This window comes from Scomber scombrus, chromosome 19, assembly GCF_963691925.1.
Source record: "Scomber scombrus chromosome 19, fScoSco1.1, whole genome shotgun sequence".
NCBI classification, from domain to species: Eukaryota; Metazoa; Chordata; class Actinopteri; order Scombriformes; family Scombridae; genus Scomber; species Scomber scombrus.
The window spans coordinates 14,186,301-14,242,829 of NC_084988.1; the positions used below are offsets into that span (position 1 = coordinate 14,186,301).

A 56,529-nucleotide genomic window follows, 5' to 3' on the forward strand; every position below is an offset into this window, starting at 1 on the left:
CTCAGTTAGCCCTGAGCTAACTTAAAAGGGGATAAAACAATTTAAGTCAGTTATGGCAGATTTAAAAATGTATTGTCAACATAATTAATTTGCATAGGTAGCATTCAAATATTAGCTATTTTGGTAATTCATGATTGGAATGATTTGTCTTAGTTTTTCAGTATAGTACTGTGAATCATTTATACAGCTGCATATACATTCATTGAAATTCTTTACATTTTGTAGTGCTGACATGACTGTTAGATACACAGCTGCCGATGACCCAGACTATCATCAAATGATCACAGCTTTGTGTCAAATTATCAAAACAGAATATATCATTATTAACATAAACTTTCCAATATTCAGCTCCATTGATGAGTGCTAAGGGTTAATTGCAGCATCAGGTTCAGACAAGGGGGTTTCAGGGTCCAGTTTTAAAGGGAAAAACATGCACCAGGACACAGATGACAAACCAAGCAAGAGCTCATTACCCTGCATATATTGCTCCCTCACCCTCCTGTTCACTGCTGTAATCTGTGATGATAATAAATCCTTCTTCTTTTTTTGTTGTTGCTGTGATTGGAACTGCAGACACACAAACAGATCAATACCACCCCCCTCACACTCATCAAGATAAAAGAGTGAGGCAAGGAGGGGAGCTGAGGATGAGAGAGGTTTTTTTCTCCTTCTTTTTTTTTCTCTTGCAGCCAGCAAGAGCGAAACTCAACAGGGGAATGAAAATGGTGAAATATTCATGAGAGCATGAACGTGTCTGCGAGCGAGAGACGAGAGGAAAGAGACAAAGAGGGAGAGCTCTGCATATGTGTGTGTGTGAGAATAAATTTGTCTTAGTGGGGAAAAAAACAGCATTACCCTAATAAGAGGCCTCCCAGCTGAGAGGCCTCTTATCAAACATTGTCTTTTTATCAAGGCTGTAGCGTCAGTTACAGCCCGCTACTAACAAGAGCTTCTATACACTGTTCTACAGGAAGACATTTGCATAAAAATAGAGGGGTCAGGAAAGGCAGAGTGTATATAAAGCCCTTTTCAGCTGTGTAAAGTGTGTGCGTGTGTGTGCGTGCGTGCGTGCGTGCGTGTGTGTATGTGTTAGGCTCAGTTTCTTGCCTGAAGCTGGAGCGGAAGGAGTGTTGGAACAAATCTTTGAAAAAGATCAATGTTATACAACCTGTTTCTTTTAAAACAGAGCAGAGGCAAAGATAGAGTTGACTGCTGATATGAAACAATGTTATCACACGCTGCCCTCTTCTGGCTGTCAGCGTACATTGCTATACTGACAAAGAACTGCTGTTAAAGTTTCCTGTGACTGGAGAGAAGGAGGGAATATACTGATGCTCTTTTTTGAACATAGAGGTGTACATAGGGTGTTCCAGGTTCAATTGGACTTGAGAAATTGAAAAATCACCTTTTAGAAATGTTCTTCACATTGATTGAAATCATGTTGGCTGTTTTAGGTAACATAAGATCATGATATAGTGTGATTGTGAAGGGTTTTTTCTCCATAAATGAAATGCTTAAAACTTAAAGAATACGTTCTCTTTGCTCTCTGAAAGATTCATTAAGGATTCATCAGCCATTCATTAATGACTGATAAGGTTTTTATTTAGAATGAAAAACAGATTTCTGTATATAGTTCAGAAATTTGGTGTAGAGAATTATTGAACTTTATGATGCATGTTAAATGACGTTATTCAGTCATGTTATTCCATATTAAGATTATAATTGTAAAACGACACCTACTCTTACCTTTCTAACAGCTTGAACTAATCATCCTTTCTTTCGTCTGGACCACTTCAAATCACTGCACAAATTTACAGGTTTATTCAAAAGGTTTCTAATTAGTTTTAAGGCCTTACACAACTTGACTCCACTATGTATCAGTAAATTGCTCCCATATTGACAGTCCTGGGATTTTAAAGAAGAAATACTGAATCGTGGGTGAGGCTTTTTTTCCCCTTTTTGCCTGTCTTGTAAAAATGAAAGTTTAAATGACTCAATCATTTCCAGACACACTAGATCAAAAAGATACAAAAATAATATCTATTTTTTAAAATGTAAATGTTGGTTGAATTATTAAATGCATAATATATGTGATAACCGCTGCTGTATGAGACTGTTATAGTATGTAATTTTAATTTTATTGATTAATCACTAGACCAGCTCCTCCCTCAAAGACCTATGTTTCAAATTCTAAGTTGATGTATTCAGCGATCATTATCCAGGTGTATTTCCACACCTAACTTCCACTAAAAATCTAAATGTACACATGATAACAGGCTTCTTAACTTCCTAAATCTTCACAAATGACCTCATATGCCCAGTTGTAGCTGTATAGCCCTGCATAGAGGTCCAACAGGCCTCTCAGCAGGGGCGATTCTAGGATCAGACCTTTAGGGGCGCTCAGCTCCTAATGAGAATGTGACATGCAATGCCCTGCAAGTGTTCAAACCCCCTGCTAAATTACTCATTTCACTGGATAATGTAAATTGCAACAAGAAATATTAATACATAGTAGAGTGGTCTACTATAATGTATAATAAAAATGGTTCAGAATAAACAATCACAGATTTCTACAGAGAGGACCCTGATATAGTTAATGAACCCTGAGGGAAACACAATATTAATGACAGAACTATCCAAAGTACATTAAACCTGTTAAAATAAAACCATTTTAACCTGTAGCATAACTGTTTGTCCCATCTTTAACAGACAGTCTCACAAAATAATTAAAGCCGTATAAAATCATTTTTAGGAAAAAAAAATACAATCATAATTCATTTATTTTTTAGGGGTGCTAAGATCAAATTTAGGGATGCTTGAGCACCCTTAAAAAGGGTCTGAAATCGCAACTGCCTCTCAGTTCATCAGGAGCTGTAGTGGATCAGTCAGTCTCTGGTGGTGAGATCAAAAAAGTCTGCAGTGTTTTTATATTATTTTTCTTAAAGGCATTTTAATGCTCCATTCATCAGATTATGTAAATTGTATCATCATTTTATCATTTTATCCTCTTGCTTATCTTTTATTTCTATATTTTTGCAAATGTTTTTATATGCATTTCAAAATGTACTATTATCTTATTTGTACATGTGAAGCACTTAGTAACCTGGATTTGGAAAAGTTGTACTTCATTATTACTGTACATGTATTGCCCCACTCTTCCTCTAGCAAATCAAAAACTGAAATTATTATGACTATAAAATGTTACGGTGATGCCAGAGTGATTTACAGTGTTAAAGTGAATAGACAGGAAAACAAGTGCGTCACAAATGCAGATTTTCTGTGAGCGTTTTGTGCGTGTGTGTTTGTATGCTGCACAGATTGAAACCCTTACCCACATAACAATCTAAACCAAAGGTGACGGTTTGCCTGATGCAGTGTGTTAAGTGCAGTGATTTCTCTGCTCCACCCTGGGATGGACCAAGTACAGAGGTGTTGCTGGTTTGACTGGTCTGTGGATCAGTTAACAATAGAGATCCATGTAAAGATGTTGTTTTAGCAGAAGTTTCACACTCCCTCTGACCCTGCACTCTCTCAACACATGAAATTCTGAAGCTTGATGCTGTGATGAGGGAATATCAGAGAAGGTCAAGATTACAGCAGCTTTACCGATCTGTTAATGAACTAAGATTTGCAAAAACTTTGATAGGATTTTAGTCAGTAAAATTTGTTTGTTGTCAAAATACTTCAAAATCCGGTGTATTTTTTAAAATGTATTCAATTTCTTATAAATCCTTTATTTAAATGGATGGTTCTCACCGAAACTTAACTGATCTCTACCTCAAAGACTGATCCCTATTGTATCTGTACTTAGTAAAAGATTGCATACACTCATACTGTCCTGGAAACTTTCCTGGAAACAAAATGATCAGGATATTATCGACCTGTAAAACCAAGTGTAACAATTTTTGGCATAAAAGTAATCAATTTAAAAACTATGAGAGTCTCAAAAAGAGTCTAAATACTGGAATTAGCCTAAAAATGCAGTTTTAGATTTGATCCACCAAGGTTGTTAAAACCTTCACATTGCTGGAAAAAACATCAGACAGAACTTTAGTGTCTTCAGACATACTTATGATCCTGGATCAGGTCATATAATATAACATTTTATTTCCATCCTATCCAGCATGCCCAATCTAATGAGGAACGTCTTCAAATATTGTAGTTATTATATTAACACTAATCAACTTTATAAATGTATTTTGAATATCACACTCATCGCTGTTTCTCAACCCCCTCAGGCGCAGAAGCTTGGCCCTGGTTCAAGTGAAACTCCTCTGTTTTCTCTCTGTTTGGGCCTGACATTAACTTTCTTGGTTGTCTTGTCACTTGCCTACAACCCTTTTGATCTGAAGAGTTTCTCAATGACTGTCCCCAAAGCCATTCCAGTATTTGTGCAGGTTGAGGTAGGCTATAGGTTGCTCAGTTCTATACCCTCACCCATACTGATGTTACAGGTTCAACAGGTGGAGAGAACAAATTGGTTTCACTGCAGCAACACCTTCACAATATAGAGATCACAGTAATCACCAAGCAGCAACGGTTGGCTTGAAGACAACAGAAACTCTTGCAGGCTCATACATGCCCTCTGAAAACCTGCTAACTCTATCGCCACAGCAAAATCAAATCTGAAACTGTGAGTGTGCGTCTGTGTGTGTAGTGATGAATTAAATTATAATCCCTTAGTGAAACTTTTCCTCTGTAACATGCTCTCCACTTCTCAGCTCTAATTTTCTCATATTTTAGTCATTGTGTGCACAGATGAAGAAAAAAGTGTTTAATTTTCCTTTTTTAATGTTTAATTTCACTACTTAGTGTCAGATTATTTCCCAGACTTCTTCTCATATGTAATGTGAGGGTGAGGCTGACTATAGATGCTGATGTGAGGAAGAGTTTGACCTCTTTTTTAAAGGGGGAAAGGAAATTATACCGTTCAGTGAAACAGTCTTATGACACTTTGGCCAGTGTTGCAACAGCTCTACCAGCAAGCAGCAAAAGGAACTACAGTGTTTTTTGTAAAAAGTGAATGTGCTGATGATATATGGCGTTTATGCATCAGGCCATACATACTTCACTGTGTCACTCTGACAACTTTGAAAGTGAAAAAACCACATAATCTAACAGATCAAGTATCCACCTATCATGCGATATTACATTATAGCTTTAGGAAAACATCCAGCCACATTAAAATGTCTCTGAATCTCAGCTCGTTGCTTAACAGAGTACATTTCCCAGAAACATTTGAGACTCTGTTTTTGTTTCCTGCTTCCTCTTGAAGACACATTTCAGGTTTAACAGCACATCTGTTCAGGAAGTATTCCTCTCTGGTGAGTCTCTGAGAGAGTACACAAGTGTATTTGTGTGTGGGTGAGCCCGAATGTTTGTCTAAATACATGTGAAAGTCCCGTCACATGTATAAATACAGGTTTTCCTTATTCTAAACTGGTTTTCTTTCTTTGCTAGATAGCTAGATAGATAGATAGATAGATAGATAGATAGATAGATAGATAGATAGATAGATAGATAGATAGATAGATAGATAGATAGATAGATAGATAGATAGATAGATAGATAGATAGATAGATAGATAGATAGATAGATAGATAGATAGATAGATAGATAGATAGATAGATAGATAGATAGATAGACTACCCAACTAAATTTTCAGTGGGGACACTTTTTACTCCTCTACACTGATTTGACAGTTATGGTTACTTTTCACTTTGTACTAAGATTCATAATGAGCATTGCATTGTTATACAGTAAATTAGTCTGTCCAAAATCATGATACATTTTAACATAAATGTATCCCCTGCTTCACCAGCTCCAATACTACAATATAAAATGCTGCTTACACATTAGTGAATCAGTATGTTCTTATTGAAACTGAATTCATAATATTAAATGTTAGCCTTTATCTTCAGTGCAATTTAATGTTAATATACTTTGTTTTATACTATACTATACATTGATATTTTGCTCTTTAAGAGCAATAAATTATTATTATCCGTGGCAAGAGATAGAGTGGGCTGTATACTTACCGAAGATTAGTGGTTTAATTCCTGGCTCCTCCATTCATGTCAAAGTTTGCTGAAACCCAAACTGCTCCCGTAGGCTGTGCCATTGGTGTGTGAGTGAGTGATTAGACTCATCCTGATGAGCAGGTTGGCACCTTGCATGGTGGTGAAGCTTCATGTTTTTACTGGACAGAACAACTGTGCTGCCTCTGGGGCTTTATATGTACAGATATCACCACATTTACATGAATGTAAATATATTAAAATGAACAGATCAGTTTATATTCATATATATTTTGATTAAGCTGCATAATGTGACAGGTATGCGTGTATGATTGAGAAAATGGGTGAATGTAGTGTTAAAGTGCTTTGAGTGGATGGAAAACTAGGAAGGTGCTATACAAGTGCAGTCCATTTACCATTTACGCATACAGCATTGGGATCTGTGAAACCCAAAGAATAATTTTATTAATGTTTTAATGTTCTCAAAAAACACAAGTACTGAAAGTTTTACTGGGGGAGTTTCACTCAATTTTATTTACTTTTAATTTATGTAATTGATATTTTTGCTGAAAGTGCAGTTTCTTGCAACGATAAGTGAACAGGCCGTGATTGCCATTGATGCGGGTGAGTTAGAATCAATCCTGACACAAACAAAACTTGACTGGGAAGAATGAGAGGCTGAACCAGGTGACAAGTGGCAGAGCTTGTTTGGCAGTCTCCCACGCTTTCCTCAACAATAACCGCCTTCAGTGAAGTCATCTCACTGATCCCGTCCATGAACCTCCACCACTCTGCTTAGTGTCCATGTGACATATAATTAAGTGCACACATTGTTGTCTGTATGCAGGTGCCTGTATAAGTCAGAAGACCGCGATGAGTAAGGTTAAACAATTATCATCAGCTCTCATTATCAACTGCTCTCTGACAAAGAAAGGTGTTGTTTGATTGTTCTGAACTTTGGGTGCTTTATAAACTCAGGGAGACTCCAAAACTGAGATTAGAGGACATATGAAGACTGTAGACGAACCACCATCTTTTGATGAGGATATTGAGGGATTTTAACTCTTGAAATTTTCAATGAAATGGCCATTAAATGAGTGCCAAGTCTTACAATAGTGGGATGGATTATGCCTTAAATCGTGGTTAACCAAAGCGACTGAACTGTTCTGATATATAGTTGTTTTCTTCACATGAATTTAAAGATTTCTGTCTTTGTGTCCCCAGAGTTATGTCTCTACTTTGTCTCTCTATGTGCATTTCAAATGAAGATGACAAAATTTCCCATGGAAGTGAGTCTCAAAATAGAAGTGTCCATTATCATGCAGGAATGTCGTGTGTTCTGTTTGCCTGCATTCCTCAAGCAGCATACACGCACCAAGCCTGGCTGCATATAAAAACCTCACAACTTATACTGTCGCTGACTGTAAATACAGTGTCACTTTTTACGGGATTAAACATACATCAAAATAGCAGGCAGGCAGCAGAGAGAAGCTGGATAAGAAAGATGAAGAACCACAGATGCACACTAAACAATATTTTTACTCTTAAGAGGATGATTTGAATATAATTTGGGTATTCTGCCTGAAAATATCACCATACATTTGTTCATGGAAATCAGGTGTCTGAATCTCACTAACAGTTTACAGATGATTATCTGATCTTGTTAGATGAATTAGTTCACATATACACAAAAAAGATGTAAACACTCATTTGTTTTACAGTATAAGACATGCGTGTGTGTGTGTGTGTGTGTGTGTGTGTGTGTATGTGTGTGTGTGTGTGTGTGTGTGCGTGTGTGTGTGTGTGTGTGTGTGTGTGTGTGTGTGTGTGTGTGTGTGTGTGTGTGTGTGTGTGTGTGTGTGTGTTGTCCTGGGTGAGGTAGGTATTTCTGTATTCCTTTTTGTGCATTCATTCATTCATGTAGATTACAGAGTATGTATTGTACTGTGCATCAACATCAAATCACTGCAACAACTTCTCACAGGTCTTCTTTACAAGACTCCACAACAATTTTACATCTTCTCAAAACTGCCACAAAGATTATTTGTGCCAATACAAGACTCCTCCCTCTGTTTTCAAAATGTGTGTCTATGAAAATTGGAGCTAACCTCGCTTTAAAAAAAAAAACCTGATGTGTTTTTACTTCACTCATGCCGTCCAGACCTTAATTTGACAGCAACAGTGAAGTAGATTTATGCAAATTACAAGCAAAGTTATGTATTTCACAGAAAGAGAAAATTATTTTTGTGCAGGACTGGAAAAACAGGCATTATCTACTGTAAGATGTAGCATTGTTAGGAATCTTCTCTTGACAGAAGAATTATGTCATGCTTAAATAAATATATTCATAATGTCTGGATGTGAATGTATGCCTTTAATTTAAAAAAAATCTATTATCTAAATATAAACATAGCACAAAATGTAAGGAAATTAGTGTTTAGTAGAGTATTTCTTTGTTGTAACAATGCTTCTTGGCAATAAATCTTATACAGTTGGAAAGCCTGTTTATTTCCCTTTTAAATGGTGCCACATTTGTAAGGAAAATGCATTTGGGGGATTAGCAGCAGAGCTGATTATGTGGGTTGCGCCCATTAAAAATTGAAAAAAATTGCCAATGCCAAACAGCTTATTTTGCTGTTGCTTGCTGACTCTTGTTTTGAGTTTTCTGATACTCCCAGGCCTTGCCAATCAGGTACCAATCTGGCACCTGTGAGCAGGACAGTTGGTGTCTACTCCAAAAATCAGCATGCCTTTAGATGTCGACGTAGACCTTATTTTTTCTTTTTTTTCCCACTTTACATTTTTATAACAAACCTAAGCAGTATATTTAACAGAAGATAAAAGTAGGGAGATAATGATGTAAATGGGAGGGAAGTGGTGTGAAAATGATTCTGCTTATATGTTGTTTATAGATATGTGATGGAGTATATGTGTAAAATATGTTTTTTGGAAAAACGGATTATAATCCATTCATCCATTTTCTTTATTAATTATCTAGAGGGTCACAGGGGGAGCTGGAGCCAATCTCAGCTGACATTGGGCAAGAGGCAGGCTACCCCATGGCCAGTCAATCACAGGGCTAACATTTAGTGTGGAGACAGACAACCATTCACATTCAGATTCACACCTACGGACACTTTAGAGTGACCAGTTAACCGAACCTGTTTTTGGTCTAGGAATCCGGAGTACCCGGAGAGAACTCACCCAGAAATATACAAATTCTACACAGAAAGGCCTCAGCTGGCTGTCGGGTTCAAACCCAGAACATTGATGATAATGACATATTGAAATTTTCTCAATCATTTCACGAAACTGCAATTTGTAATCTCATTAATTTCTGCACAACCAAGGTGGATTTTGCACTTTCTTTTATGCTGTGATGACCAATGTTATATTCGATTTTTCCAGTTTTTCCATGTTTTTATATCTATCACACTGCTGCTAGTTATCCAGACTAAATATCTCTGCAGATGTGATGAAGGAGATACACTGTTTTTCAATCAATCCACTTTTTTGCATGGCTTACTCTTAATATCTTATCTTTGAAGTTTGATCAAAATAAAATTAATCGAAGATGGAAACTTGGTCTAGTTCAGAAGAAAGTCACGCTATATTAACCTAACTTATATTGGTCTGTTCCATGAGGCATGTGATGAAAATTTGTACAGTAAATATAATTCATTTCTGTGCACCATCTACCAATATTGTGAATAATAACGGTCACTTCAATTGTTTTGAATGGCCAGTAATAGTCAAAGCTCAGGGCTAAAACATCAGCAGTGTTGTGAAGCAAAACACACAAACACTCCATCAAGAATCCCAGAATCCCATAACACCTGAAAAACCCCTGACCTGTTTCCCTGCAGTGTGTGTGCGTACATGCATCAGCGATGGTGTTAGCTGTGGAGCTGAATGCGGGTCTGCTGTGCCTTCAGTGTCTGTGACTGTTTTTACTGTCATCAGTGGGAACGGTGTGATACCATCTAACCCCGGCCTCAGCAAAACACTGCAAAACATCACAGCAGTCAGGCTGTTTGAGACCCAACCCTGCAACACTGAAATAATTAAGCTCTTAAATCAAGAATTCAATAATCAAAGAGTTAAGGAAGTCCCAACCGGTGAGGCTCTAATAGCAAAAGAAACCACAAGTAATCGGTTAAAGGGGCGGGATGACAATCCCACAATGTCAATAAAATTATATTTGTGGATCAGACACATCTGTCATCCAGACAGAGTTGAGTAGATGTATTTAATATTCCTACATAGCTCGCATCCCTTTCAAACCTCAAATACTCTGTGCACATATGTGGTGTCTGTTAACACTCAGGGAGACCTACAGCATGATAATCATCTTCAAACACATCACTACACTGTTTCATTGTTCATATAGACTCATCCCCTGTTTACCCAACAACAGCAACACTTCACCTCTCTAACTTCAAGCCTGCACCCAAACTGACGGTCCAGTGTGACTCAAACAGACTATCAATACAGTTACTAGTGCTCTCGGCTCAGACAAGTGCTTACATGCTTCAAAAGTCAAGACGGATTTGCATCTTATTTCCATCCCAGTTAGGTGCCTGGAGTGAGGCGGGATGGCAGTGTAGACCAACTGTCTTCTAGGATGGGGAAGGTGATAGGGGAAGGAGGGGAGTTGAGAGGGGGAGGGGTGTAAAAGAGGGATGAGAAAAAGGACAAGGGGGGCTGTGTCCCACTAAGTAAACGGAGAAAGAGGACATAAAGTATCCTGGAGGGTTTTGAGTCGTTGGAAAGTGTTGAGTTAAAAAACCGCAGTAGACAAGTAACGTTTGAATGTTCCTTGCCTACTGGTGTGTGGTTTATTGCAGCTCTTTTCATTTTTTCCTTGTATGTTTGTTTCTCTATCTCTTCCAAACAGTCATGAGATCATTTCTTTGCCAAAGGCTATTTAACACCAGTAGCTACAGTAAGCCTGGCCTAGATGTGTAACACCTTCTGTTGGAGAGCAACAGCAAAAAAAAGCTCAATGACTGAGTTCTTCTTTGCTTTAAAATAAAAGCGGATATCAAAATGCTCTTCTCTCCTCAAGACAGGAATGATTAAACTGGGTGTTTTTCTTTTTTGGTTTAACTCTGGCTTTTTAAGTACAGTAAGTAAAGTGAGCAAACTTCTTGATCAGTGCTCAGAACAAAAAAAAGATCACAAAGGAAGACATAAAATACACATAGAAAGATCTCCTCAAGAAAGAGAGCTCCAAAGTGTAGGAACCACAACTTCAAAAGCACAGTTTTCTTTAGTTTTGAGTCCTTAAATAAGGAACAATGAATAATACCTGATCAGAGGCCATTCGAGACCCACTGGTAATATAATATAACTGGTAATATAAGGCTGCAGAATGGACTACTTGTTAATAATCCAGCATTGTCTTGCTTTGACAAGTGAAGAGACAATTATAATATAGATGGGATGAGTGGGCCTAATTTTCAGAATATTCTCCAACTGGAAAAAACAGAAATGAATTAAAGACTTCACATCTGGTGAGCTGGCCAAGAGATAATGCCTGGAAAAATATGACACCTACATTTCTGAGTGTGGATTAACAGATGAGGAGAAGGAACCAAGGCCTTCATACACCTCTACTGAACCTCTGTTATCAGCACAAGCCAATTTTAAATATAATTTAGACTGTCATGTAAACTTAACAATTTTCTCATGTTAAAGGGATGAGATATTTCATTGAACATCATCCTTCAAAACTTATTAAACTAGCATTATCTACTTTGTACAAGGCAAACAAGACAGGACCTAGAACAATGCCTTGGAGTACACCACAAGGCAGATTAGAACAGTTTATTAACAGACACTTTAAAACTCCTCACAGGGTTAGGAGCAGAGAAATACACACTCACTGCCGAAGTCTGTTGATCAGGATACTGTTGTCTACAGAGAGTCAGAGCTCACTCCTGCATTACCCTGCATCAATATGTAATATGAGACTTTGAGAAGTGCTGTTTCAGTGGAGTGTGAAGAAAGCTAGACTAACAATTATCAAGAATGTCAGGTGCATATACACAACTACTTCTTGTAAAATATTCTTCATCTTGGGGGCTTCACATCTGTGAGAACTTTGGGCTGCAAATCTGTATCTTGCACTTCCTGAGAGTCACGTGTTTGGTCTTTTCTCAGCTTTGATCCAGAGTCTGTTTTTCTATTATCTGTTTTGGCCTCTCTGCGCTCCGATGAGTCAGCATCTACTTAGACCCACCATCAGCAGCACAGGTACATATTCCCAGCCTCACTTCACACACACACACACACACACACACACACACACACACACACACACACACACACACACACACACACACACACACACACACACACACACACACACACACACACACACACACACACACACACACACACAAACACACATCCTTGTATCCCTCCCTCACTCCCATGTCCTCAGTGCAAACACAAACAAGCTCCAGGAGAGGCAGGTGTCCTTCCACTGGGATAAATAAACAATAAACCAGGATCCAGGAGCAGGAGGTTGTGGTGTGTTTGTGAGAGAGTGAGCGAGAGAGAGAGAGAGAGAGAGAGAGAGAGAGAGAGAGGGGGGATGGGGAGTTACTGTTAGTTTCAGTCCCACTGTGTGTGTGTGTGTGTGTGTGTGTAGGGACAAACTTTGAATATTGCTGATAGCATCTTTTAAGCCCCCTCAGTCTCTAACAAAGCTGTTTGTTTTCACTCAGGTGTTTCTTTTTATCTTGTGCTTTGGGGTTTTAAGGTTTTAATTGTGAATGTATCTTTTGATGTCTAAATCGGCTTAAAACTTGTCGCAGTGGCATATAAAGACTAACTTAAAGTTGACAATCAACTATAATTGTTTTAATTTCCGACACCAGACTACCATAGACAATTCAAATTTTTATCAAGTGTCATGTTTCATGCTGCCTACGGCATGGTGTTGAAGCTTGTTAACCGTTAGAGTGGCCCCTCTGATTTGGTTGCATGCTAATTCATCATTTCATTTGCACGCTTTTGATGATTCTGGAAGTTTTGGGAATAATTTGCCTGCTCCCTACCTGCAGCTGTGCAGACTCATCCAGCAGAATGTAAACAACTGTGTGTGTCATCATCTGGTAGCAGAGACACATGTGGGTCGATTTCTTCATAAAGAGACGAGAGAGGCAGTTAATCATGATGCAAGATTGGCCCATGGCCATGTGAAGGAAACTATTACGCCACACTTTTCACTGAGAAGTCAGGGTTTGCAGGAGTGGTCGTCTGAAACAGGATTTCAGGGGTGGAGTGGAGCTGAAAAAACTCACATAGACTCCTCAATTTACACTCTTTTAGATAGTCAACTTCATTTTATGGTGTGATTTTTTTCCAAATTTACAAAAAACATATTTCAATTTTCAAGCAAATTGCACACTGAAAAGCAGAAGAAATAAAGAAACTGCTACAACCCCAGTTTATCTCAACTCCCAGCTTTCACTGACTAACTATGTTTAAATTTCAATTTGTTTCATATGTAAACAGCCAATTCAGCACCAACCATATTTGCAAAATCAATTTTGGGTTATTTCCTTCTTTTTTATATACTTGCATAGTTCCCAAAGACAATAAGAAAAAACTAAACTATTTTTTCTATTGTATTTTAATACAATTATAAGATGTTTCATTGATTTCATCAGCTGATTGTATATTTTCAGGTTTTTAAGTTTCATTCTTCTGTTTTTACCCTTTTTATAATAATGTTTTAGTTAATTACTAAATTAATGATCACTTTCCACCTATGATTGTTTTTTGTCACAGTTACCTAAACGTGATAAAATCACAGCTTAAACCCTGTTTTTCCACTGATCTACTGTGACTCCCTGCTCAACTCAGGTAGGCCACCTAAGTCAGCCAATCACAACCTCAGAGCGGGTAATTGACAGTGTGGCCCCGCCCTCCAGTCCACCTGTAATCCAATCCGCGGTCCTGTCACAGGTAAAACCGGCCTCAATTTCTCAGCATTGCCCCAAAAAAGCGAGAAAAGCCGACAAAACCCGTTCTCTCAGTAGGGGACACCTTGTTTGTTGCCGCGGCCCTCATCCAGTGTTGGCGGCGGAGTTTTCCACGGTAAAGAAGACGGATCGGATTTTCAGTACCAACTAGAAAGTCCAGTTCGACCGACCGAGATGTCACAGGAGCATGACAGGTAAGTTGTCCTGACTCTCCACTTTTCCCCTGCTCAACAAACAGGTTGAGACTATAAGCTTCGTAATACTGAGTCTAAATACTTATTTGGATTTCTTTTTTACATTGTTTTTGCACTTTTTCTGAGTTGATGACACAGGTGGATTTTAAAAGCCCGCTGAGGTTCACCTGTGACCTGCAGCTGTCGCCTGATATTTTTTAAAGAAATTGCTCTGATATTTGTGCTGACTTTATTTAGGATTGTAATAGCTCGGTTAGTAGTAAGTTTACTCTAAAACTGTCTGCCAAGTGGGAGAATGATTATACTTTCCCATGGTGTAACTCCGCTTATTTCACCTGTCATGTTCAAGCCTGTACAGGTGTATCTCCACCTGTCGTGCGAACAGAGGCGCCTGTTAGAATAAAAAAAAAACTGTCCCGTGATAGTGATGGGCGGTTTAGTGTTTGATTTTGCTTTAAGCTCTAACAGTTATGTGTATAGTCTTAATGATGTTTGTTCAGGAATAAACACGGAGAGCTGTCAGCTAAAGAAAACTGTCTCTGCGGCTGGTTGTTATTTCCATGTAAGAGGTTTGGTTTTAAGTTTCACTGTGCAGGATGTTAATAAAAAATGTGTAATTTTTATGCTGTGAGAGATGCTTAGTTTATATATTCTCTATGGTATTTAAGGGCGACGAGACTTTTGACGGGGGGTGAAACTGTACACCTGTTAGGCGTTGGCCAGACAGACAGTAAGCAAGCACAGGGCTGTATGAGGTTTAAGTGGATTTTACTCACTTTGTTTAATTTGGGGCAAAATAATTAAGAGAACTAAATCCACACATCTTGAAATGTTCTTACAAAATATATTTATATATATTTGTGATGTGTGTGTGTGTGTGTGTGTGTGTGTGTGTGTGGGGGGGGGGGGGGGGGGGTGCTCATGTACATTAAAGTGACAGATGTCTGTGAACTTATGATGAATTACTGACTTTATTTTCAACACCTGACTGTAAATTTCTGTCTGACAACCAAACTTTGTTTTGGATTGCATTTCATTAAGAGTTTTCCGTAAATACTGAATCTTATCAGGTTGAGGTTTATAAATGGCACAATTAGATATAGGATTACTAATTATCACTTTGCACTGACCATTGAGAGGAAAAAGGCTGTATTTGTTGTAGATACTCCAGTTGCAAACTGAGCCAGTCTGTTTTACACTTTGTCATAATTACTTTGTTGTGGCAGAGAACCCACACATGGATTTTGGTGCCAAGATGATTAAACATGTGAGAGTGACGTTTCTAAAGTTTGACAAGGAAGTCTAATGATCTAGATGAGTCTTTAATAGAAAGAACTTGACTGACGGATTTGATCTAGTCATTAGGCCTAACACGCCTGAGTGAATATAAGCTGTGCAAACATTTACTGTAAACTTCAGTGTTGAAATGTTCAATTTGTTCTTACATGTTGAAACAGAGTGCCATATCCTCATTTACGCTTAAATTGAAAGTTTAGCAAGCTGAAATTGACATATAACATAAGAAGCCCCAATTTGTTTTCTCACTGGTCCAATTCAGTCCTGTTTTACAACACAGTGACTCTCAAGGCCTCACGAAGAGGAGGAGAAAGACGTAGGCTGTGACAATTCTTACAATTATTTTTTCAGAAGACATTTGACTCACAAAAACATTAGCACAGAGTTGTTAAAAAACAGGAATGTAGCAGAGTCAAATGCGTCATTTGCGGTCAGCTTCTCAGCCAATAGGAGATCTGCGAAAGAGTCGTCATACAGGACGAGCCAGTAGAGCATCTTTCTCTTAAGACGCCTTGGCCGTTCGATGGCTGAGATTTGTTGCACAATCATTGAAAAGCTTGAACAACTGGTCCGATAAGTCAGATAAAGAACATCTATGTTGTTGATCTCTGTCTTGTAACCTGTTTGTCTGTTTTGAACGAAGCCGTGATTGTAGGTCTTGGCTTAGTGAGCTCTTATCAAGTGGGTTAGGAGTGTCAATCTGCTGAATGCTTGAGGAGATACCATCCGTGGCTCTATATCAACTCTTGACACATGGCCACTCCATACAATAAATCTATCTTACTTAAAATTAACTCACATAAGCTGATATCAGCCTTAAAGGTGCAGTTTGTAGAATTTAGTGGCATCTAGTGAGTACTTTTCTACGGAGGCTACCATGTTGCATCGCCATGTTTCTACAGTAGCCAAGAACGGACAAACCAAACACTGGTTCTAGAGGGTGTTTCACATTTTTCACAAGTTTTGGGGCCATCGTATGTTCTCCTATATGTTTGGAGGGGGGAGGAGTATTTAGACTGGTTGCAAACTGCAACGTCACTGCTAGATGCCACTAAATTCTCCACACTGGCCCTTTAAGAGCTGCTTTAACATCTTAGTAATTTGTTTGTACACAGTAACTTATAAAACGTTCTTCTCTCGCAGCAAGCGTGCAGTCCTGGTTTCAGGCTATGGTGGCCAGCGTCGCTCCTTCACCACAGAGGATGAAGCCTGGAAATCATTTCTGGAGAACCCACTGACAGCAGCCACAAAGGCCATGATGAGCATCAATGGAGACGAGGACAGTGCTGCAGCTCTCGGCCTGCTCTACGACTACTACAAGGTAACAGGAAAATTATCTCCAAACAAAAGTGCTAAACTTTATGTGAGGGGATTAGTTACCAAATCCTAACAGGCTTTACCTATATGATCTTACTTCATAATGACATCCCACCAATACACAACATCTGTGAGGCAGAGCACATGCCATGTAACTGATCTAGCTGTCCGTGTAGACAGTAGGATGACCCGGCTTGTTGGGTATGATGTGGTCAGATGCTGAACGGCTGTGTTTACCCTCCTATACAGGTGCCCAGGGAGAAGAGAACAATAGGCCAGAACAAGCCAGACGTACTGGTCTCTGATGTGGATCCCAACAAAAGGTAAGTAGCAGTCCTCACCTAAAAGCACAGCAGAGGGGAACCACGGCATGGAGGGAATGGAGAGATTGAAGCTCTTTAACATTCTCTCAGTGTTGTGAGCTCCTTTGCATATTTACTCATCTAAGCCTTTTATAAGAGTCATAAATTAACAAAGCTTTCAGATCTTGGAAGAGAATGAACGAATTTAGCTTAAACTGTTTAAATATGTTGAAATGATCTGTAGTACCTGAATCCATGATACATCCACGTACATATCAGTTATCTAAAGTTAATCAATCAATCACTTTATTTGTCCCCCAAGGGCATTTGGTTGTGCAACAATGAAAGGCAAAACACAAGATAAAAAGCAAAAAGCACATGAACACATCACATTGATACAAAGGTTAATGACGATATAACCTTTGTAAATGTTGAGGTATTTAGGATTTGGATCCTGAATATGTTTATGTGCTCATGTCACCTTTTCCTCTTGGAGTATCTCAGAGAGACGATAGAGTCCAAAAGAGCTTTTTTGGATAATGTCATATGTCAAATTGCTCCTCTGTGGTTTTGGTTGCAGACACCAGCTTCAGGCAGGACACTCTCTAGCTCCTCTCCAGGAAGCCGGTATGGAGAACAGGATCCAGGTCCTCAAGGGGCCCTTCAATATTCTTCAGCTGGCCCAGGACAAGAGGGCCCAATTCGCTTCACCAGGTCTGTTCACATTCAATCACGTAAACTGATAAGAGATTTTAAAAAATAATAACAGAAAACCTGATCGTCTGATTTTGTCCCTGTTTTTGTTTTTCAGACACGACCGTCACAGTTTCCATTGCCACCCTGCCAAACTACACCCCCATCAAGACAGAGGTGCCCACCCACGGCTTCTCAGTGACCGTGCCAAACAACTGCGCTGAAACTGACAGTCATGTGAATGTCTTTGACCGGCAGCTCACCCACAACTCGGTCCAGTTCAGCCCCAGCACCCAGTCCCGAACGCCCCCCGACTCCACCTTCACAGAGAGTTATAAGGACGGTTCCCAGGAGGTGAGTGTTTCGATCCAATACCCCCTATTTCTAAATCCTGCTAATGCTCTCCCACACCACCACCCTTCTTCTCCTCCTCTCCTTCTCTTTCCTCTCAGATCTCTCCCATTAGACAATAGGATATTCACCTGATCCCATGAAGCCAGCGGTGGGCTCAGCCTTCCCTGGTTTTATTTGAACATGCCAAAATAGCGGCCAGTGTGTTATTATGCCATTGTCTCACCAACACAATAAAGTGCTGTACTTTTCTCCTACAATAGCCAAAGCTCTTTCTCTCTCCTCTTTCTCTTTTTAACCTGGAGGGGAATTACCTCAGAAAAGAGTAACCCAACAAAACCCCTGTACAGGAGCGGGAGAAGGGGAGGGAAGACCCATTTGAACTAAAAGAAATGAGGATGAAGGGGAAGAATGATATAATAAAACTGTGATAAGAAGAAGAGGAAAGAGAGACAGTAAATCCCTGAGGGGCATTACAACAAAATACTGATTATTCCTTTGATTATTTATGGAGTAAATCATTTAAAATCAAAGAAGCTGTTTAATATCTTACATCTCCCTCTGTTTTTCTCTCTCTGTCTTCTTTGTGTGGTGCAGGTGTTTGCCTTCCCAGGGGATCTCCAGTTACGTATGGCCTCCATGGCACCTGAGGACTACACTCATTTTGACACCATGTCGGGGTAAGTCATGCTGCCGCCGGCCCACCGCAAGACTTCCACCTCCATTCAGCCCTGACACAACACTTGCAGAATGGCCTCATTCATGGCAGTCTCAGGGGAGAGACAGCAGAGTCTGCACACGTTATCTGGCCCCCGCTCTGACACCACACTGATTTTAGGTCACGATTAGACTGCAGCGGCCAAATGAATGGCACTTTTACTGCATTGTTTTACTTTCTCTTGAATTAATATTCCATTTTTTGAATTATATAATTGCAGAATTATCCAGTTCTACAGAAAATAAATTCTGCTTTTTTTTTCTTGATGTTTATTTGAATCGCTGTATTTCAGAGGTAATTTCGAGTACACCCTTGAAGCGTCCAAGTCTCTGCGTCAGAAGACAGGTGATGGGACGATGACGTACCTCAACAAGGGCCAGTTTTACCCAATCACACTCAGGGAGATTGACAACAAAGGCATGCAGCAACCCATCACCAAAGTCAGGGTAAGAAATTTAGAACACTTATACGAATAGTCAGAATTATTGATAATGAAAAAACAGAATTAGATAAAATGATGCATGTTTACAATTGTCATTCTGTGTTATTCCATTGCCAGAGTGTAGTGATGGTGGTGTTTGGAGAGGAGAAGTGCAGAGATGATCAGCTGAAACACTGGAAGTACTGGCACTCCAGACAGCACACTGCCAAGCAGAGGTGTCTTGACATTGGTAAGAACATAAGTGATTCAATTAAATAAAAATATTTGGTAGAACAAGAGTGAAAGATTACCGTTTTAAACTGAAGTATAATATCTCAAACATGTCAGGTACAATTTTTATGGGTGTAATGATCCAATGATTCATCGTTAAACACTGATTGGCTGACAGCTGAGGCATTAAGACCGATTAATCCTTGTGTGTCTGTACAGTTGAGTGGCTGCTTTAAAGGGCAGCTTAGTGGTGGCTGACAGGAAAAGGTGTGTTGTTTTGGTTTTGACAGGTTCACTTTGGCTGACGAGATTAAATCTGCAGTCTTTAAAACCTCAAAAGGTCACACAGTCACTTAGTAAATAACAATAACCTGGTGTTGATGTGTTTATGATTGAAGTTTGTCTGCTGTTACAGCTGATTACAAGGAGAGCTTCAACACCATTGGCAACATCGAGGAGATTTCCTACAACGCCATATCCTTCACCTGGGACACCAACGAGGAGGCTAAAGTAAGATGATAAAATAAACGTCTGCACACACATCCACACTTTTTCCTCTTCAATTGTGGTGTTTGCCTCATAAGATCACTGGCTTCTCTCTTGAATGTTTCACGAGTTACACTCATAAGCCAGCTTCTCCTCTTTTTTAAGGTCTTGAGTGATTTTTGCAAACTAGAAATAAGGTCTCAGGTGCTGACACCCCTTTGTTGACCACTTCATTCATTGTGATCATCCAAAACAGTCATCAGGGAAAACGGGGGCTTAAACAGAAGGACGAAGATGTTGTCAATCTGTTGCCCCCTCCACATGTGTGTTTGGTCTTGTTGCGCAGCGACAAGGAGGTGCGTGCACTCGAGTTTTCCTGCACTCACCTGCACACACACATTCTTGACTGGTCCAACCTGCCTGTCACCCCTATTGTGATGCTGCTTGTTTAGGTATTTCTGCACACCTGACAGAAACAACAAAGAGTGCAGGAATGAGGAAACTCAGCAGGGGGGCACGAGGACCAGACTGAACGGTTCTTCAGTCCAGCCTGTTGAAATCCTGTTCAACTGGTAGGAGTGGCGACACAGAGAAGGAGCGAATTTCCTCTCCTCTCTTGAGTTGGCTTCCTCTTAAGTGTGTTGTTGGAAGACGGCTGAGTGGCTCTCAAACAGACAAAGAGACAACACGGCGCTGCAGCTCATCTCAAACATCTTGCAATATTTCTTTGTAGGCTTCTTAATATAAATACAGTCATATACACAAACCTTCCTCTCCTTCTCTGACACACCATACCAGGATGTGGGTCTAACTGTCTCATGACTTGAGGCGTGTGTCCATAGGATGTTCATCCTAGTGTGTGCTCATTACATCACTCAGTGTGTGTGTGTTTTTGTAAGCACCGCCACGCCAGGTAATTTGAGCCTCTCATCAGCTTGACAGATGAAGGTGTGTGTGTGTGTGTCTTGCCCCCGGGACAATTCCCCTGCAGCATGTATTTGCGAAGGACAGCCTCTCCCTAATGTTAACCTGCTCTGGGTCTATACACAGAAGTGTATATTTTTTAAACATCTTTTTGTGAGAATGATTTTTGTTTATGTAGGTTGTTAGTTTTATTTTGTGTTTTTACCATGTAGCTGCTATAAATGAAAATGTCCATTTAGGAGAGTTAAACTTGACTTCTTGAACAAGGCTAGAATATTATTGTAGTTTGTAAATGTACTGCTTAAATGCACAAATTAATTGACAAAGGTACATTTATTTTTTTTTTTTTTTAATTAACCGTGTTCATCTGCAGTGTACCTTTTTGAATCTTTTCTGCTGGGTGTTTTCTATCGGTCTGTTATGATATTGTGTTTTGTTTACACAATGATGTCAACCTGTTTTCAATACAAGCACCAAGAAGACAAGGGAGCATCTCTACTGTAGAAAATAAAATGAGCATGTGATCACTAGAGTTGACCAATAGAGGTCAGCAAAGAACACTCGAAGCAGCCCAATGTGTGAACAATGAGGCGTCCGCTGCAGAAAGGCAGCTATGAGTGAATCACAGTGATGCTGCTTAGAAAACTTTATGATTTAAAGTCAGCTGTCATATATTTAAGTATCTCTAAAAGTTGCTGTTGTTTTGGTTTTTTTTACAAACAAAACTTGAAGGTGTTTCAATTTGTCACTTTGTTGCTTTAAACTCCAGTCTCCTCTAGTCCTCTAATTGGTCCTGTTTTTTCCCCATGTCCTGTCACCACTACAGATCTTCATCTCGGTCAACTGTCTGAGCACAGACTTCTCCTCTCAGAAGGGTGTGAAGGGCCTTCCCCTCAACCTGCAGATCGACACCTACAGCTATAACAACCGTAGCAACAAGCCCATCCATCGCGCCTACTGCCAGATCAAAGTCTTCTGTGACAAGGGGGCTGAGAGGAAGATCCGAGATGAGGAGAGGAAACAGTCCCGTCGGAAAGGGAAGGTGCCCGAGCACAACACCGGCCTGTCCTGTGAGTCACTCAGGAGTTGTAAATAATATAATATGAACAAGCAGTCTGTTTTTTTTATCCTCCCTAACTAAACCCTACCCATTCAGGAGTATATCAGGTGCATTTTCACAGTGCAATGATTCCAAAAAAGCCCTCCCAATAAACAAACAAAAAATATATATATTAGTGATAGCATCCATCACACTTCATGTAAGATTAAAACAAAAAAAAACCATTCAATTTGAAAAGTTCAGACATCATTGCCTGCATTCACCTTAACCCCCAAAATGTCTTAAAGCTGCACTATTCAATATTTCTATGTGAATCAAAGGTTAACCCTTTATCAAGCTAATAAATATATTTGGTAACTTCCATAAACATCTAAAATAGCTTCCCCAATCCTCTCTGTGAGGTTGTAGAACCATGTGGATTTTCTATATAGACTTTTTGTAAAATATTTTACCCTATACTGGTGAGGAACCATATATGGTAACTTCATTAACCTTGATTTGCAACATAAGACATAAGAATGAAAAATGTTGAAAAAGTCACAAAAGCAAAAAAAGTTATATAATATCCCCCAATAACTCTCTAGGGTTGAAATTTTGAATTTACAAATATAGTGCCCTATAAATAGTTAAATGTGTAATGGAAAAGAAAAAATATTATAATCTAATTTTACAGTCTGTCTCATCTTTATAAAGGGTTTAAGTGTCTGTTTGTTGTTTGTTTTTGCGGCCCAAAACTTTCCTGTTTGATTCACTTTTACCACTCTTGCGAATGTCAGCCTTGTTTCAAGCCAGAGCAGAAGCTGATTTCAGCTATAAAACACTTACTGGCAGACAGACCAAGTGAGTGACTTGCTGGTGCAGCATTTAAGCTGAAGAAAGAAGTTAATGGCTAACTCAGCTGAAGAAAAATGAATATTGCGCTTACATTCAGAAAAATGACTTTAAATAAATGCTAATGTTGTTCTATGTCTGCAGGATTTGAGCATAGCTGTTTGCTGACCTATTACCTACAACAGTTTTATGGGAATATACTGTGTCAGTATTGAATTTACAGCTTGTTGTGCTGCCCCCCAGTGGCCAAAAAATGTACACACTTAATGCACTCTTATTAAACTGCACCCTGTTGTGTGTGTTTTTTTCCGCTCCCAGTTGTGGATGTCAAAGTCCCTATGCTCCAGAAACGCAACGATGTGACCATCTTCAAGATGATGACTGACATGGAGACCCAGCCTGTCCTTTTCATACCCGACGTTCACTTCTCTACATTCCAGCGTCATGTAAGTGCCACTTCACAGACACAAAGTTTGAATTTCAGCAGTTTTGTTTTTCTTTAATGGCATGTCTGACCATAAACATGGTTTTAGCTGTGTTGATGCACCTCTTGTGACACATCTTAGGTGGTAACAGTTTGTTTTTCTCCAGCCTCCACCCACTCATCAGCACTTGGCAGGGTCGAGGTGACCTGCTTGCTTGTTACTTGGCAGAAATAAAGAGTTCTGGTTTGGAGCTCTGATAGGCATCACAGATACTGATGGCGGCATTTCAGATGCTTAGTCACAGGATGAATAATTTACCACTGACTCAAAACAAACTAATAAATCCACACCAGTGTTTGTATGCTTAGAGCAAAGGAAAGATGTTATGTTAATGATGTGTTGATGCTAAAAGTGGCAGAGTAGAGATGGATAGATACATATATATGTGAATAAGTACTAAAAGATTAGCAGTTTATCAGGTATTTATCAGTGTTAACCCGCAGCAGCTGTCTTCTATGCGGCTGGACTCTGAGCTCTGCTTCTTACAGCTGTGTGTGCAACTGGCATGCACTCATATTAGATTTTTGGTTCATAAGGCTTTTTTTTCCTGTTATCTGTGAACAGACATATATGATGAGTTGCTTTATGTATGTGGAAGATCACTGTGGAGGGAGACTGATTTACACCCATTAGAAATTTGAGCATTGGTGAACTTTGAGCGACCCCTGCTGGTCACACTTTGAGCAGTCCAACCAAAAAACAAAAAGTTTTCTCTCATTCTTCCTCTCATACTCTCACTAAGTTTACTTAGTAAGCAGCAGGGCAGAGAGGCAGGGAAATGAGGTTATTTTTGGTGTTGCCAGTGACATTGAACCTGACTAAACCCTCCGTGGCCCTGCTATCAGTTTCTGATAAACTCTGGGATTACTGAGTTCCCGCTCAGAATAGAATTCTATTAACAGCAACGCCTGCAATCAATACAGTCGAATGGCAAAAGGAGCAGAAAAAGTGCAGCTTTCCAAAAATCAAAAATCCAATTTTATTGACTGACCTCCTGCATTTTTAACAATAATTAATAGTTTGTAGAGGACTTGTGCGCTCTGTGGTTTACTGACTACAGTCCCTAAATTTTTTTTTAAAAATTAAAAAAAAAAGGAGCATCCAAGAAAAATAACAGAATTATTGATAAGTCCTATAAATGATGCACTTTGATCACTGTTTCTCATGCTTTAACTGTACAAGCTTTGCTCCACATATAGCTGTACAGTTGAGAAGCGGGTTGGGATCAGTTCTCAGTGGTAAATGCAGAATAAATGGGTCAACATGCAGCACTTATAGGAAACCTTTTGGACTCAGCTGTTGACATTGCTTTCAAACTGTTGCCTGATGGAGCTGCTTTACACGCAGTGCTAGAAATGCAGCAGTTGCAAATTAGTTCATTTTTAAACATGAATTGATTTAGATTTTATTTTAAGGAGAGTTAAAATCCTATTTAAGTACAGTTGGATACAGGGATACTTGGACCACTATGGCTGATATTTTTAGTTTATCAAGTTAATCTCAGATATACGGTTGTTTGTTTGTTTGTTACTTTTATGTTAATATCTGTCTTTCTGTTTCTCTTGCAGCCTTTCCCAGCAGAAGATGGAGAGGAGAAGTGAGTTCATGGAAGCCCAGATTACACATTTCCTCTTTTCACATGTGCCCTTTTGCAGCTTCCCAGTAAAAGGCTACATACATTGTTTCTAGGAAAAAACGTGTGTTTTATAGCCTGTTAGCTGGTTGTTAAACAGTGTTTAAGCAGCCATTTGTGTATCTTTGTCCACTGCAGCTCGGGTATGAAGAGATTACCCTTCAATGATGAAGAGTTTGGTTCTCCCCCCAACAAGATGCAGAGAGTGGATGAGCCAAAGAAAGGTACGACGTGTGAGTGTGTGTGTGTTGCTGTAGTGCAATGCTTTCGACTGTTCACATGCTGATCAGGGGTCTTGCAGTGATGTGCTTCTCTGGGGCTAAATCAGCTGTAAAAGAGAATGCACATGTTTGCTGTGGTTGGCCCCTGAAGGCCCCCCACCCCCCCCACCCCCACACATACTCCCTGGGCCATGTGATTATTCCATGTCTTTCAAAACATACACACGTGCGCCAAGGCCTCACTGACCCAACAAAATACCTCTGATCACTACGTGCACACACACATACAAACAAGCCAGTGCCCTTTACCCTAGATCCTATTCATAGGCATACAACTGGCTGTTACTATATACATGCTTTTAAGAACTGTGGAGGAAAGTGTCAAACAGTTAGGTATTATCTGGATTATTAAAAAACCTGTTTCATATAGATTCTGCTTGTGTACACCTGTGTGTTTCTAGTCAATAACAAAAGTCAGATTAGCTCCAATAAGATATTCACTGCTGATTTTACTCTACAATCAAAAGAATCTCTGTTGAATCTGATCAGATACCAAACCAATCAGCACTACTTTGAGTGTTTAAATCAGCGAGTCTAAATAAGACGTCATCAGATAGTTAAATTGGTCATTGGTGTATACTCTTTCTGATTTTTCTTTAATGTTTGCTTATTTTGTGAAATAATGGATACTTTCACTTCTTCAGGCCCCTAAAAATCCCTCCTTGGGATGAGATAACAACTCTTGTCCACACTAAGGCCAAAACCCAAGATGAGAATGTGTTTATACTGTAAACCGGTTTCTGATTCTGAATCTGAATCTGAGAGATCACTAGTAGACATTACTTTATTTTAAGGCGTCACAAGTCCAAAAATTCAAAAAGGTTGGGACCCACTGCTTTAAGTAACTTGACAAATCTAGACTCCACAGGAACTAATTAAAAGTAGTTGTAGAGGATATAAAATGAAGCATCATTTAGAAACTCAATTTCTCCCATCAAATGTACTCATCAATCAAACTAAATTAACCTGAAAGGTTTAGGGGTTAGTTTTAAAACTGTTCCACAACAGCTGTCAAGTTTTTCCAGTTTGAAAATTGGCAATGGTTTGTCCAGTCAGCTGAGAGAAAGGTTGTTATGTCAGAGTCTGAATGAAAGAGAAAGGAGAAAACTGTCAATCATGTGCTGCTCAGCCTTCTCAACATGAGGTCTGTTTCCAGCAAAGTTATGCGTGGCAGCTCTAGATCATAATGACCGAAACAAATCTGTGACTGGGGCATAGAGCAGCAGTATGAAGCCAAATGCCTTAACACAGTCACCTACATTACTTTTATTTGCATTTTATTTGTTTTTGACTCAAACTTGCAAAAACATCATTGTATCTTTAAATAGAGGCCTACTTGGAAACAGATTTCTGTCATTTAGAGGCCACAAATATCACAAGTTCCTGCGGCAGGTTTGGAAAACAATATGAGAAAATCTGTTTAGAGTGTGATCTATTTTTAGGAGACTCTGTGTAGTGAATGAGAGGTCTGTTTGTTTGTGTGTGTCTGTCTCTTTACACAATGCATGTGCTGTCTGGATGTGCTTGTCTGGGCCTTGTACTACCCCCCTTGTAATTTAAGATTTATTCAGCAGGGATAGTACACATCAATCAACATTTTAGTTCACACTTTAATGTACAGGTTTCAGTGTTAGCCAAGAGGCTAGTTTACATCTGTAGTGCCCGGGCAGGTCAACAACATAAATGTTTACAACATTATGTTTGGATCAGTGCCCAAGCAGTCTGGAGCATCAAGTTAAAGTGGCCTGCAGTGATATGTATCTATGAATGTATTAATGGATTAAACATATATGTTGAGCTTCACCACTTAGAAATCAAGACACAGATACAATGAGACACAAATCCACAAACTGCAGTCAAGCTGTTTAGCCTGACAAAAATAAACACTTTACACCTGCTAGTGATTTTTGTCTGAGGTTGGATTTGTGTTTATGTCCAATCCATGAACATACTTGCTTTGCTGTGCTCACCCACTACTTCTTCCTTCTTTTCTCCCAAACAGTCCTGCTGTACGTGCGCAAAGAGACAGAGGAGGTGTTTGATGCCGTCATGCTGAAGAATCCCACACTCAAAGGCCTGGTGGAAGCTGTAAGTTGTCCTCACTTCATTGTGCGGTTGTTAAGCGTTCTGTTCAATCATTAACAGTGGCACAGCACACAGCTGTAAATGAGCGGTGACATGACATTGACCTGGTGCTCCAGTGTCCTGAGTATGAGAGAAGGATGAAAATAATGGACAGGGAGAATAAAAACAGGCAGTTTATTGTGGATGATAAAATCAGGCGAGGGTACAAAAGGGGCTAATGGAAGGGAATGAGAAGAGAAAAGTTGTGAAAAGAGGAGGTGGGGGTGTACTGGGAGAGAGGAGAACAGTCTAAAAGGGAAATGGAAACAAAGAAAGAGGCAGGTATGACTTTAGGGGTTGGTGAGTTTGAAAAGATAGGAGTTCAAGGGTCAAGTACAGTAGTTGTTTAGAACCGAATAAGGAGCTGATAAACTAAAGCAGGTGGACCAGGTGGACCTCTAAGGCTGAACAACAGACTCTTTTGTCTTTGTGTACGATGTGTGTTGAAGTATATTCCTTTCAAGAATTTAGTACTAACTTCCAGTTTTCTTTCAATCAGATTTCCGAGAAGTATGAATTGCCTTTGGACAAGGTTGGAAAGGTCTATAAGAAATGCAAGAAAGGGTGAGTATCAGCCATTAACACACTGCTGTATGCCTGAAACATTTGAAGGACAAAAAAAACAACCCCAAAAAAACTGACATAATTTAAATAATAAGTTTACTGTCATATCAGGATTTGCTCTCCTTCAGCAGGATTTTCCTCCAGGGTTTGTTCAAACTGTTTTATCTTCAAGATGCAAATTAATCTGCAGCCTAATTTCTTCAAAATGAGGGTGTCAATCAAACCCATACTCATGATTGGCTGATCTGTGTCACTTTCACTGTTACAAGAAGGTCAAACACATTGTGCAATACAATCACCACCAAAGAAGAACAAAGTGAACATTCAAACATATTTCTAAAAGGTCTGTAGTTGGTAATTTGCAAGGTAATTGAGTACAAGCAATCAATCTGGCTGCTTTAATACACATCAGCCAATTATGAGCTGCAGAGAGATCCATACAGGCTTGATTGGCATCACCATAATTTGGATATTTATTGCAAATTAAATTGTGTGATGATTGCATTTGCATATAGAAGGTAAAGTCACATGGATAATTAAATCTTATGAAAGTGAATTTATTTTTACACCCATACATACGATAGACTGATTTTTCAGTTTATTTGTGCATCCATTCATTTGTCAATTTATTTCCTAATAAGTCAGGATTTGTCCTTTAGGCTCTGCTTATTGTATTAAATGTGCGAGTTCTGTAGTATGAGGTAAACAACAACACTTACACTCATATCTGTCCTGTAACAGGATTCTGGTCCACATGGACGACAACATCATCAAACACTACTCTAACGAAGACACCTTCCAGATCTCCATGGAGATGCTTGGTGGCATGTACAAACTCACCCTCACTGAAATCTGATTGGACAGGGGCATGTGACCTCACCCAGAACAGAGGGATGGAGGATGAATGAAATGGAGCCGTCAGGAGTAGTGGTTTACATGTTATGCTATCTTAAATCATGTTGTCTCTATGCTGTAACAAACAGAAAATTCCCACAAGAGGTATTTAAAAAGCCATAGCTCTTAATAAACCACAATGCTGATTAAAGATTAAGTTATACATTCTGATTAAATTTAAAACCTTTTTGTGCATAAGAATCAACAAGTGATGACCGGTTTGGTTTTTATGACACTTTAATTTTGTATTCAGTGAGTCGCGCCTCAAACATTAGTGCCTGATTTTGTAGGAAAAAAAAGTCTTAAAATGTGCAAAACATTTGTGGTGCTGCTATACCTCATGCTATGCAAGCAGCAGTGTTTCTCATATATTTGAATAGTATGAGGAGAAACGGCTTGTCTTTTACTTAAGCCATAGCACTGATTTTTACAATATGTAAAGTTGGGTATTTAGCGCACAAAATGAAGACAGCTAATTGTTGTTACTGGGGCCCCTTTGGTTCAGTGTATTAATACTAAACAACATGGCAGTATTTAGTGTGTAAAATTGTCTTCACCATCATACAGTTAGGATAGCAGTGTGTCAATGTTTGTTGTATTGTTTAGCGTTGAGGTTACATGTTTGTGAATGAAATGGCTTAAAAGATATTTTTTCCTTATAGATCAATTTAAATAATGGCCTCTTTGTAAGTATTAAATAGGAAGTAAAGATAATGATAGCAATGCTAAAACATAACTACCCTTCTCCTCAGTAGAGTAGTTTTCTTAATGTGGATGAAAAAGGTCAATGAATGCCCAGCACAGTCCAAACAGACTGTCTTGGAAGTGCAATATGATATTCAGGTTCAGACACATTCAGAGAAAAATGTCCTCTGTTGCCACAGCTACAGTGTATAATACACATTCACTGATAAACCAGATTTTTAAATGAAAATATTGTTGTATATATCCACTGAAAAAACATGCTAAAAGGATCTATATGATCCATCCTTTTGTATCTCAGTACTTATTGTGTATATATTTATTAAGAGAATGGATGTGGGTCATCGTTTTGTTTTGTTTTTCTACAATATATATCCAAATTTCTATTATTCCTAATAATATAATGTTTTTTTCTCCTTTTTATATGAAGTTATTCTACATGTCAAGGGACAAAAAGTTAACATATTTTTAATTGATGTTTTGTGTTCTTTTTTGTAAAGGTTTTGATGCACAAAGTGCCCAATAAAAGCTCTTTAACAGCTGTCCTGCTCGTCTCATGATTCTTGTTTTCCTGATGTTCCCCTATACTATTTTATTCCTTTTCAGACATACATTTTAAGAACTTTCCATCTTACACTAGCAGATATTAACTGTGCCTGTGCCAGTGTTCTCTGTGTCTGTCCACAGGAGCAGATGTCTGGGCATCAACCCTAACCCTGTGGCCAGGAAACAGGCATGACAGGGCAACCTGCTGCCGAGAAGCTGCACTGTCGGAAACCTGGCCATAAATTCCTACATGCACCTTTTGATACAAATTGCATTTCATTTTTTTCATGGTCCATAATTAGATTAGATACATTTTTTAAGGGATGTTCAACATTCATGGTGCCTGGAAGATTAATCCTAATCATTTTGATGAACAGTGACATTTCATTTAGCATCATCATTAGGTCAAGTTTTAACTTGTTAACTTATATAACCTTCCCATCAGCCTCAGACTTAGCTGTGCTAATTTTAACATGCTAACATGGTGAACATGATAAACATTATACTTGCGAAGTATCAGGATGTTAACAGTCATTGTGACTATATTAAGATAAGATCAGGACACTTAATGCTGCCACAACAGTAATAAACATTATACATAAATACCTACATAAAAAGTAGATGCTCAATAAAATGCTCAGGATGAATATTAGAAATTATAATAAATATCCTGATTCTGAAATAATCAAAATACAAGATAAAACACTCAAGAATCTCATTTTATATCTATAATACATGTAATCTGTTGCATGCACTAGTCCCAGAGAGTCCACCAGAGTTAAATAACCCATCAGGGTAAAATTTGGTCACCAGTGTGTTAAGATATTGTCGTAAACTTAACGGTGATAGGGTGATATACGGTTTTATAAGGTTACAATTTGACAGACATGATTGTGCTCCAGGTGTTCATCATAAGTGTCACCTGTTGGCCTCTCCAATGTATGTACAGGCAGGATCATAAAAGATGACACTTTCTAAAGGTTCAGGGGTTGAGGTACAGAAAGGCCTGAAGCCTCTTTTAGTTATAATTTAACCAAACAGCCATGCTAATGTTACCATGCTGCCCTGTTGCCCTTAAGTGCAAGACCATCTGTTCTCTCCATCTTTTACTGTCTCTTTTGTTCTGTCTCTCTCTGTCCGTCCCTTCTTCCAGTTAACGGTTCATTCCTCAGACGTCCTCATTTCAACCCACAGTTGGTGTCAAGATGCAGCTTCTGTCCTTGTACATGTCCAACTCAGACATTTGGTCTCTCTGCTTTTTCTTTCTGTCATAGTTTCCTATTAACAGTTTATTCAAATGCCACATTTAACAAACTGGAATTAAGCATAACGTGGATATTGGATGGATGTGTGACATTGCTGGCCAAACACGGAACCCTAACACATTTCTACGTTAAACTGCTGATCTCTGGAAATTTTCTGATGCCTGGAAAAACCTGCAAAATGCTGAAAGTTAAAATGTAAAGGCTTTCATGAAATGGTTAGTTGACTCACTGTTGTGTAATGTCACATACTGTAGATTTTTAGATTTGTATTAATTTACACGTATACAAATAATACAGATTATGTACATAAAAGCAACATAAAATGTGATGGAGAAGTGCAAAAAACCCTCAAGGGGGCTTATTCTAGGCACTCTCCAGTGCAAGGGTTAAATTAATCAAAGAAAAAAGAGAAAACTAAGATTATTAAAAGGAAGGTCAAAAGAGAGATTTAGGTTTCACAAGAGATACACACTGTTCGACAGATAGGAGGCCTGAGTTTAAAGTTGTTACAGGTGGAACAGTTATGAAATTGGTGACAGTAGGAATACAAGTCATGATTACGTTTAGCTGGTAGAGCACCACAAAACTGCAAATGCAGCTATATGACAATATCATGAAACATCAATTTCTGCTGAAGTTGAGTTGTCGGTACATTATGTGTTTCTTAAGTAAGGTATATTGCATCTTATCTGCAGCTTTGATTGTGTTGAATCATATCCAATATACATTGCTTTGCAGCCTGACGTGGTAATTCACTTGCTTTTGTTATATTCAGTCAAAACAGATGAGTCATATTTAATCTCTGCTGTCTACAGCTCGATGTCTCTGAGTTAACTGAGGTTAAATGCAGCAATAGTCTGGTTCCTGCTCTGCTCAAATTGCACAGTATTATGACAGTATAGTGCACTCGTGTACCTTTGGTTGACTAGACCACAAGTGACCTACTTTGAGGCTGTTCAAACTTCCCAAGTGCAGTTTCAGTTGGTTTCACACTTTGAGAAAACTAAACACATTCCTCCCTCTGCGTTGTAATCTTTCTCAGGTTACCGCTGATATACGTGCGGTTCTTTATCTGGTATCAGGCTGGAGTCCAGATAAACCTTTCACACATGCACTTTAAAGATAATATCACTTTCAAAGTTTGTATTAAACACCTAGCAAAAGTCTGGTTCCTTTTATAGATGTACAGAAGAAAAAAAAACCCAAATCAACAAGCTTTCGTTTCTCGTATTTCCTTATCTTCCTGTCTAACATACATCTTGTTTTTGGATTGTATTATAAAAGAAATACAGACATGAGTCAGTATGTTCTAAATGATTCATAACAAATTTTAGAGAACAACTCTTCAAAGGTAAAACTCCCTCCTGCTGTGAGATGACTCACCAGGACACTTGGTGACATAACAGGATGAAATGTATCTTTACGCCTCTTTATGCCTCTGAGATAAAGTCCGTACTGAAAATAGCACCTATTATTGCATCGTTGTCAATTTTCAACACACTGAAAATACTCTACTCTACCCACACAAATGTATATTCTTCTGAATTGTAGGTGTGTAGAAACTAATCCAAAAAACGGCATATGTGACAATGTGATTTTTTGCAGATTCAAAATGGGCTTCAGCATTTGCTCAATTTGCTACTGTAGGCCTCTGAATATGGAGGTGATGTTGAATGTTTTCCTTAGATATTGCAGAAGAGCATACTTCTTTCATAAAGCACTGTATGGCGAGCTGCTACACAAGACTAACATTTCCCCGAGGCAGACAACCAGACCAAATATTACTGAAAGTGAATTATTTAATAAAATCACAGATTTCTGAGCCTTCAGCATCATCATTAGGCACTGACTCAAGCTCCAACTGTCTCCAGGGTACCTCGTCCAGGGAGCCCCCAAACCTGCCTCCCGTTCCTTATGTTGCCAGGACAACAGACAGCAAGATAGGAGCTTGAGTCAGTGTCTCATAGCAACAGATTGGCTTTAGAATCCATTTCTGACCAATCAGGAGGCAGGTGCTTGTAGAGGAATCCCTGTTGACTCCCGGAGAGGGGGCGGGGCAACATGTTGTGTGGTACACAAAGCATTCAGTGCTGAGTTTGATGGCTCACACAAAAGGTAATCTGTGGTTTGTTTTTCTGGACGTCTTTACTGCCTCTAACACACACAAAAATAGTACAAAACAGCCATCTGTTACTGTATGAGAACCAAAAAAAATGCTTTCTAACATGAGTACACACAAACAAATCTCCCAATGATTATGAATTCTATGTAATGTATAACATGCCACACTCAAAAACAAAAAGAAATAAATGCCAATAACTGGATATCACTTCACAAAAACTATGGAATAGTGCTCTGAATACTAAGATTTAAAGTTGACATTGTCCTCTTTTGTATAGCTTCTGAGATCTTTACATAAACTATTTAAGTACTGATGAAATATTCAAATGACCTTCTCATAAACATGTAACTTGTTTATTGTGTTTCAGTGTAGTTTGACAGATATCATGCCAAAGATTGTCGGTGTTTAATCTGAATCTCTCAACCCTACTGTATTAAAGGGTCCCTAACACCCACTAAGATATAAGAGTATTACACCACCCAGTCTCTCAATATAGCTTTTGAAGCACATTCCAGATCTTTGTTGTTGTTTTACTTCAAAGCTTCATGACTGAAATGTGCAACTAAAAGTCCAATATTTACAACCTTAGCTCAGAACTTTCCTGAATAGGACTGATTTGTGGTATGCACATGTGATGTGATGTGATCATAAAATGTATTATTATTGAGTTTTTGAGGTAAATATCGATACATGTTTGGCTTCTCTTGAAGCTGTATAAATATAGTTAACCCTACTGTAATCCTGCTGTGATTTCAAAACTGAAATGAATAAAACAACCAAAAAAGGCAACAAAACAAAGGATGGAAAAGAAGGAAGGCAGGGCAGTTCATTTACAGGTTTTCCATTCTCTCTAGTTGCTGTGTCCTTTCACCCAGATGTCAGTTTCCAATGGTGGTGGTGGGGAGAATCCATTGAATGACTGTTACAACTAAGCTCGCAAAGCATTCTGGGTATCTGTGTCACATTGGCATCCTCTGATACAAACATCATCACCAAACGCTGTGATACAAAAGTATGTAATAAACAAAACATGTTGAGGAAGTCATTCAGATCCCTGCGTCATTACATTAACAGCAACAATAATCTGTAAAGTCCATTTAGGTTCTGCATTCCATCAAAACAAAAAATGTAAACTAGTTGACAAGAGCAGTGGGGAGATTTCACAACACCAAAGTATTCCTCTCTTTGTTACATGCATTTGTTTCATCTTTCACTTTTGCTGTCCTCGAAATACATGAACTGATACATCTGGTTATGACTGGTATGGTAACAGCTATCAGTAAAGCTCACAATACTTCAGTGCAGGTAATATACTAAATATAATTCTGGTAGAGTTAATCTTAATATAACATAATAAAAGGAAGCCTTCAGCCTCTGCAGAGATGTGTATTTGTAGTCTCTATCAACTATTAGTGCAAGTTTAGGAGAACTAAATATGTGTGTGCTCTTATATCTGTAAAACTGTTAATGAATGAACAACTCAGGGCCTCATGCTGCTCACTATGGCAATGTATGAATTAATACTGCAGCAAAACAAGATTTAAATATAAATTATGTATCGAATATGGTGAAACTGGTTCTGAAAGTATAACTAACATAATCAAATTTTACATTTTTAGTGGGACTACTTCATGTGGATGCCTGCGGCTGCCTGTCAGAGCTCAGGGGCTGTTAGTGAAATATAGCCCCTGGCTGGTATATTTAACCCTGTTCCCCCCTTTCTGAGTCCGCTCTTGGAGTTCCTGACTTGGGGGGAGTTGGCTGGACAGGGGAGGTTGTGCATGTGGAGGCCCAGATAGGGCCAGTGTAACCTTTCCTCCAGATTCCCTAACTAAGTTGAGGCGGACTGCCCCACTTATATCACAAACAGGCTGCTGTACTTAGGCCCGGGCTGCCTGTCATGCCTGTGCGCTAACTCGTTTTCCTTGTAGCTCCTCCCTCTTCCCCTCTCTTCTAGCAAACTGCTGGAACCAACGCTGCGCCGCCACACCTCCAAGACCTCATTGCTCCCTGAGGTCATGCTTATGTGAGTCATACCGAGGTGCAGGTCTTCGTTAGCAGCCAGGCGCTGCCAGTACCGGGCCCACACACCTGCTACACTCCCTTCTGCTGCATGCACAAACAAATAGTAATTCAAGAGTGACATTTAGTAAAGCATGGCCATATAAGGCTTGTTTATCTATTGGCAGGAAGGCCAGAAACAATATGAACCAATATGGCTGATGCACATGAATCTGATGACATGAACGTGCCTACTATTGTTTTTAAACAAAGCATCTAGGCTGTATTTAAAAGTTAACCCTTCCAAAAGCATCTAATTGCCGCCCTTTTCATATCATGCCTTCGTTGGGACTCGTGACACATATCCCTTTGTCCAAGTGCAGACGGTTGGTGATATAACATCATATGTAGGTCAAAACTAATTTGAGTTCTCTGACGTGTATATTGAAATGCTCTCACAGAAATGGTCAGACAATTGCAAAAGGAAAGGTAACTCTCTATATATGAATATTCACATGAAGTTTTAATTATATTTTCAGGAGAACAGAGGACATACTTCTTTGCTCTGCACCCAGGTTATCAGTCTGTCTGCAGACTTGAACATCTATGGGACAGGTCATTCATTTTTCCTCAAATATGCAATAATAACAATATAAATCAAAAATGTAATATAGTCCATATGGATATAAATGTGCACTGAGGTCTGACTGACCCACCCCTGAATTCCTTAAAAAGAAACTACACACACACACACACACACACACACACACACACACACACACACACACACACACACACACACACACACACACAAATGTCAGGATCATGACCAAAATTGGTGTATTTCTCAATGACATTGTTGCAACATTAATTCCCTAATGTACAGTTTAATGATGATGAAGATGTCTGCTGTGAAACTGCAACAAAATGTTGTTAAAATGCTTTTGAAGGAATGATGATAAATTACTGATAAGGTTATGATGATAATAACGTGTATCAAACTAATCATTTTAGTCACTTTGCAGCTTAATTACTTTGTGTTTATGTTATGAGACGTTGCAGTGACGACATTAACATCATTGTTTATCTGCTTTTTCTATGAGAAAGCTGTTTAACTAGTTCGTAAAAAACAAGACAGAAACCCGCGCTTCATCTGGCACTTGTGTTGCATTCACGTATTGTGGGAAAGGTGATACATCTGATTTTCCTGCAGGTCTCTTTACTTTCACTAACACAATGGAGCATAGCTTTAAACTCTAATCATTGATCAGTTAGAGAAAATAATACGTCCATATCTGTTAGCATCCCCAGAATTAATTGATAATAAGGCACAATAATAAAGTTCACTACAACTTTCAGTTGAAGTATTTTAAAGTGTGACCTGAAACTTTCAAAAGAATCTTACAATGACTGCAAAATACTTTCACTTTCAAAATTAGTAAATTAATACAACACTCACCACATCACATATTACACATATAATACAACACATTAGTAATAAATAAATTGCATTTGAATTGTAATATTCAAAAATATAACATGATCAATTTGTGACCATATTTGTCGATCCAAAAAACCTCAGAACCTCAAAATGAAACTATCTCAGGAGATTAATTTGCACAGCAGAAACTCTGCAAAAAAAGTCTGTCTTAAATCTTCACAGCAATAATGTGCATCTCCTGACAGTGTAAAGGAAAATATATTTGAGTTTGGGTTTTTTTGTGTTATCTACTAAGTTATCTTATGTTTATATACATTCATCTTCATTAGAATGTTTTCAAGCAAATAATTATGTGTATGTCATGCCTTTTGATTTTGGATTTCTTGTGCACTATTTATAGTGGTGGAATGTAACAAAAATATATTTACTTAAGTACTCTTCTCAATTACAATTTTAGGGTGCTTCAGACATATTGTACTTTTTACTTAACTATATTTATGTGACAACTGTACTTTGATTCTGATATTAAAAAACACATGAATAGTTTATAATATGAAATCATACATTATTTGTGAACTACCTAACACCATATAAAGTATTTGCTTCACCTCTACCAGCTACACCATGACAATGCCATACTTACACATGACTGTGTAAGTAACAGTAATAATAATACAATATAATATACAGTCATACTGGGAGGGACCATTCTGCAGAATATGTTCTTAAAAAAATTTTTTTTAAGTCCATCATATTTTCCAGTACTTTTGTATTCATAGTACATTTTTGAATGCAGGATTTTTTACTCTTCATGGCACATTTTTACATTGTGAAATAGTTACTTACATTTACTTACTATTTACACATCTTTACAGCTCAAAACCTGTTAGATGTTATACATGTATAACATATAATAAAGTGTGATGCAATAATAATAATAATAATAATAATAATAATAATAATAATAATAATAATAATTATTATTATTATTATACTAATATATTTAATTTGTGCCATACTTCATTCGTAGTGGTTCTCAAAGTGCCACAGCAGATAATTAGGAAGTAATCTTTGATGTTCTAATTATTGTTGAGGTTCAGCAGGGTTGGGAAGGTTACTTTGGAAATGTAATAGGTTACAGATTACTAGTTACCCTATATAGTTAACTATTTCAATGACTTAATAAAAGTAATGTCACTTATTACATTTGATTATTTTTGATTACTTTTCTAATTTGCTAACAAATGTTTTCAACTATTAGGGTAAATATACCCATTAAGCCCACCAAAATATAAGTTCAGGTGTTTTTCATTGATACTGACATAATTTATGAGGGAGGTAATTTCTTATAAAGCAAAATTGAACTCTCATTTGAAAAAAGAAAAAAGAAAAAGAAAAAGTCTGGCATGGTAATTGGTACTGTGACACAATTTAAACCCATGTCATGATTTATTTATAATGATTTACAAAATATAAAAAATATTATTTTCAAAGGATTAAAAACAGCAATATGTATGTATGTTGGAAATGTAAAATAATCTAAGATACAATAAAGAAAATCCTCAGGACTCTTATTTTTACATATGCAAATTAAAATAATAAAATCACATTTACAATTTACATTTTTTTTTAATTTAAAACAATACAGTAGATAATATTTGGTTTGTTGTTTCCAGTAGAAAACTATACTATACACTCAACATATATTCATGTTATTTATAATGTCTTTAACTTTCAATAATTGTAAGCGCTTACATAATGTTTCATTGTGTCGTTGGGTCGCTTTCAGCAGGTTGTTCCCACAGTCCGTGAACGCCTCATAGACTGGATCGACCTTTTGCCTACTTTAGCGGACGACAGTTCAGTGAGTTTATGTGACACTGCTGACTCCCACGGCCCCGCCCACCAACGGCCACGCACCCTATTTCCTCCAACCGCCCTGCGAGCACGCACTGTTCACGCGTCTTCTGCCCTCCGAATGGCTGAAGCTCCGCACACACTTGATTGTGATTGGCTGAGTGTTGCCACCCGCCGGTGCGTGTTGTGAGTTTTGTTTTTCTTTTTTTTTTCTCTCTCTCTCTCTCTCCTCCTCCCGATGTTTTACACACACAGCTGAGAGAAAAGGGAGCCAGTCAGTGAAAAAAACGACCACTGGACAAGGCAGCAGCACTGGCAACCGCCGTCTCTTTGTTCTGTACTGGCTTTGACAACAACAAAAAAAGTGATATTTAAACATTTTGTTCCTCCATGCCATCGCGAAGATATATAGAGATGGACTCACACAGGGTAAGACACATTTTAAAATACTTGGTACTTAATTTTTATTTCAGTTTAGCGCAGTCTGATTATGTGTTTTCCCTTCACTCCGCTACTGTCCAAGTTGTTTACTCACTGATTTTATATTTTCAGTTTGTCAGCCAGCTAAATTCCACATAACCTTATGTCAAATTATAACTATTACTTTTATTTTTGTCATTGCCCCGGTGGTGCAAAATAAATTATATTAAAATGACAATGTAAACACAGATTTGAAAGCACACTTATTTACATTTGTCATTATATTAGTAATACTTTTTTGGTGATAATTTAATATTTAAATGCAATTAAAATATATACGTAACCTTGTTTTTGTTTTTTTGTTGTTTTTTGGTCAAACTGTTTCATCTATGAATCAGTCAGTTTCTGGAGTATGCTTTGTTTAGTGAGGAGAAAAAAAAGTTTGAAATACTAGTAAAAATAAAAGTTGTAATGCACTGTATAAGCCTACTTCCTGATGCAAACCGCTTTATGGGGATTTCACATGGCTCATCTCGAGAGCACGTCACAGTTTGGTCTATATTTGGCAATGGGAGGTGTCCTGGCACTCAGTCAATGCTGTGCTGGGGTGTAGTCACCAACACCCCCCCCCCTTCTCCTCTATTGGCAGCATCTTGCAGTTTGGCCCGGGAAGTTTAGATACAGGAATAGTGACTGAGCAAATGATACCTATTAGAATAGATAGCTTTTCTTTTGTTGGTGTGTGTGTGTGTCATGATCAAATCTGAATTACGGCTCGCAGCGTGTCATGCAGCTGAAATTATCCTATGATGTGGCAGAGCTGAAGCAAGTCCTTGTCTCATTTTTATGTCATTTCTCCTTGTAGACGGAGTACATGGATCGTTTTGGGTCCCACGCAAAGAGGAGGCGGCATGACAGCGAACAGTCTGTCTCCAGTGGAACCAGCAACTGTTCCTCCGCTCTGGAGTACACGGACCTGGAGGCGGCCGAAGCATTGGTGTGTATGAGCTCATGGGGTCAGGGCCACTTCCTCGCCAGCAACAGGCCGAGCCCCTGCAAGCCCAGACCCCTCACCCCGGCTTCGGACTCTTGTGACTCCCTCTTGCCGCCAGAACTCCCAGAACCCCCAAAGGACTTTGTGTCCCTCTCTTCCTTGGTAAGAGACAGTGTCAATAATATTTATTTTAGACAGATTTCTGCCTCTTGCGTTTAATTATTTGAGCCATGAGGAGGCACTGAAATCACAGAGAGAGAAAAAAAAGGGATGTTTGATGAGTAAACACATTCTAGTCAAGGTCTGGATTGAACCCCTCTGCCTTTTGATGTGAATATCTAAAGATAACAGTCGTTTATGACAAGGGGAGGCTGGGACAGGTGAAAAGCCTTGATACAGTAAGGCGGTTTGACCTTCAGACTGAGTTCCTCCTCTCAGATGCAGGGTCATAAAAATCTCAGTTTATGGCTCAGAGTGATCATTATTCTTCTGTACCTGCTTGCCACCTGGGATACTTATCTCAGCAAACAGCAGCCCCTGTAAAATTAGACAAGAACATCCATTACTTGTGTTGATTTTGCTATTATGATGGAATAGGGTACACTGTTTTATTTTTTGTTATCTCTCCCTTCTCTTTCTAGTGTATGACCCCCCCTCACAGCCCCAGTTTTGTTGAGACTTCAACATCCAACTCTTCGCTACAGTCAACCTCCGGCCTGGCTGTGTCCTCACAACGCTGTGGGCTCCATCACCCCGGCCTGGCACCCATCGCTGAAAAGACCACCTCCCTGCCCCCTCCGTCACAGCCATGCCGAGCCATGGCGACGAGCGTCATCCGCCACACCGCAGACAGCACCCCCTGCCAACACCACATTCCAATGGCCCCTAATCCACAGAAAACTAGAGATACTGTCATGGCTGCAGCAGTATGCCAGCAGCAACAACACATTACAAAGACTGAGCAGATAACCACACTTCCATCTCCTGCTCCTCTCACACCCACATTGTCCACGTCAAAGACAGAGCAGCAGGTCAGTCCCTCAAAACCCTGTTTGGACAGTGTCCCCACGCCCGCTCCTGTCTACACCCAACTGTTACACAGCCCACCCACTCCCCCTGCTCCTGCAACCATGTCCCCGCCTCCAGTCACCAGCCCTCAAATAATCTGCCAGATGTTCCCTGTCAGCAGCCAATCGGGTATAATCTCAGCTTTCATCCCCAGTGCATCCAGTACTGGCATTCGGACCGCCAACACTCCCATCCTTCCCCAGCCCGCCTCAGCTAACACCGCCTCTGTCCAGCAGCCCCTAATTATGGGCTCAGCAATGCCCCAGGGCACAGTGATGCTGGTTCTCCCTCAGACCTCTATGTCTCAGCCCTCTCACTGCCCTCAGACTGTCATGACCCTGGGCAACACTAAGCTGCTACCTCTGGCTCCAGCCCCTGTGTATGTGCCAGCGGGGCCCAGCGGCAGTGCCACAGCCACAAAGATGGACTTTTCCCGCAGGAGAAACTACGTCTGCAACTTCCCAGGCTGTAGGAAGACGTACTTCAAGAGCTCACACCTCAAGGCTCATCTTCGGACACACACAGGTGAGTGTTCACAGAGAAGTGTTTGTGCTCTCATGAGGATGTGGAAATAAATATGACTCCCACAGATGAGTGTTGCATCCTGTTTGTAAAGCATTCTTTCCTTGGCCTTGTTATTCCTAATGGGAAGAGAGTGAGATCATTGTTATATCCCAGACAAGGCAACGTATCGTGTGAGGTTTTTATGACTGCATCGTGACTCACTCACTGACTCCTTGTTTTTTTTTCATTCCTTTAGGTGAGAAACCTTTTAGCTGCAGCTGGGACGGCTGTGATAAGAGGTTCGCCCGCTCCGACGAGCTCTCCCGTCACCGGCGTACACACACCGGTGAGAAGAAATTTGTGTGCCCCGTGTGCGACCGGCGTTTCATGCGCAGCGATCACCTCACCAAACACGCCCGGCGCCACATGACCACAAAGAAAATTCCCTCTTGGCAGGCTGATGTTCGGAGCCTGAACAAAATGGCTGCTGGCAAAACACCATACTCAAAACCTGGCCTTGCCACAATAAGCATGCTGGTACCTGCAGGCTCTAAGTAGACAATGAACACTGCCATCCTACCCACTCCCAAGATACCACAGGGACACTAGGAGCAGCCCAGCACACCAGGCTGCTGCTATTTTACTCACGGGAATAAAAGAAAAACATGCACTGGACTCTTTTTTTTCTCCTCTCTACTGCTCATGTGTAGATTATTTTTGTTTACTTTTACATAATTGATAATATGTATGCACTCTTGCCAAAGCCTTTTTATGAAGTTTGTCTTATACATTTCATTTTCTTCACCCTTCCTACATCTTTTTTCTTTGTCGTGTTAATTTCTGATATATATGTCTATGTGAATGTCTTGTATGTTGTACTATGAGATGCATTTATGTCATATTTGGGAAAATGTAAACATGAAAAAATTATGTAAATATGAATATGAATCATCAATATTATGATTATACCTTGATTATATCTACCTGTCTAACTTTTCATATTATTTAATACATATTTGTAATTAAAAAATTTAAAAAAAGATGAAATGAGTCCTTTTTTGTTTGTACATTCTGTACATTTTTTTATCTTTCCAATATCTAATTCCAGCAAAAACAAGGTGTAGGATGTGGATATAGTCAGCAATCTTTCCTGGTTGTCTTACGCAGAAATGCAGTGAGTAGTGCCTTCCCACATCCTGCGTGCGTCACTCTGTGACTCCCCCCCCACCACCGCCCTCTTATGGTCAGCTGAAACTCCCTCGTGTTCTTCCAAATGTGCTGACTAGCCTGTGGGTAGCTTCCTGCTTGCAGAATGAATTTTTTGGTGTTATAAAAGCTCTCTTGGTGAGACCATCTGGGGACACTGTGTCCTGTTCATTAGCTCAGAGCAAGAATGCTTGATGAGTCAGAGCAGACGCAACAGACAGATTTGTTTGCCCCTGTATTCTGAGTTCATTAACAAGATCATTTGAGCCCATTCAGCTCTGTCACATGGTAACGAGGAGGAGGACAGGGATCTGTGATTCATGCATAATAGAGAACACCAGTGGGTTTTAACTCATTCAAAGATCTGATCTGCCTGGTATATTTGAGAAAACACCTGTTACTGTGGTTAGCAGTTGTAAATAAAAAGGAGAAAGATTGTTCATTAAATCTTGCCTTTCCCCTAGAAGTAGCAGGTAGGATGAGGACTAAATTCAACTAGAGAAATGGAAAGATTCATTATCAGATGCACAGTAACACAACAGATGGCAACATTGAAGGCAGTGAAATTTGGCTTGTTTGAGCTGTAGTTCCTATTAGTTTTTTTTTTTTTTTAAATGAGCAAGAAGAGGAACATAAGAGAACGACGAATTAAAGTATAAACTCATTTAGAGTGGGGTCCAAAAGTCTGATACCACTTCACCAAATGAACGGGAAAGTGGGCTCAAGCTTACGTAAGTGGGTTACGTAAGCTTGAGCCCACTGTACATTGGTGCACAGGTGCGTTATTGCACATCTATATAATAGTAAATTGTATTTATATAGGAAACAATAATCTATTTAGATGCCGACTGTCTTTTTCTGATGCTTTTATCTTTTCATATTTACACACATACATCAGCAGTGGTCCCACACATAGTAAGATACCCGCCACCAATCAAACAGTAAGAAATATGAACTGTTGGGGGTGCGACCAATCACCTCTCTCCCCTGCATACCCGCCCCTTTGCCTTACTGACCGACATACTCGCTGGCCCGGTGCCACCGGAGCTGTGGTCAACAGCGACACCTGCTGGTGGAGAAATGTCACTGCGCTGGTGATAATAAAAACAAAGAAGAAGATATTTTGACATTTAAAGTGTAAAAAAGTAAGGGGAAAATAATGCTGACATGCACTTCACTTGCTCATTGAATTATAATCTGAGCAACAATTGAAACATTGTTTTCTGTATGTGAGGCAAACTGCTCAAAGTTTGACCAAAATGCCACACACAATGCCAATTGTTTGTGGTTGTTGATTAGCTGAGGTACCATAATTAAGGGAGCAACAGGGTTATTAATGAGTTATTAATGTCAAAAGACCTATTGTACTTTTTCAAAGTCCATTACATGACCCATAACAGATCACATTAAATTGTTATTGTAATGTAAATTAAATGTTCAAATGTACATGTACTTTCTATCATTCTTGCTTTTATCGTAATGTATTGTTAAAAATGAATGTATTAATGAAACCGGATAAACTGTGAAAGAAACATTGTTCTCAGGGAAGTGTTTCTTTGTTGCACCGGTGACTCTCGTGTTGCTATGGTTACATCAACACAACTGCGAACGTTGGTTTGCTGCAGTTTGGAATCAGTGGTCGACCAACAGGAGCTGAAACACACGATTAAGAACATAAAACAAAACTAAAACTGTATTTTTTTGGACATTTAGTAAGTTAGTTTGTGACAATTCATGTGGTTTAATTAAAGTCCGCAGCTGAATCATTTTTGGGGTATTTAGTTCAGGAAAATTAACGAGAACGTCATCATGGAGGTAGGAGAAAGCCTGAAAGAACTTAACATGACAGCGGACGAAATCAGCAGATTCACTAAGGCCTTTAAAGACGAGAAATTCAGGGAAATGCTGCACGACTACGCACAAGAAATATCAGACCCTGCGAATAAGAAGAAGTATGAAGAAGAGATCACACTTCTGGAGCAGGAGAGAGGAAACAACATCGAGTTTATCCACCCGGAACCATTCAGGGCTCTCAAGACGAGTTTGAACGGCAAGCAGAAGTGCTACATCAACATCTGCGCTAATGAAAAGGTGGGTAAACCCGAATGTAAGTGGGGGGTGTCTGAGGATGGACGCCGAGGGCAGTGCTGGTCCCTGCCTCACAGTCTGCACCCCGGGAGACAAGACACAGACCCAAAGGGAAACAAAATCATGATTTATGATGTTATTTTCCACCCTGACACCATTCACATAGCAAGGAGAAACACCAGATTCATGGATATGTTGGACAACACAGCCATTCAGGGGATCCAGGATGCTTTCAAGGTGACTCTGGACAAAAGCAATGTGAGAGAGATGAGCACCAAATATAAAGGCACACCTCAGGCTTGTGTCATTCGAAAACCCGTACCTGGATATAAAGCCAGAGTACCCTCCGAGCAGCCTGACCCTCTTGCCTTCCCATACCCAGATGAAAAAAAAAGACCTACCACATCCCTTAAAACAAAAAACAGCAAACCTATCCAGCCTCAAACAGCCAAAGGACCCACCACGCCAAACTATACAGTGAAATACAGATCACTCATCGATCTGCAGGACTTCAGATGTTCCAGAGGCTCAGCAAAGAGTCCCAGGCCCAAAGCGATTGTGGTCACCATCGACTTGCCGCTTCTGAAGTCGGTAAGAGACGCCAACCTTGAAGTAAAAGAGAAAAGCCTGCTGCTGGAGTCCAAGAAGCCTGCATACAGACTGGAGCTGCCCTTAGCCTACCCTGTGGACGAGGATAAAGGAGAGGCACAGTTCAACAGACAGAGAGGACAGCTGACTGTCACACTGCCCGTTCTTCCTTCTAAGGAGGTGTTTGATTTCACCGTAGGGACAGCTCAGGCTGTTAGTGAGGATGAGGAGGAGGAGAAGGAAGATACATTAAAGGGGGAGGAGAGGGAAGGCAACAAATGTGAGGAGGAGGAGGAAGGAAAAGTGGAAGAGAGGGGCTTGAAGCAACAGAAGAGGGAAGTGGAGAAAAGTAAAGAAGAGGACAATAAATCTGAGGTGGAAGAGGAGAAGCAGCAAAATAGGGAAGCTGAGAAAAGTGATGAGATTCATGAAAGCAGAGTGGAGGAGGAGGAGGAGGACAAATTGAAAGAGCAGAAAAGTGATGCTGAAGAAGCTGTGAAACCAAACCAGCAGGATGAGCTAGATGATGAAAGAGAGTTACATAACAAATTGAAGGAAGAAGAAAAGACAAGAGAGACTATAGATGAATACCTGAAGGTGAGTGATTTTGTTAAATCCTGACAATCGAGTTGAAGAGTCTGTGCTCAAACTAAACTTCTGTTAACCGTTTTTTTCTTCTGTGTTAGGTGGAAACCATTACAACACCTCCAAACTACACACACAGTGAGGAATCCCACACTGCTGTTGTTGTTTCCGAGCGGGCAGAGTCCAGCGAAGCGCCTGCAGTGGATAAAGCAAACAAGTCAAGACTAGGAGGCAACAGGGTCGTACACTTCTCTGAGGAGCCCAGTCAGATCTCGGACAACGGCTCAGAGGAGGTAGATGAAGATGACCTGCCGACAGAGCACAACATCCAAAACCCAGAGCCTGATAAAAAGCAGCCGCCGCCTGTCTTATTGAGGGAAATTGATCAAGATGGAAATGAGACGGTCGTCAGCGATCACTCCACATCGGCTGGGTTCATCTTCCAAAACTCCCTCCTGTATGAACTGGACTGAGCAAATTTTAAAAGTCATATCAGTCAAAAATATCTACAATGTCTCATCTTAAAATGTGACTCTTACGAAAATGTATTTATTTCAACGTCCCAGAATAAACTACTTAGAACAAGACAATGAATATTTCTATTTTATTGAAGTTTCCACATATATATCATACATTTTTTTCTAGCATATAAAAAATTGTGGGTCATTAGCACAGTAAAAACAAACTCCCTTCAATCAATGCTCATGGACCCAGAGGCACTGTGTTCAGGCATTAAAAAAAAACTCAAGATGCGTCTAATTTCTTTATTCCCTTGCCCAGGAGAAGTAGGTCAGTAGGGGAGGCAGGAAGAGCAGAAAAAGACGTGTGAGACTTACCGGCAGCACAGGCAAACCGTCACTGTGTCAGTGTAGCTGTCTGCTATTATTACATAAAGTCAGTGCCACTCTGTTACAAAAGTACGCTTGACTCCCCAATTTGTGAAACGTTGGAAGTGAATTGTAAGTCAGATGTAAGTGTAAAACTGCTGCTTTAAGTGCTTTAAAAAACAAAGCTTAAAAAGAGTCAATACTGTCTTCATTTTGAAGGCATTGCCACCAAACATTGTACTACTTGTGCTAGTTGCTACTGCAGTTACTCTCGTCTCCTCAGATACCCTTTTACAGTATCTCACACAACTTACAAAAACTGTTGCAATATCACAGCAATTCCCAGCTGTCGGTGTCTTTAATGTCAAATGGAGAAAAAAGAAAAGTTGTTTCCTCCCTCATCTTATTCCTCTCTGGAGCGAGTTGTCCAAGAATTCAGAGTAGCAGGAGAGGGAGCAGAAGTGCTGCTGCACCGGAGCGTCAGTGCCCCCCATGTTGTCCACCAGGACCACCGTGTGAGACACCTGGTGCAGGTTCATGCTCACTGCCGTCTTGATGTAAAAACTGATGCACACACGGCCACAGTCGCAGGTCTTGGCTACTTCAAGGTCCCGACACAAGTGGGCGGGGATGAGGTGAGGTCCGTACGGTATTCTGTAAATCAGAAAAAAAACATAGTAAGATGAGAATGAGGCAAACTTATGAACCACAGTGTGGCTAAAAAATAAAAAGTATGACATACAGAAGATGTTGAACTCTAACCTGAGGTTTGCCACAGCTCTGGAAGCTAGCTCTTGAAGCGGAAGGGGGAATGTGAGCTGCATTGTGTGGTCCAGAGGGTTGGACTGGATAAACGGGTTTCCAAACAAGTCCAGGTTCTCCAAACTCAGCTTGCGAAAGTCACCGGGCAGCACAGCCAGCTGGTTATGCGCTGCTGAGAGGAACCTCAGCTTGGAGAGGCGGCCGATGTGGAACGGCAGACAAACCAGCTCGTTGTCGTCCAGTTTGAGGTTCACCAGTTCTCTGAGCTGGCAGAACTGAGCGGGAAGGGACTGCAGTCGATTCTGGCTCAGGTCTAGAACCTGGAGGGTCCGCTGCAGGGTGGAGAGACAGAGGGCTTGGCTGAAGGCTTCCAGGTGGTTGTTGTGGAGGATGAGCTCAGACAGGCAGCCGAGGTCGCCGATGGTGGCGGGGAGTTTCTTGATGTGGTTGTTACTGAGGTCAAGCTTACGAAGAGCTGAAAAATCAAAAGAAACAAGAGCCTAACTGTGAGGAGTACTCTTTTAGTCCCTTCTATGTGGATCCTAAGTGACTTTCTTAAACTTTAAAACAGAATATAAATCAAGCTCAACCAAAGTCTAAAAATATTTAGCAATGAATGCATTTACTCTAGAGGCTAAAACATCATTTTGGCTTTTAGTCTACCTTTGAGGGACAGCATTCGCATGTCCACACGAGACAGTTTGCAGTAGGAGACCTGCAGCTGCTCCAGAGAGTACGGGAAGTTGGAGGTCAGTGGGTAGTCCTTCTTGGAAACGATTGTGAGTTTCTTCTTGGGTTGTTCTACGTCTCTGGCGCGGACAGGAGTGAGTGTGGAGAGGGGGAGGCTGCTTGTGTCACTTCCTCTGTCGGCCAAACGAGCGGCCGAGAGGAAGTTCTTCAAGCTATTTGCATCAGCCTATAGATAAATAAATAAATATATAATTAAATATAATTATGTATTATATTATTATCTATAAACACAGTAGATCAATACAAAGAGACAGCCACCTTACAGCGCCTTCTGAGGCGGTTCTTCTGTGTGACTAGATTCCTTGAATAATCTGACCTAAATTCACTGGCCTAAAATATCTTGACACACTTGCCTTGAAAGAACATGATTAACTTCATGCTGTAGAGAATAAAAGTGAATGTGTGATTCAGGATGGAAACTACTGGGGCTAGACCCAATATCATGAATATAATACAGTGTAGTCCAAAATCATACATCTGTTCATTTAAATGTATGGTCATTACACATTCAAGGCCGAGCAGGTCAGCAGGACTATCAGTTGTCACAGTTTCAGTCAGTTTGTGGGTGTGAGAGTGTGTTTACGTAAATGTGACAGGTTGAACGGTGTCAGAATCTGGGTAAAAGGTCTCCACCGCTACAAAACAGCCAGGAGGGCTCAGCAGCCGCTGGAAACAATGCGGCTGCTCTGGCGTCTGTCCAAGCATTGCCTGCAGTCAAAACACACGTAGGTGTGTCTGTCCAGTTGATTAATGAGTGAGTGGACAGTTTGACTCTGGTCTCTGAGTTTTGTGTTGTTTTCTCTTCACCTGCTAAAGACCATTGTAATACTTAGTACAGCTTGCGCAAGATTATTTGTGAATCATCTGGTATGACACTTACAGAGAAAGGAGAATGAAGCTGCTTTATGATAAACCTAAAAAAAACAAAACCACAGTGCTTGCATACAAACATCCTTCATATTCAGACGGTCATTATGCCTTGCTGGCTGGGTGTCATACCTTGCTCAAACAAATGTCAACAGCAGGTTCCTTTAATCTCACGGTGGCCTTGCCTTCCTCCACAAACCACGTGAAGAACTTCTCTATGTTGTCTTTTAGCTGCAACAGAGAGTTGGCACATGTCAGTAGAGGAAAAATCCATTTCATAATATTACAGGGTACATTGTCATTCAACTAGGAGTGATTCACTCTTTCAGCAAGTTTGAACAGGAACAGTGAAGAAATTCCTTGTTGTTTATGTCTGGTTTTCAAAGGCATGATCTTCTAAAATCAGAAGTACCAGCTGAAGTCAGCATTAGAGCCCATTAAAGCAACACTTCTAAGGTTTCCAAACTGGGTCTATCTGGGAAAGATGATTATGAATAATTAAAAAAAAGTAGATTAAAGTCACTGAGCTCATTGAAGTAAAAAAACAGTCAATAAAAGTTGGTACAATGTTTTGAAAGGTTTTGCTAATGCTGGTTTTATACTGTCCATTCAACAAAAACAACAACAAAACTGTACCAGAAGATTTGGGTGTTTTACTGATGAATCATCTCTCTTGGGTCAAATATGGAAAGTTTTCACGACTTCAGTTCTTAAATCATGTAACAATTATTACAATATATATGTATATTACAGGCCTTATATATTACAATATAAGGCTTGTCTTGCCAAAAACTCATGCTGGGATAGTCTTCAGTCTCCTTACCACTCAGAAGAAGCAGATCCTAAAAATTACAAAAGTTTACAGACATGATAGCAGTAAAAGTAAAAGGACAGTCGGATTAACACAGTGATGCGCCTGCATAGTTTGTGATCTATATTTCACACTATTATTAAAATGGAGCTATTGTTGTTGTTGTTGTTGTTTTACATTTAGGACCTTCTCCTCTTGTATCTGTGTATCATGGGTAGTTTGTGATGAGGTGATCTGTTTTTTCAGACATCAACTAGACTCTGAACTAAATCTGGAAGAAGAAGAAAAGCACAAGAATGAATCCCAACCATACAGACCTTGTACTTTGAGCCCGATCTGTCTTTGGCCGTGCAGATCATCATGTATATGCTGCTTCGTTGACTCGTCTTGTCCAAATGCTTCCCGATGGAAAGCACCGCTCTCGCCCCTTTCCCTCGACTCTTCATCCCAAACGTGGGCAGCATCCGACTAACAACCTCGACATCACACTGTAGCTTCATCTCAATTTCTTCTTATTAAAAAAAAAAGAAGAGTGAAGAAGTCCCGGCTCCGCGCCCAGTCAGAGTGAGTTGAAGGGTTTTAAAGGCATGCTAGAGGAAACTTCCGCGGGGTAAAGCTGGTTAAGTTGCTACAGACACATCCGTGCTCGTCCTGGATGTCAACAGCAGCTGGAGGTGCGTCTGAGCGGCCGTCCAACACACCAAAACACGGTCCACAGCTAAGATATGCCGGGGCGTTAGCGGGCAGCCTCGGTTTGCTTGACAGTACCGTCATAGATTTTAAGGATCCTGGAGAGTTTTCAGGCTGACAGCTGGATCAGTTAGCCACCGTTAGCACGAACCCCGCGCGTGGGAAGTGACGTCATGTGGCGCCCTGTTAACCGAGCGCGGGCACGTTAGGTAAAAGAGGGAGAGAAACAACTACTGTGGTGAAAGAGTGATTTCATTAAAGTCTGTCTGAAAACAGCTGTCGGGTGTCCATATGAATCATTCATCCTGTTCATCCTGTTCATACATACTTCAGATGTGTTTTCATTGTAAGAGATACACAGTCACTTTGTTATACAGAATATAGAAAATTAACACCCTTTTTTAATGCAACAAATGTAGTTAGCAAACGCACACATAGTACACTTCACTGAGATTTTAGTCATTTTAAATATAGCTAAAAGTATCAAATGTAGCCTACATAAAATGCTGCCTATACAGCCAAACTAAACCAAAAAAAGTATGTAGGCTATAAACTACATTTGAAACTACACTTTATTGTTTGTTATTTTGGCAAATAATTGTATATATACAGAATATAGAAAAAACACACTTTTTTTCTGATTCAACAAAAGTGGTTATCAAATACACAAACTGTAAACTTCACTGAGAATTTAATAATTATGAATACAGCTAAAAAACATCAAATAGCCAAAAATTCTGCTTATTTAGCCTAACTTTTTTTTTTTTTAAGTGTGTAATTTGTAATTTTTATTTTTTTTAGACAGAGACAGTGCACAATAAAACATGAACCTTGTATAAAACAAGGAGTGATGCATTGCACAAGGTATTAGCAGAATTGCTATTTTCTGCCCGTGGTCTCTGGGCAGGTAGGTGGTACAATAAATGAAATCAATGACAGAAATCCAATGTAAATGGACCAAAACACCAGTTCATGATATTCTTCAAACATGGTCATCCCCATATCCAACCCCGCCTAATCACAATAATTCAAAACTTTTATAAATATGTGCAAAGTACAAATGTAGTGTAATAAAATGTATTTGGTTAAATGCTGCACATCTCAAATCCTGAGCTCATGAGCTCAAATATTGAATCACATTCAGTTTTTATTTTGGTAATTGTCAAACCTCTGTTTGCAAGAATGAACTTCAATGGGTTTCATAGATGATTTAGTAAACATTTAAATTTGATGAATAGTCGAGAATATCCACTTAGAAATATAAAAACACATGAATAGAAATTTCCTGGGTAAGCCATGAGAATCCATAAACATAAACACAGCCTAGTCTTTGGAAATTGTGGCATCTAGTTGACAGAAGAGAGAAAGGCCTCCTCCAAAAGTATTGTTTTATTACAATATACACTACTTTACTATATTGCTTTATTATATTATACTGGGCTATTGTATTATATTATGTGGAAAGTAGAGTTACTGAAGTGCTGCATTTGTAGTTTTCAAGTATTCTTACTTAAAAAGTTTTACTCCACTACATTAGAGAGAAAATATCACACTTTTGCTTCACCACATTTATTCAGCAGCTGTAGTAACTTTGCAGATTTAGATTTCAGGTAAAACATTATACATCCTTATCATTTAAACAACTCAGTATGAGTAATAAATCAATAATTATAATCCAATAATGTAAGTAATAATGACATTCATAAAGGGACAATGCTGCATTGTGAGTACTTTTGTTACTTTAAGTATATTTGGCAGGTGATACTTATGAAGGCAGGGCTTTTTTTGTGGTATCAGTTTGAAGTAAAGGATCAAAGTGATTTCTCCTCCCCTGATCATTATTTTCTTTCTCTCTGCCCATTGTGGTTTTCACTCCATCACATAGTGTAAATCATACAGATGTCACACTAAAACATAAATCTTCTATAATGGGGTTCACAGACTGAAATATTAGCCATTAAGTTTGAAATAAAGGTTCATGACCTGATATTTGAAATACAGTTGCAATTAGTTTTGATGTTACATATGCCTTGTGTACAAATGTCAGATATGTTCATATGTATTGTGAGATCTTTCATGACGGGCATAATACCGTACATAATATATAATCTCAGATTGAGTGAACTGTATGAACTGTATGCAAAACACTTAATTAATTATTGTTTTTATTATCATAAAAATTAACAGGTTGTATTGTTGTAGTCTTATTCTTTCCTCCAGCATATCCCTCTCTTTTGCTCCATTGCTCTTTCCTGCACTTTGTCCAGAGGTGGTACATCAGTTAAAATGACATGCTGAATTTAAACCTTTGTGTGCAAAATGCTTTACTACAATGGAAAAGGTGTTAGTTGAAATTATTGGATGTCATTGCAGTAATTTCTGAATATATCCTCAATGGTTTTTTCCTTGTACTTATATACTTGAAGACAGTAGAATAAGCAGTGAGTTGTGAGTTTGAGAGTGTCTGACATCGTCACCTCAGATAAACTCGATAATAGGAAAAATCTAACTCTGATCTCTCTTCTCCATCTCTTTTTTTCCACTTATTTTCAACATCTGGCATGTACACTTTTAGACACATACACTTTATTACTCCTCATACTGTTTTGATGCATTTCCACACTGAAAACATGCTCATCAGTCAGATAAAGTAGGGAAACTGATTCATAAATTCATTGATATGAAACGATCGGTATGAAGTAATCCTTCAGAACAACCTTTATTGCTTACAGTTTCACATTCATTTCAGCATATCTCCCATCAATAAATACTTTATAGCGTTCAATACAATTCACTCTTTGGCTTCACCTTGCTGTCTATTAATTAACTTAAAGATAAAAAACCTTTGGTAATAACATGCAACTCTTCTTTTCTTTGTAGTATGCTTACATATGTCTTTGATAGGGCTGTACATACCAACTTTCAGGAAGTGCTCCTAGACACACATATAACACATTTAAGGTCAGTGTGAGAACTGCTTAAGTTTAGTTTGTAGTTATTAAAAAAAAAAAAAAAAGGGTGGGAAATGCAGATCGTGCAGTTGTGTGTATCAGTGGCAGGTGTGAACTATCTAGCTAGATTTGACAGTTATTGTAGTTACACACACTGTTTGTCCCGCACCTGCAGCTGTAATGTGGACATGTGCAAGACGTTTTGACCTTTTGGTGACTGATCAAAAATATAAAGTATGCATTTAAGTTGCTTTTACTTCATATTTACAGAAGTGTTTCCTGAAAGAGCACAGTTCCCCATCATCTCTCATCTATCTTAAATCACCAATCAGTCTCTCTTTGTCCTTCACAGAGCCGTCTCTACACAAGACGACCCTCTCCGTATGTAATAATGCCGCACTTCCCTCCCCTCCTCGCTCCCACAGCCCTCAGACCGATGCACAATGAGGACTGGGAAGAACCGGGCGTCCCTGTAAGTGGGCGGACTGTCACTGAGTGCCAACTGGCTGGAGTCTGAGCAACAGCACTGCTCGTCCACGCAGCAGGGCTCCGTCAGGTTGCTGCTACGGCTCCTGCACAGAGCCACAGTTCGATGGGAGCCGTATATGCGGCAGAGCGAGAAACGAGATGTGTCCGAGGAGAGGTGGGAGTGGAACAGCGCTCCCCGGCAGGAGAAGATGGAGGAGCAGCTGGAGCTGGTTATTGTCCTCCTCCTGCCCAGTCCGTCCCCTCGTCCGCTCTGCACGCTGCATTGCTCGCAGTCGTCCTGGCTCTGCAGGGCCCCATAACTCTGGGTCATCTGGCTGCTGTCCAATAGAAAGCAGTTGGAGGATGTGGTGTATTCAGTGTCATGTAAAGAGTTTGAGTCTGCTGTGCTCATGTTTATCAGCATGGCCTCGGAGTAGCTGGGAATCACCTGGCGGTTGCAGCGTATGTGCCACTCCATTTCAGTGCTGTCCAGTGTGTCGACTCTTGGAATAACGCAGCTGGTATTATTCCCCACAGACCTGTCTTCATCGAGAGGAGAGGGGCTGCTGTGGCTGTACTCCAACCCAAACAGTTTCTCTATGCGGTAGTGCACATATGCAGTACGGTACTCTATCAGCACTCTCAGAGGCCAGGACAGCATGAGAAGAGCTGCCAGCCAGAAGGCGACCTGGGAAGTGTACCAGGGCATCCTGTCTGGGTGTACATATGCTATCAGGTTTTCTCTGAAGTCCATGTTCTTCAGCTGCATCCCTTCCCTGGCCTCCATGTAATCGTCCAAACCCTCGATTTCAGAGAAGAACCTGGCTCGTTGGTTGAGGTAATCATTCTCTGGTCCGGCCTCAGTGAAGCTGAAACACTTGGTAAAGCGCAGGCGAGTTGCCGGATGCCCCTCCAATCCTCTGAGGTCACGAGAAACATCTTTCATGCCACAGTGGCTGTAGTCAAACTCGCCCTCGGCCACATGCGTGTTGACCCTCTCGTGGTACACCTGTGTGGTGGTGTAGGCGTCCCCGTTACGGTACCGGGTGACTTGCCGTGTGCGCCGAACAAAATGGTAGCTGATGGCCTTCCACCATATGCACGGCTGGGCCTGGCGCATCCGCAGCACACGCTCATACACGCTGTCCACGTCTGCTTTGCACTGCAGGTCGCTTCGAGCTCGGCAGTGCCAGCACTCCACCATGTACAACACGTAGAGCATGAGCAGGAAGGCCAGGGGGATGTAGATGTAGCCGTCAGAGCAGGGGCTGTCGTGGTAGATCATTGAGTGTCCTCCAACTCCCATCCCAGAGGCTCCCCGGAGGGAGGAGGTGAAAGAGGCCGTGAAGGAGGAGGTGAGGGCAGAGTTGAACCTGATCTTGGTGACCCGGGTCAGCTGACACCAGGCCACCGCACCCAGGCAGCTGTACATGAGCAGGGAGAGCAGTAGGCAGCGCCAATGGGACTCACGGCAGACACAAGCACCCAGGGACTGCTTCACTGGACGCTGCTGCAGAGAAAGAGAGAGAGAGAGAGATAGGAAAGAAATACAGAGAGAGAGGGAGTAATGAGGAATAGGCACTTAGAGCAATGAGCCCATGAAACATGGCGGTGATATCATGACTTGCAGCAGAAATGCAAATGAACGTGGCTGCACTATAAATTGCAAAGCTTTTCTCGTGCCTAAGCACAAAATAAAACAAACTAAAGACAGCTCTGTAGGATTCAATTAAACCATGTAGTGTCCCTGAGAGGCTGTGTGTCAACGCAGCTGACCAACAAAATATTTTACTGAGGTGTTTTCACACATCTATCTCTGAAATGAATGTAATTTACATTGCACAAGGGTAAATGTACTTGTCACATTAATATCACAGAGTGTACGTGTCGACAGAATCTCAATGTCATTAGATACTAAAATCTATAATTATAAATGTCCAAATGATAGAGCTTATATTGCAGTTATCTTTGATATACTGTAACACTGTAACTAGCCACTGCAGGCTAAAACTTGACACTGCTGATTAATGAATGAATTAATCAAATCAAATAATACATTTTTTTCAACAATCATGATAATCAATTAAACAAATTAACAGTTTAAGTATTTTGTCAGAAAAAAATAACAAACGTTTTCTGATTAAGCTTCTAAAGTGTGAGGATTTACTGCTTTTTCTACTATATTGATATACTATTA

General features: G+C 39.8%; 5 protein-coding genes across 6 annotated transcripts in view; 3 read left to right on the top strand and 2 right to left on the bottom strand.

The window, feature by feature from the left end:
• The first annotated feature begins 14,188 nt into the window (after positions 1 to 14,188).
• grhl1 (grainyhead-like transcription factor 1) lies at positions 14,189 to 28,932 on the top strand. The gene is given in 16 exon segments (XM_062440243.1): positions 14,189 to 14,208; positions 16,648 to 16,825; positions 17,071 to 17,148; positions 17,717 to 17,837; positions 17,935 to 18,170; positions 18,765 to 18,847; positions 19,178 to 19,331; positions 19,445 to 19,556; positions 19,953 to 20,047; positions 21,774 to 21,984; positions 23,154 to 23,284; positions 24,892 to 24,920; positions 25,095 to 25,180; positions 27,240 to 27,325; positions 27,861 to 27,925; positions 28,667 to 28,932. Coding segments are annotated over 16 exon segments (1,800 nt in total). The 3' UTR covers positions 28,782 to 28,932.
• Positions 28,933 to 39,021: 10,089 nt separating this feature from the next.
• On the top strand, positions 39,022 to 42,752 carry klf11b (Kruppel like factor 11b). Its single transcript, XM_062440170.1, has 4 exons — positions 39,022 to 39,182; positions 40,039 to 40,329; positions 40,809 to 41,760; positions 41,996 to 42,752. The coding sequence occupies exons 1-4, from the start codon at positions 39,144 to 39,146 to the stop codon at positions 42,295 to 42,297; spliced, it is 1,584 nt and encodes a 527-aa protein (XP_062296154.1). The 5' UTR covers positions 39,022 to 39,143; the 3' UTR covers positions 42,298 to 42,752.
• Positions 42,753 to 44,754: 2,002 nt separating this feature from the next.
• Positions 44,755 to 46,679, top strand: dnaaf2 (dynein axonemal assembly factor 2). Its single transcript, XM_062440874.1, has 2 exons — positions 44,755 to 46,218; positions 46,308 to 46,679. The coding sequence occupies exons 1-2, from the start codon at positions 44,755 to 44,757 to the stop codon at positions 46,677 to 46,679; spliced, it is 1,836 nt and encodes a 611-aa protein (XP_062296858.1).
• Positions 46,680 to 46,845: 166 nt separating this feature from the next.
• lrr1 (leucine rich repeat protein 1) lies at positions 46,846 to 51,058 on the bottom strand. Its single transcript, XM_062440442.1, has 5 exons — positions 50,541 to 51,058; positions 49,545 to 49,643; positions 48,459 to 48,711; positions 47,796 to 48,270; positions 46,846 to 47,687 (listed from the first exon to the last, which is right to left on the bottom strand). The coding sequence occupies exons 1-5, from the start codon at positions 50,721 to 50,723 to the stop codon at positions 47,432 to 47,434; spliced, it is 1,266 nt and encodes a 421-aa protein (XP_062296426.1). The 5' UTR covers positions 50,724 to 51,058; the 3' UTR covers positions 46,846 to 47,431.
• A 3,152-nt stretch (positions 51,059 to 54,210) lies between these two features.
• The window catches only part of si:dkey-13p1.4 (transmembrane protein 151B), a 4,846-nt gene continuing 2,527 nt past the window's right edge, over positions 54,211 to 56,529 (bottom strand). The window contains exon 2 of one of the 2 annotated variants that reach the window (XM_062440718.1): positions 54,211 to 55,842. In XM_062440718.1, coding sequence (XP_062296702.1) covers positions 54,211 to 55,842 — 1,632 coding nt within the window. The remainder of the gene's footprint in view (positions 55,843 to 56,529) is intronic. The other variant, XR_009927461.1, reaches the window with a different exon arrangement.

Excerpts from the sequence above, each read along its gene's own strand:
- lrr1 (XM_062440442.1), bottom strand. The coding sequence starts at position 50,723 with ATGAAGCTACAGTGTGATGTCGAGGTTGTTAGTCGGATGCTGCCCACG. Across the intron at positions 48,712-49,544 it reads TTGACATTTGTTTGAGCAAG|GCTGATGCAAATAGCTTGAA; the intron begins GTATGACACCCA and ends ATTTATCTATAG. Across the intron at positions 48,271-48,458 it reads GCGAATGCTGTCCCTCAAAG|CTCTTCGTAAGCTTGACCTC; the intron begins GTAGACTAAAAG and ends TTGATTTTTCAG.
- klf11b (XM_062440170.1), top strand. The coding sequence starts at position 39,144 with ATGCCATCGCGAAGATATATAGAGATGGACTCACACAGG. Across the intron at positions 39,183-40,038 it reads TAGAGATGGACTCACACAGG|ACGGAGTACATGGATCGTTT; the intron begins GTAAGACACATT and ends TTCTCCTTGTAG. Across the intron at positions 41,761-41,995 it reads TCATCTTCGGACACACACAG|GTGAGAAACCTTTTAGCTGC; the intron begins GTGAGTGTTCAC and ends TCATTCCTTTAG.
- dnaaf2 (XM_062440874.1), top strand. The coding sequence starts at position 44,755 with ATGGAGGTAGGAGAAAGCCTGAAAGAACTTAACATGACAGCGGACGAA. Across the intron at positions 46,219-46,307 it reads CTATAGATGAATACCTGAAG|GTGGAAACCATTACAACACC; the intron begins GTGAGTGATTTT and ends CTTCTGTGTTAG.